Here is a 72,089-nt window from a genome sequence, read left to right as displayed (position 1 = left end):
AATTAAATCTTAAAACTAATTTGCCTTTCACCATGTACCAAATTGAACTGCATGACAATGTGAGAATTTGCTTCAAAACAAATAGGCTCTATTCCCCTTTGAACTGTCTGTGATCTTAGAAGTTTGACACTGGCTGTATTGGGATAACGCAAACAGCAAAGTCATCTCCTGCTTCTGTGACTATTTCTGTGACTCTTTTGGTAGAAAAAGAAAGGGAAAATAACTTTCCCTCGCTAAATATCACATTTTATATCTAACCACATAGGGCATTCAGTCTTGTTGCTATGGGAGCATCTGGCATTTGCTCTGCTTGGATGATCTTGGGAATTGAAACTTTCAGCAGCCAAATGAGTTCCCAAGAACTTCTAGGGCCTTGGTGGATAGGATTCTAATGAAGATCAGTTTACATTTTTTACATGACTTTCATTAAATAAACACACAGGAAGCTAAAACAAACCTGGAGGTCTTTAAAGCACTGATATCTTGGATTTTGTGGCAATAGTTACATGCTGCTAAGTCAATCATTTCAAAATGATAAAAATTATTTTCAGCGTTGGTTTTCAGTTTATTGCAGTCAGCCTAGTTAAAATGCACTTCGTTATTTAGAACTCTCCTGAATGATTCATTTAAAAAAATTTTTTTAACGTTTTGTTTATTTTTGAGACAGAGAGAGACAGAGCATGAACGGGGGAGGGGCAGAGAGAGAGAGGGAGACACAGAACTGGAAGCAGGCTCCAGGCTCTGAACCATCAGCCCAGAGCCCATCGCGGGGCTCGAACTCACGGACCAGGAGATCGTGACCTGAGCCGAAGTCGGATGCTCAACCGACTGAGCCACTCAGGCACCCCTGAATGATTCATTTTAAATAAATGATAACTGTTCAACTTTTACTTTGGCTTTTTTCTGCCTCACGTTATAATGTATCAACAGTGGGGAAATTCTTTTGAAAAATATTTTCTTCAGTAATGATTTTGAGGTTGGTTTGTTCCTATCTTTGCATTTTCCCAAAATATTAATGTTTAGAAGATCCTGAAAAATCTTTTAGTAGCTCATAAAATTTTTGGTAAAATGAATACCATATATTGATCTCTTTAGCATTATCTGTTAGATAAGAAAATTTACATTTTCTGTGCATAGTGATTGAGAAGTTATAAGTAATTTAATTTTTTTTTATTATTATTTATTTATTTTTGAGAGACAGAGAGAGACAGAGCATGAGCAGGGGAGGAGCAGAGAGAGGCACACACAGAATCTGAAGCAGGCTCTAAGTTCTGAGCTGTCAGCACAGAGCCCAACATGGGGCTCGAACTCACAAACCAGGAGATCATGAAGTCAGATGCTTCATGAGTCTGAGCCAAAGTCAGGCTGACTTTGATGGCTGAATCGACTGAGCCATCCAGGTGCCTTTGAGAAGTTATAAATAACTTACATTTATAATCATACTTTGCCATTCTTGCTTCTTGATTTTATATTTCTGATTTTCACAAACTTACAGGTAGTAAGTTACACTTCTGTTTTGTTTTTCACTGGCTATTAATTTATTCCTTAAAATCATTTTATATATTGCCGCATAAAGGAACATTTTATACTCTTTTTCTTTCCTTGTGTGAACAATTTATTTAAAAATACAGAATATGGAACAGTTGCCAGCATGTTCATTTATTTGTTCAATGCCTCTGGTTCAGCAAATTATCAAAACTTACTTGAATTATAATGTCAAGATTTATTAAACATTTGCTTATTTTACCCTAACCTAAATTAAACTACACTAAAACAATATTGTAATTTACATGTGCCTAGAAAACGAAGCACTTTGTGGTTTTTTTTTTTTTTTTTGAGAGAGAGAGCACAAGGGAGAGATGGAGGGGTAGGGAGAGAGGAAATCCCAAGCAGGCTCCATGCTGTCAACACAGAGTCCGGTACGGGGCTTGATCTCTTGATCTCTTTAACTGTGAGATCATGACCTGAGCTGAAACCAAGAATTGGACACTTCACCGACCGAGTCACCTAGGTGTCCCAACAAAGCACTTTTAAAATAGCTTCTTATAAACTAGAGTTAGGTTTTAAATCTAGATTTAAATATTAAATTAGATTTAGATTTCAACTGGTGAAATATTATATATATATATGTATATATATATATATATATATATACATATATATATACATATATATATACATATATATATATATTTCTTTTTACTACCTCCAGCTTAAGTTCTGAACCAAACTCAACTTGAGTAGGCTACTTTGTCTCACTCTTCTCCTCCCACTCCTTTTTTTTTTTTTTTGAGTCAAGAATTAAAAAATATAAAAGCTTGAAGTGATATTGCAAATTATACAATTTAAAGCCATAATAACACATCCTACCAAATGAAGGCTTTATACTTCTATATACTCATAAATGTTTATAGATATTATACATAGCACATATATATTTTATAGATAATGTATAGTATACATATTTCAATTTCTACTCTACCTCAGACAAATTTTAACCACCCTAGGTGTCATGCAGTATAATGGACAATTACTATTTTACTTGTTCCTTAATACCATAATCAGTCTGCTGGACCTGTGATTTCATGGTTACCTCCTTTTTTGTTTGTTTGTTTGTTTCCATCTTGGGACAAAGGCAGTATGTAAACAGAAACTGCAAAGAACTTTACAATCGATTAAAAAGAAAGAGAGAGAGAGAGAATCCCATTTACAATGACACCAAAATCCATACACTACCTAAGAATAAACCTAATCAAAGAGGTAAAAGATCTGAAAACTATAGAATACTTATGAAAGAAATTGAACATGAGACAAAGAAATGAAAAAACATTCCATGCTTATGAAGTGGAAGAGCGAATATTGCTAAAATGCCTACACTACCCAAAGCCATCTATACATTTAATTCAATATTTATAAAAATACCACATGCAATTTTCATAGAGCTAGTATAAACAATCCTGAGATTTGTATGGGGTGACAAAAGATCTGAAATAGCCAAAGGAATCTTGAAAAAGCAAGGAAAAACTGGAGACATCACAATTTCAGACTTCAAGCAATATTACAAAGCTGTAATCATCAAGACTGTGGGGTATTGGCACAAAAACAGACACATAGACTGATGGGTTAGCACAGAAAACCCAGAAATAGACCCACAATTGGACGGTCAACTAATCTTCAACAACACAGAAAAGAATATCCAATGGGAAAAAGTCTCTTCAACAAATGGTGCTGGGAAAACTGGACAACGACATGAAGAAGAAGAATGAAACTGCCTATTTTCTTACACCATACAAAACAATAAATTAAAAATAGATGAATGAGCTAACTAAATGTGAGATAGGAAACCTTAAAAATCCTAGAGAAGAACACAGGCAGCAACCTCTTTGACACAGGCCTTAGCAATTTCTTACTAGACACATATCCAGAGGCAGGGGAAACAAAAGCAAAAATGAACTATGGGGACCTCATTAAGATAAAACAAACAAGCAAACAAACAAACAAACAAAAAACCACAACTTCTTAACAGCGAAGTAAACAATCAGCAAATCTAAAAAGGCAGGCTACAGAATGGGAAAAGATATTTGCAAATGACATATGAGATAAGGGGTTAGTATCTAAAATCTATAAAGAACCTATCAAACTTAACACCCCAAACAAATAATCCAGTTAAGAAATGGACATAAAACATGAACACACATTTTCCAAAGAAGACATTCAGAATGGCTAAAATTAACAGCACAGGAAACAACAGATGTTGGCAAGGATGCAGAGAAAGGAGACCCTTTTCACACTGTTGATAGGAATACTAACTGGTGCAACCACTCTGGAAAACAGAATGGAAGTTCCTCAAAAATTTAAAAATAGAACCACCTTACACCCAGCCATTACACTACTAGGTATTTAACCAAAGGGTACACAATTGTAGATTAGAAGGGTACATGTTCCCCGATGTTTATTGCAGTATTATCAACAGTAGCCAAACTATGGAGAGAGCCCAAATGTCCATTGACTGATGAATGGTTAAAGAAGATATGATATAAATATATACAATGCAATATACTCAGTCATACAAAAGAACAAAAATTTGCTATTTACAACGACATGGATGGAGCTAGAGAGTAATACGCTACGTGAAATAAGTTAGTCATAGAAAGACAAATAAATGATTTCATTTATATGTGGAATTGATGAAACAAAAACAAATGAACAAAGGGGAAAAAAATAGAGAGTGAGGCCAACCAGGAAACAGACCCTAAACTATAGAGAAAAAACTGATGGTTATCAGAGATGAGGTGTGAGGGGGGATAGGTTAAATAGGTGATGGGTATTAAGGAGGGCAATTGTGATGAACACTGGGTGTTATATGTAAGTGATGAATCACCAAATTCTACTCCTGAAATCAGTATTAGTCTATATTTTAACTAACTAGAATTTAAATAAAAGCTTAAAAAAAAGAAAAAGGAAAACAAGGAGAATGAAGGTAGTAAAAGTGCAAATGCCCTTTTGGTCCACGTATTAATCACATACCTGCACACATTGTAGAGCCAATTTCTTAGGAACATTCTGGCCAAAATTTCAGTTTTATGTATTTATATTTATTATTATTGTTAACATACCTAACTCAATGTATACATACATGTATAGTATATATTTATAAATACATAGATAGATAGACAAAGTATATACCCACTTTTGTATATACATACTGTTTAATGTATTATGTATTTTGTACATGTAAGTTTTTGTACATTTATATGTAAGAATATATGCAATATATATACATATATGTATATATATGTATGTGTGTGTATATGTATATATATGTGTGTGTGTATATATATATATATATATATATATAAAACTTTACTTGAATTTGGAAATATTTAAGCCTTTAATTGGTAAGATGTGTTTATGGCTTTACATTGTATAATTTTTCAATATCTCTTCTAGCTTTTATATTTTTAAATTATTGACCAAGATAAAAATAGATGGGAGGAGGAGAGTGAGACAAAGTAGCTTACTCAAACTGAATTTGGCTCAGAACTTAAGCTGGGGATAGTTAAAAAAAATCTAATATTTCACCAGTTGAAATGTAAATCTAACTTAAAATTTAAATCTAGATTTAAAATCTAAATATAGTTTATAAGAGGCTATTTTAAAAGTGCTGTTGTTTTTTAAGCACATGTCCTCTCTGTATCCTTTCTACTTGAGACTTGCTTAGCCATGACTTAAAGACTAGAAGCACTAGGGGCACCTGGGTGGCTCAGTCAGTTAAGCCTCCGGCTGTAGCTCAGGTCATGATCTCACAGTTTATGAGTTCGAGCCCCACGTCGGGCTCTGTGCTGACAGCTTGGAGCCTGGAGCCTGCTTTGGATCCTATGTCTCCCTCTTTCTCTGCCCCTCCTCTGCTCACATTCTGTCTCTCTCTCTCAAAAATAAATAAACATTAAAAAATATTTTAAAAAAATAGAAGCACCATAAAGGATATATATCCTCTGATTCTCATATTTTCAAATGATTTGCCTACACTTCAATTTTGAGGAGATATCAAAGTATACATATGTGTATTGCAGCTCTACATTATTCCAGGAATTTGATGAGTTTGTGTACCACACATCCACATTGTCTCTCAGCTCTGTGTTGGAGAGTTTCGTATACATTGTATTTTTATTAGTTTTTATTTTTGTCTGTTCTCTTGTTCAGACACCACGTTATTGGAACATGTGTCACCTAAGTTGTCTGAGTCCCACTTTACCAAGTTTTCTCTCACTGCACTATCTCGCTATTTCTTTCTGTAGCCTTTTTTATTGCTTCCATTTAGATTTTGTACCATCTTTCGACAACTCATTCAGATTTATCATTCCCATTTTCCTCTCAGCATTTTATTTTCTTTTTCCCATCTTTTACTCTTTTATAGTAGGATTTGTAAAGTTTTTATTGTAAGTGGTTTGTACATCTATTCTATACTCAATCATGGTTATTCCCAAAAGGTAAGATTTCTTTATCCTAATTTAATTCTTTGGTTCGATTAATTTGATTGGTTTTTCTCACCATTGTAGTTAGAATGGTCATATGCGCCAAATCCGGGACCACACACAAAGACATGCACTCTGCTTGGTTTCTCTGCTCTATGCTTATTTTATGTTAGGATCATTTTTTAAAAGATATTAAGCTGAAGCACTTACTAATACTCACAGTTAACTTTTAGGCAGTGGTTTAGCGTATTTAGGAGCTGTGATGCCATGGCTTTCTGTGCTAGGTCTCTGGAGAACCTTCACACATACATATGTATCTCTTTTGACTGAATACATTATGAATCATCACTCCTTTTGCATTAAGGCAATTCCGACTAGGTGTCATAATTAGCAAGAGGAATTTCAGACCTCATTTCCTCCCTCTGCTGAGATTATAAGTATAGTGTGTAAACTACCCAGCTACATTCAGCTCTCCTGCTTACAGTCTTGCTGCCTAAGTTACCTTAATGTATGTTTTTTCCTGGATAACCTGAAGCACTCAGTAATTTATCCTTTATCATTGATTGTGAATGGCTACCTTACTCTCAATAGCACTATATACAGATATAGATATAGATATAGATAGATATATGTGTGTGTGTTATACATATATATATGTGTTATACATTACACTTTGAACTAAGTATATACTGTACATATACTTTCATGTAAACAGTAGAAAGAACCTTAATAGTAGTTCTTTTTTTTTTTTAATTTTTTTTTTGTTAACGTTTATTTATTTTTGAGACAGAGACAGAGCACGAAAGGGGGAGGCTCAGAGAGAGGGAGACACAGAATCTGAAACAAGCTCCAGGCTCTGAGCTGGCAGCACAGAGCCCGACACGGGGCTCGAACTCGCAGACCGCAAAATCATGACCCCAGCCGAAGTCAGCTGCTTAACCGACTGAGCCACCCAGGCGCCCCAAGAGTAGCTCTATTATAACACATATACATATTATATAATATATATATATATAATATAAATGTATAATAATGTGATATGTATATAATATATGTAACATGTAAATATATACACTTTACTAGTACCTATACTAGTAAATACACAGCACATATGTAAATATATAGAATTTATAGTATTTATATTTTCATATATATATTGCTATCTAAATTATTATTTCATATATTCACTAGTTATTAACTTTTATAATGTTTTAAAAAAAGGTAGATGAAACAACTTGATAAACTACTGCCTAAATCCATGCTTTACAGTCTTTTCTTTTGGGGAGCCTGTGTGGCTCTTGGTTGAGTGTCAAACTCTTGATTTCGTCTGGGGTCATGATCCCAGAGTCATGGAAATGAGCCCCATATCAGGTTCCACGCTGTGTGGAGCCTGTTTAAGATTCTCTCTTAGGGCACCTGGGTGGCTCAATTGGTTGTCAGACTCTTGGTTTTGGCAGAGGTCACAATCTCCCAGTTCATGGGATTGAGCCTTGCTTGGGAGCCTGCTTGGGATTCTCTCTCTGCCCCTCCCCTGCTCATGTGCACTCTCTGTCTCTCTCAAAATAAATAAAGTATAAAAGAAAAATATTGTCTGTCTCTTTCCCTCTGCCCATCTCCCCAATTCATGTTCTCTTTCGTTCTTTCTCTCTCTCTCCCCCCAAAATAAAAAATAAATTCTTTTCCTTTCTTTCTTTCTTTTTCTCTTTCTTTTTCTTTCTCTTTCTTTCTTTCTTTCTTTCTTTCTTTTCTTTTTCTTTTTTTCCTCTTAGGGTCACTTTTATTAAAAGTTAAGTGCCATTCTTCTCATGTTCATTTGGTATCACAGTGTATGCTTGGGTTTTGACATTTCAGAAGGTGCTTAAACCAGCAAATATAACCTCAAACTTTAGATTGAAAAAGTACAGTGATATGGAACAAGAAAAAAAAAATCTCTGTTTCTTTAATTCTTCAAAATGTCTTTCTTTTGAGAAGTTATTCAAAATGAATTTCTACTCTTTCATCTGATATGCTAATCTGAGTGTTCATTACAGAATATTGTTTATGTACTTTGAAAACTACTTGGGAAGCATTACATGACAGCTGTCTTCTTAATACCCTCGCAGAAATTAGTTCTTCTATTTTGGGAAACTATCCCAGTGATCCCAATACAGCTCCATAAATAAATATGTAAATCTATTTCAGAATTATCCACAGACTGTATATTATATATGTCTGTGACTCAAAGTACTTGCTTACTAAAATATATACCTATACACAATGATAGTATGCAAATCGATTTAACTTGATATAATTAAAGCAATTAAAACTAATGATGCAATAAAAATAAAAGACAGGTAGATAGACATACATGCAAAACTTATTCACAGTAATATCTGCTCTGCAATTAAATTTTCCTCAATAAAGTTAACACTTTCCATTAAAGAACTCCATGTAATTCACTAATTTAAATATTTACGTTATAAAATAAACATCTGCTTGTAATAAAGTTCATTTTTACATTTTAACACTAGTCTACTGAGAAAATTCATTCCTGAAATGAATGAAATCAAAATAGGGACAAAAACTGAGAATGCCAAAATTACCATTTTGAATAATGGTTGAGAAAATTATTATGTATAAGAATCAGTTTTGTAAAATAAAATATTGCAATAAAGACATAAATGTTCTGTTGCAAATATAATTTTAAAGTATTAAGTGATACAATATAACTCATAAAACATTATTTAAAATAATTAATTGACAATTCCTATTTAGGCAGAGAAAGAAATATCTTCTAAATCATTGCTTTTATGGCTTTCTATTGTAATTGGTCAGAATACATCCTGCTAACATTTTGTAGACTGCATATTGTGTATATTGATAAATTCATATGTTGTTGGGAAATGACTATATCTGATTATAAATGCATATAAATTGCAGTAAAACTTTTGTCTTTTTTTAATTTCTTTTTTTTAAATGTATATTTATTGTTTAGAGAGATAGACAGAATGTGAGCAAGGGAGGGACAGAGAGAGGGGCAGACACAGAATCTGATTCAGGCTCTAGGCTCCCAGCTGTCAGCACAGAGCCTCATGCGGGGTTCGAACCCACGGACTGGGAGATCATTGAAGTCAAGTGCTCAACCGACTGAGCCACCCAGGCGCCCCGTTGTCTTTCGGTGAAAGGTTCTTTTAGAAATCCAGTAATTTGCAAACTTCTGAAGATCATTTAATAATCATCATTCTGATATTACTTTAATGTTGTTACGTTTTATGTTTTTGCTGTGATTTGTAAATTTAGTTTCTTATAATAACAAAAATAATGTTGCCGAAATGAAATGATTCAAACTGCACGGTGTAGTCTGTTGTCGTTTTATTTTATTACACACTTTAGTGACATGAGTGTTTTAAAACTACATCTTGTATATTGAAGTATGATTAATGCATAATAATTATACAAGTGGTATTTTAAATAAATGCATACTGTTAAAAATAAAAATGCATACTATCAGTTACATTCAGTAAACAAAATTCATAAATAAAAAGTGTGTCTATTAGATGGAAAGCATGACTGACAATTGTATGCAAATGTCACTTCTGATAGCTAAATTCAGTTACAAGTATTATATGAAATTATCAAGAATGAGGTCGCAGAACTGTTTTAGAAGCACAAGTATTATAATAGCATGAGTATCTGTGAAGCGTTCCTTTGACTTCCGGGTAAAAAAGCTAGCAGATTTTCAGTGGCATTTTAGAAAACAACTCTTCTATATCACTATTGGAAAGAAACAGTCCCAATTTCTAGATATGTAAGGTATTAAACCATTCAGAAACGGGAGAGAGAATTTTGACATAAATTTCAGTGCCCAATCAAACTTTGCAAATCCAATTAGTTCATTGGTTTTTAAAGCCATTAAAGAACAAATAGATGTTTTTGTATTCAAATATGCTCATGCAACATAAGGAAATAGTAATATCATTGATATATTATATGAAAGGTCAATTATGAGTTAAGTAGAAATGTATCCACACTTCCACAATAATTAGCCAATAGAATTAGAAAAAAAAGAAAAAATTTTTGTAAACATATTGGAATATCATCCACACATTTGACCTTAAATAATGCATTTATTTCCAAAGGAAGCTGAAATACTTCACATAAAATGAGTTCTCATGTGTTTCTTATGGATGTTTTAATCAAAACATATTTGCATAATATATTCTTTCAATTTCTCAAAGTTTATATTATAATAAGAGAAGGAAAGATATAAGAGACGATAAAATTATTATATACATACATTTTTGTACCCTGTAATTGGTTGAGCTGTCTAATATTAATGTGACTTTCTTTAATATATTAAAACTTTGTCAGATGCCGGGTGCCTGGGTGACTCAGTCGGTTAAAAGTCTGACTTTGGCGCAGGTCATGATCTCATGATCTCATGGTTTGTGGTTCGAGCCCCATGTCCGGTTCTGTGCTGACAGCTCAGAGCCTGGAGCCTGCTTCTGATTCTGTGTCTCCCTCTCTCTGGCCCTCCCCTGCTCTAGCTGTGTCTCACTCTCTCTCTCAAAACTAAATAAACATTAAAAAAAAAATTTTGTCAGTACCAATGTAGATATTATTTATGATTTTAGAATTTGTTCTAATTAAAAATACACTCTCTCTCTAGAAGAGAAATCAAAATTAGAGGTATGAATAAAATATCAGTAGTAATAGCATCACAAAATAACCACTGTCAATATTCTTCTGTCTTTCCTTTGATGTTTTATTTTCTCTGGATTTATTCTACTCATTTATATGAAAAGTAGGATCTTAGTATGACTTGTTCCCTCAGAAAAAATGATTATAAAATATTTTAATATTAATCTCAATGATTTTATTAAGTGCCAACCTGTTATTTCAAGATCTATTTAGCCTCTTTATTTCAAGGTTTCTTTATTTGAATAAATAATTCAAGGCAAAACATTTTAGTGAGAGTAAAAAATATTTTTGAGCCTTTCAAAACTAGTTATTTTTATATCACTTCTTGCTTGATTATATACACAAAATTATTTTTATATTTGTTATATAAAACAGCCTGGGTGGCTGTTGCTTAAGTGTCTGACTTCAGCTCAGGTCATGATCTTGCGGTTCACAAGTTCGAGCCCCGCATCAGGCTCTGTGTTGACAGCTCAGAGCCTGGAGCCTGCTTTGGATTCTGTGTCTCCCTCTCTCTGCCCCTTCCCTGCTCATGCTCTGCCTCCCTCTTTCTCTCAAAAATAAGTAAACATTTAAAATTTTTAAAAAAGATATAAATATGGAACATGTATTATAAACTCTGATATACTCAACTATTTCCTCATCAGTGGGAAATACATTATACAATGTAGAGTGATACCATAATGTGCAAAGCAAAAAAAAAAAAAAAAAAAAAAAAGGAAATCTCTTAATCTCTTAAATCTACTATAAAGATATAATTAATTCAGTGTCTTTCCTTGATAAGGTGGTGGCTTTTTCAAAAGCTTTTAAGGTATCATTTATATGTCATCTTGCATTTGCTATTTCAAGGGCAAACTCACATTAAATGTATCATAAAATTATAACCTCTTTTATCTTAGGCCTATACAAATTTTAGGGAAACCACTTAGACATTGCAACATTTTTTAAATTTGATACGGAACGTCAGATGATTTCTTATTGTCTCAAGTTCCAGAAAAATTACATACGGTAATTTTGGTAATGTAATTGTGATAAAAATCTGATTTATTCCCAGAAAAATAATATGAATATTATGGGGGAAAATGGTAAAATGGTGTTTATCTGCACTTATTCTGAATTAGGTGACTTTTTCCTTCCATTGCTACAATTGTAACTATAGAAAGCATTTAAAACATTTTCATCTGCCAAACGTAATTTGTGTGTATCAAAGCATCAATTGTAATGTGCATATAAATCACCCAAGGATCTTGTTCAGATCTAGTCTCAGATTTGACACTTCTAACAAACGCCCAGGCAATGTTAATGGTACCTGAACAACTTTGACTGCCAGTATCCTCAGGAAATATTTCTTCACCGCCACTCTTGATGTTTATATCTTTCACGATAGATGTGTCTATAGCCATTCTGTTTATGTCCTACGGAGAATTTGAAAATAAAATCCAAGTCAATTTAAGTATTTGCTTCTATAAATATTGTAATTTTACTGTCTGTAGATAGTACGGCATAATCCAGTTGGCTTCTACCCATTTCAACAGGTTGACAAATGTTGCCTTCACTACAGAGTCTGCTATTTCTTTCACTCTTCTGCAATGCCCTTCAGCTAAATGCAAAATTAAAATTGAGGTGAAGTCTTTGAATTTGAATTTCAGTGTTTCTACGTTTCACTTTTATGTTGGAGTAGATTTATGAGTTACAGTTTCACTTCCGCTGCGTTAGTTAAGTATCCTACTTTGCTGCATTTAATATTTTCAGTTTTCTTTCAAAACTTGTCTGTCCTCAATTCATATATCTTAGATTTGTTCAGTAAAGAGTTTGTCAACATGACACTGACCCCAAATAACTATTGCTTCAGAGACACTATTTCATTTGAGGATATTTTACAGCATGTACTATCTGGGAAGGTTGCTTATACATTTCTTTCTTTCTTGCAATTTTTGAATTAGTTCATCTCTCACATGGAAAGTGTTAACACAGTGCCTTAACTGGTCTGTCAACCTGAAATCTCTATCCTGCCTTATCCTCTTAAAAAGTGCCACTTGATTTAATTTTTTAATGAGTTAGTAACACATCCTATCAAAAATTTTGCCTTGTTTATAATCCCGACGACATATATTTGAGGCCAAAGTATATGACAGTAAAAATAATGTAATATTTTTCTAGATAAATGTCTTTTTTTGCACAAATTGATTTCACACCTACCTACAATAAGCACTATTCCATAATTGTTTACTCTTTAAAATGAAACATGATGTTGCTTTTTTCTTATATTAACATTCCCTTACCTTTAACTTAGAGCAGGTATAATCAAAACATACTTGAAAGAACATGATTTCATGGTAATATGAAGCATGTTGTGGAGAAAAAACCTTGTTATCTGAGAAGCACATGAGTAGGCCTAAGTTAAAATGATAAAGAAAATTTATTCCCAGGGTGGTCACACTTTCTCCATCTGCTGCATTATATTGTAAACCTGCTTAATTTGGTTTTCAAATGTTAGCTAACAGCTTGTCTAAAGGTTTTCATATTTTCTTTTCATGGTTCAAAATTTGTATGTTGCATTTTAAAACACATTCTCTGTTTGAAATAATAAAAATAAAGCCATTCGATGCTCATCTATATTATAGGTTACGTATGTCACATTGTAAACAGGTGTTAAATTTTATGGCTTTATTAGATTAATATTAGAAAAAGTAAACATATTGTTGTATTTTCATGCAGGCTTTCAATAAAACTAGAACATGAAAGCATACAAAATTACCATATCATGCATAATATATTTAGAAAATTGTCCCCATCAGCTAGTATTAATGATATTTCCAATTTCATAAAGATTTGACTAAGATTACTTTGTAAGTTTGAGAACTGTTTTTAGAATTTTTTCCTTTAACAGTAAGACATAAAAGAAAATAACTGGGTTTTTTAAATATGTGTTTACTTTTTTAAAAAAATTCTGACTTAAGGCAAAGAGATTAAAAGATTTCCATATTTGTAATGCATTAGACAATGGTTAGAGATTTCTTTGTTAGATTTTATAACATACATAAACCATAATCAAAAAAATACGATAGGGTGCCTGAGCAGCTCAGTCCATTAAGTGTCTGACTCTTGGTTTCCACTCAGGTCATGATCTCACAGTTCATGAGGTTGAGCTCCACATAGAGCTTCATGCTGGTAGTGCAGAGCCTGCTGGGGTTCTCTCTCTGCCTCTCTCTGCCCCTCCCCTACTAATGTGCACCCCACACCCGCTATCTCTCTCTTGAAAATAAACCTAAAAAAAAATTAAAAAGTGATAGTGATTTGCCAGCTAAGCAGATGTTCTGCTTCTGGGGCCTCTGGAGGTTACATAAGTAGAACCCACAACTGTTACATGTTCCCAATATCAATAACCGATATCAAGAAGTTTGTATCATATACTAATAATGTTTACAAGACTTATCACTTTTTCTTGCAAACAGTACTTTTGAATAAGCATCAGTAAATACAAGATTGGACAATATAAATTTAACTTCCTGAAGTTGTAAAAGTGTCTGTGGTGTTGGGACCCGAATTCACAGAGAGTCGAGTTTTGAACAGTTCACTTTTAGAATCACTAGCCCAGAAAATGGCCCTTGAGTCCTTACCAAGTGAGGTCATAGGCTATTGCTCTACCTCTGGGGATTGTATTTATCTGCATTTGAGAGGATCTATCTCAAGGGGCAACACAGATTAACCCAACATACAGATTAAGGTGGAATCAGAAACTTTTTTGTTGTTAGGACATGCTTGGATAAGCTTAAGCACAATTTCTCTATTTGGTTTTCATACAATATGGATATATATATACATTTTTTCATCCCACAGTTTCCACTGCCCTACATTATTCTTGTCCCACAACCTGGGCAGGGGAGGCCCTTCTTCTTTAGCATGCCATTATAATAACTGAAAAATTTTCCATTTCTCAAAGCTATTGCTTTGCATACAGAGATTCAACAATTCAAATAAAATTGTTTTTTCTCCAATGCCCTCTGTTTAATGACTTCTACCAGTTACTTATCAATTCAGGAATAGATTTTTTCCTATTTCCCTGGGCTACAATTTTAACCTGCATGGTTGGGTATTTTAATCAACCGTTTCTCTGTGCTTTATATTTGCATTTCCCAGTCTTGGCATTTCAGAGAAGAGATTTAGCCTCAGTCAATATGCTTTAAGAGTAGATATCTGTAAGTCTTAAACTGGTATAGGATTTTTAACTCAGCTATCATAGGATTCTTTTTTTATTCAATTGTTATGACAGATAAGAGAAATACATTGGGAAGACATGCTAAGAAGCTGGGACCAGCAAGAGCTGCTGTAAAAAAGTATTTAAAACATCTGGATTATCTGGCTGTCTGGATTTCAAGGAAGAACTCACAAAGATAGTGGTACACCGGGGAAGAGAAAAATAAATTTAAAAAATGTAGTAAGGTTAAGAGCTTAAAAAGGGAGAAGGAGTCATTTCTATGGTCAAGGTAAAAGTTTAGAGTATTACAAAATGATATTTTAATTCCCCAAAGAGCTAACGTGGGCTTAGACTTAGGTGAAAATAGTCATATCGGCTGCAGATTTTACTTTTTCAATTTAGGGAGAGTATGTCCTGAACCGGAGGTTATAATTCCCACAAATCATGTAGGATCCAGCTAAAGTGTCATGCGCTTCCAACAAAATTTACGTATCTCAAAAGATGAGGTTAGGTTTGTTTGTGATTTGTTTTCATAGCCCACTGTTTATTATTGCAACTATCCCCAATTTGTCTATTGCCCGGCATAGTAGGCACTCGATAGATCTCAACAAATATTGGTTAAATGAATTCATAAATGAATACACTGGTTTCATTAGCATCAAGGAAGAAAGGGTTGAAGAAATAAAAATCAAGGCTTAGAAGTGTAATATGTTGCCAAAAAAATCTGATTGGATTAGTTAGTTAAGAGGCTCTAGTTAATCTTAGTAAAAATCATTTTAATGAAGTGGAGAAGAAACAACCTAAATTTTAATGGGTTGAAAGTAGAGAAGAGATGATAAACTAGAGAAATTATCACAGACTATTCTTTCCGGAAAATTAAATATTAGGATTAAAAAAATGTTTATGTATTTTGAGAGATGGAGAGAGAGAGAGAGAGGAAGAGGGAGAAAGAGAATCCCAAGAAAGCTCCATGCTATCAGCAGAGAGCCGTATGCACGGCTCAAATTCACAAACCGTGAGATCATGGCCTGAGCTGAAATCAAGAGTCAGATGCTTAACTGGCCAACCTAGGTGCCCCAGTTAAATACTAAGGGGTTAAAAAAAAGCTTGGTAATTATCAGAAAAGTGTTTTGGATGGATCAAAAAAAAGTCAGAGAAAGGGAAATGTTTAATGAAATCAGCATAAAAGGAGATAGATTAATTTCCTATAAAATGCAAGAGAAGATGGGGTACCAAATGCAGGTTATAATTAACTTTTGTCTCTGGTCAGATTCCTTAGAAGTGGAACCTAAGACACAGATTTATGTACAAGTGATTCATTTGGGAAACATAAAAGAGAGTAAACAAAGCAAAGATTTAAAAAAAGTCAAACAAACTGAGATATCAAAATTGATCTCAAGTGAAATTCAGTAGTGTCCTAACTCTGCAGGAACCTCTAGCAGGAAAGTGGCAACTCAGAATTTCTCCCTACTACAGGAAGGAAAGCTGGGCTTCCACACTCCTGCCTCAGTAAGTCATTGCCTGAGAGTTACCCTAAAGATACAGAAACTGTGGAAGGAAAACATTTCTATTAGTCCAAGATTTCAGAGGCTCGTGTGAAGAGTAAAGCTCCCAGAAGCTATGGGAACACATAAAGGTAAGAGAAACCTGGCAGAACCTTGTTTGGAAAACTGACAGTGACAACTACAGATTTGAATAGGGGTTTTATAGTTTTTCCTTTGATATGGGAGTCAGCCTGGGATACATAAGTTTCTTGGGGTGCAAGAACCTAACACCGTTTCTGACAGTTTCTGTTCTCTCAAGGAGATTAGGTATCACTTCTTCATCTGTTAGTGTAAGAATAGCTTACGTGTTTCTAGAAGATCAGATGAAAGACTCAAATATTAGTAAAATATAAAAGAAATGTGGCCTTTGACATAAAAAAGTATATATGTCACTGGTACACACACACACACACACACACACACACACACACACACAGAAAAAGATTCTTTAGTAAAATCACAAAAATCCAGTGCTGAGGTCTTGCAATAGATCATTCAAAAATAAGACTTCAGCAATACAATAAGGCAGGATTCCTTCCAGAGAAATACCACACTGAATAGAGTTAAGAGATTCATTCATGTAGGTACAAAATTCTAATCTGTTATTTGCAATTAAAAAAAAATGGAAGTGTCACCTGAATAACACATTTTTTTTTTGTCAGCAGGTGTATTGTACTTTTTCCTTGCTTTCATCTATTTGAAGAGACTGAGTCATAATTCGAAGGACTTAAAGTGGTCAGATGGCCTTGCAGATGGCTTTAGAATACTTGAAGTACTTGGTCAGATATTGCTTGTGATGATGCCTGAACCTCTCTTTTTACTCTTCTTCCATGGGTAACGGACCTTTCCTAAACTTTTGGGTGTCGCTCTTTACTGACATTTATTAATACATTCAATTAGGTTTCACTCATGTCCAACCTGGCAGGTAACATTCAGTCTCCTTGTGAGGACGTTGAATAACTGTGTTCCTACTTAATAATGCAGATTTGAAAGTTTAATTCTGATGACTGTAATTAAAATAAGAGACAATTAAGAGAAAGGAAACCACTAGTAAAGTGAGAAAGGACTGATATAATACATTTTTAGAGGTGATAACTGGAGAAGGAACACAAGATTAGATAGCTCATCATCTATTCCCAATTTCAGGGTATTTGACAGGAATTTGAAAGATGTCTTACATGATGAACACCATTTTCACGTGAAAATCGGAGGCAGTGTCATGTTATAAGTATAACAGAAATTCGTGAAAGATTGGGACCGTCTTTGTGAGGAATGTAAACACCAGGCTAGAAAAAATGTGCAAGGGCTGAGTAAAGTTAACGATTTTACTCAGGAGCATCCCTGGAGACATGACTGGGCAAGTTTTTGGCTGTTAGACAAGGGCAAGGAAAATAAGGTCATAGGTCATAGGTAATCTGAAGTGTGAAAAGTAGTTGGAGAGGCAAATTTGTGACTCCAGGAAAATGCAAATTGACACAGAGAAAAGTAACTTTTATGAGACTAGAATTTGCAGTACAAGAGAAGTTTCTGCAGAGCTGATGAATAGAGGATAATGATAAGAGAGAAGGGTACTGGAATTTAAGATTTCCAAGCCATTCAAAGTATGACCAAGGCTGCGTATTAACAATGACTGCTTGAATTGATTAGGGAGGAAAATAATTGGTTTTTAAAAGTAAATATTAGCATAAGTATCATGGAATGTTACTCAATAATAAAAAGGAAAACACTGTTGACGTATGCAACCAGTTGGATGAATCATTAACAATTATTCTGAGTGAAGAAAACTCAATACCGTAAGGTTACATAATGAATGATTCCATTTATAAGATATTCTTGAAATCACATAATTATAGAAATAGAGAATAGGATTCTTGTTGCCAGAGAGGGCAGGAACAAGAAGCGAGGAGGCTGGGAAGGGAGAGGATCTGGCTAAAATAGGGAAACAGGAAAGATCCTCGTAGTGATGAAAATGCTCTGTATCCTGATTGTATCAATGTTAATATCCAGTTTGTGATATTAGAGTATAATTTTGCAAGACATTACCAGTGGGGGTAAATGACTAAAGAGTATGAGAGATTGTTCTCTATTATTCTTACAATTGCATATAATTCTACAGAAATCCTAAAAATAATTAATAAAAAGTTTAATGTTAGCCTTTTTAATTTTACAAACACAGGCATAATAATTGAAAATGGTTAGTGGAAAAGATGTTAGTGTTAGGTTAGCAATACTTTGAATAAACATAGGCAAGCGATCCAGATTTGAGAGATCAGAACAAATAGAGAATCATTGCTTGAATATATTTGAAAGTAGATGAAAAACAATTAGTTTTCAATGCCCATAGGTAAGCTAGAAGCATAATACCGTTTTGTTGGTCTTACTACCTGGGTGGAAAAATTATAGAAAAAGGAATATTCTTTACTTATGAATGCTTTAAGGAAATCATATTATGCTAAAAGAGCTAGGAGTCAATAAAGAAACCATTCAAAGCAATACTTCCAGATGAAATGAAGGAGTTGATTTATTTTAAGGAGGTCAAAATGGCACAGCGGAAGAATTTGAGAAATGAACCAGTGATGGAAGTTTCATTTGAGAGAGTGAAGGTAAGGCATGAGAGAGAACTGTAGGAGGCTGACTGTATATAAAAAAAAAAAAAAAAATATGGGCATTTCATCAAAAACATCTGATTACATCAGTCCTAAAGCCTACAGAAATTTCCAGCTTCTGCCAAACTTGCAATGATGAAGAAAACTGACTGATTGAGATAAGTGAGAATTACAGTAACAACAGTATTATAATCAGGGATTAGTAAAGCGTTTCTTATGATGTAAAATGAGTCATCGAAATGCAAGAAAATTAGAGGACTGGTATGTAGATTATAGGGCCATCTGCTGAAAAGTATAGATTTATTTTCTTTATCATGGATTCATGTGCTTTTTAAAATTTGCCATTGCGATACATCTGAAATGTTTATATGACTGCATGTACGTACATACATGAACGTGTGCACGCACACACACGCTTCCATATAATAAAAATGTCTTTGCACTGGAAATGAAGTACTTCCCCCCTTAAAAATCAATGATTGACTGATTTGGTCTTTTTGTAAAACAGTACATTTGAGACAGTTTCTATCATTAAGATGACCAGAATGGAAAGTTTGATGGCAATAGTTGCATAACGTTAAAAGAACAAACATTTTAATAGTGGGTGTATTAAACGGTAATTCATAATATAAAGATTCTTGCATGAGCTTCTTGTATAAAGACCTCATGTATGAGCTGTCTGCATGATGCACATCAGACACCATTCACATTTGATCTAGATACATGGACACACCCGTGAGTTACTATTTTTCCATTTCGATCTTTCAACCAGCCATTACTGTGCCAAAGTGAAAACAAAAACTTTACCATGCATGAAAGTCAGGAAGGTCAGCTTTTCTATCATAGATTCCTACAACTCCCTTCACCATATGTTCAGTGTTTACACTAAATGATTTTTCTGGTTCTAGAGACTGGTCTGGTGTGCTTTCTTCCTGTTGCTGAAGTGGGAATTCAAGTGTGGTCCCTTTGAGGCTCAACAAGTTCCCTATTGTGACAATAAGTGACCATGTAATAATACATAGTGCTGCTTCCTGCAATGCTGGAAATCTAGTGGAGATACAGAGACCAGGATAACCTGAAGTTTTCCCCTGCTTTCTGCTGCTGCCATTTCTGCTGCTTGAAAATTCTCTTATTGCCCACCCTTCCTCTGATGACAGCTGTAGAACAAGGCTTCCTCGTCAAAATTATCCTCTGAAGTCACAGCATTTTCAATTCAGTTCTATGACATCTGGAGGTTTAAGTACATTTTTGTCAAGAAAGACACTGAATTTTAAAAGAGGTGAGCGCAAGCCTGTTTTCTGTGCTTAGAAGTGGTAAACAATCTTCCCTGTCAACATGTTTCTTTGTTGTTAAACAAGTTTTTCTCAAAAGTAGTTAAAGTTGCAGACCTGTTATTTCATGAGAGATATGCATATGTTTATCTTGTTCAAAGGAGATAAACATCTGCTATTCCACAGAGTCATAAATATGTCAGAAAGTACCACAGAATTTGGGACAGTTTGATAAGGAACAATTTCTAAACCACCGATATCACTGCATTTGAAAGAATAATTGTAGTGATTGGGCAGGTCTGCAAATCACCGAGGTTTGGTTGCTGTTGTTAGGTCTTTTTTCCCTAAAAAAATAAAATTAGTTTAATACTTTAATACAATGTATATTAATTAAGGTGGGGAAAATTATAAGAACAGAGATTTGAAATTTTGCAAGGAAAGCAACTTTGGCAATGTATCGATTTGGTGGAGTATGTTTATAGAACACAAAGCAGAAATGCACGTTTGTCTTTCCTTGTCATTTCCATCCCATCTTGTATGTCACCTTTATTTTATCACGTTTGCCATCACTTTTGCATTCAATCTCTCGAGAAGTATACTTAGTATACAATAACAATCATTTTTATCCTTCTGTCGTGCATCCGACTTTCCCTGACCCTTTACATTTTGGCAGCCTAATATCTAATCACAAATATTATTTAGTGAATATTTTGGTCACCTGATGAGGATAATGTTGAATATAACATTTAATGAGTAATTTTTCGTAGAAAAGCTAAACATTTGCTTTAGATCCTGTTTTAAGAACCATTTATACTTATTTTATTGCAAGTTCTTCAAGTCCAAATTTTAACTTTCCCATGCAAATAAATTAAGAAAACTAAAAAAAATATGGTGTAATGCTTATACCTATTGAATAGTGCTGTGATAAATGTTTAAAATCTCAAGTCAGAAGTAAAATTTACATGGCTGTAATTCTGGTACTTTATCTTAGGGTATTAAGTATAATTATAAAAGACTTGAACTGTGCACCCACAATAGCCAGTGATCATTTCATATGAATTAGGTTTTTCTCAGCATATTGTTATGCCACTGATTGTTTTTATTTCTTAAATTAAGATGTGCGATTTTTGTTCTGTTGTACAATATGCTCCTGAATGAGATATAAAGTCCATTCAAAGAAACACGTACGAATACGTCATACGACACATACATTTAAAATGTTTAAAAAGAACAGTAAGATATATGTATATGAGAGCTAGTCGATCATTATTAGTTGTCACTTTCTTGTGTTGTCATTTATCCAACTGTTCAGTCACCTTTCAGGCATGTAAACCAGTTTTAATTCCTACTTGCTGCACACCATTTAATTTTAGATAAATCAGGTATAAATGAAAAATCCATGAAAATCAATGTTGACTTAAAATTGTTTCCAGTAATGTAATAAGAAATCCATAAAATAAAAGGTTAGTTTTTATTAGTGTCTTTAAGTGTATGTGTTTCAATCCTGAATCGACCACAAATCAGCAATAGGGCTCCAAGAGGTCATACGTTCTGCCTTAGTTTCCCCATTTGTACAATAAGGATAGAGCACTATTATGAATTACAGTATTGTGCATAATTTATATGAAGCCCTTAATATAATTCTTAGTACATATTTTATTTTTTTTATTTTTTTTTTTAGTGTTTATTTATTTTTGAGAGACAGAGAGAGACAGGGTGAGCGGGAGAGGGCAGAGAGAGAGAAAGAGAGGGAGACCCAGAATATGAAGCAGGCTCCAGGCTCTGAGCTGTCAGCACAGAGCCCGACGCGGGGCTCGAACTCACAGACCGCGAGATCATGACCTGAGCCGAAGTCGGACACTCAACCGACTGAGCCACCCAGGCACCCCTCTTAGTACATATTTTAAAAATAATGAATGATAGCTATTTTTATAATGAACTTAATTACTATAAGTATTATGTATATTAAAAATAAACTGTATTAAACTATATTTTTAAATATTTAAATATTGATGTTGATAGATACTGTATTGTAATTTACTAGTTATCTGCTACACTCATATTAAGCGGTAGAATCACATTGCCCAATAGTTAAGAGGATGCGCCTGAAAAATGACTGAATAAGTTCAAAATTATGGCCATGACAACTCACTTAACCTCCTTTCCTTAGTCTCTTGACCTTTATAAAATTAGAATAGTAATTATATCTATGTTTTTTTTGTTTCTGAGGATTACCTTAAAGTCATCAGATATATAATTAATAAAAGTAATCAGATATGTAATTAACAATTTATATGACTTTTGTCCTCTATGTTATTTCTCAAGATTTTACTATTCTAGACCAATCAAAAGGATCTTTACTAGAGAAATTTGAAATGAAACTATGAGTTACTGCCTTTTAAAACCTGAAGTCACTATTCTTGATCAATATAAGTGTTGAGAATAGACGTTGAAATAGCAAATGGATATACTGCTGTTTGCACTACAAATTGATCATAGAAAAGATTTTTCCAGAGTAACAGCAGACGAGATCCTAGCAAGTATATATAAATTCCCTTCAGCATTTCTGTTGTCAGTGTGAAGTCTGCTTAAGTGCACAATTTCATGGTTGACTAGTCATTGTCCTTGGTTGAATTTATTTTCAGCGATGGTTAAAAGATCATTGGTTTTCCAGTTGCTGCTCAGCGGTCATAAATCTATATGGAAAATACCTATTCTAGTGAGGTCTTAAACTTTAGATTACATATGTATCTTCAAGTCAAGAGCTCAGCAATCGTAAAGGCATCAATACTGCATAATTGAACTTGAAATTTTTCATCTCAGTCACTAACAAAAGACTGATTCTCAAATAACTTCTCAAATAAATAATATATTGTGTCTACACACCACAGAAATGAACAATATAAGATGAAAATTAACTTCTTCCCAATGAAGATACATAATGTGTTACACAAGGTTGTTTTAAATAAGTAGTCTTAAGTAATCTGTCAATTCTCTTTATTGTTTTCAAAGTCTGTTGACAAGAGACGTTGATATTCTCAGTTTTGTTATACATCGTGATTTTGAGATGGTACTAGGAGTGCAAGAATATTCAAGAAATATTGATATTAGAATAAATCAAAATGGTCGATATTCATCTCTATGTCAAAGAAACCATATTTTTGACACATAAATTTAAAAAAAGGACTTATGTGTATCATGCTATGAACTGTATTTCCTCCTAAAATTTGTATGCTTAACTCCACTAAGAAAAGTTTACTTCTTGCATGTTTATGCAAATAACTAATTTCTTTTATTGTTTACCTCTAAAAGATGTACAGACAAGTAGTTGATGTGGAAATTTAATCTTTTAGGTTTTCTTCTTTGTCAGCAAATGAGTCAGTCAGTAAGAATCATGAATATTTCTCAACATATGTAAGATAAATGATTTGAAATGAAGCATTCATCACTTTAAAACGTACAAATCCATTGTAAAGAATCTTCTTTAGATAATAGTATTTTCCAGCACACAGGATAAAGCAGCTTGTTAATTGCTATTCCATGGTGTTTAGAAAACCCAACTGAGATTTATGTCTGAGTTGATGTATTAGTTATCCACTACTGCATAACAAATTACCCCGAACCTTGGTAGCTAAAACCAAACATATATTTTTTTATCATAGTTTCAGTGGATCAGAAATTTGGATGTAGCTAAGATCGGTGGTTCTAGCAGAAAATATTTTATATGTTAGAGTTACGATGTTGGCAGGAGCTACAGTTATCTGAAGATATAAAGATAGCTCCCAAACTTGGCTCTTGGTAGGAAGACACAGTGCCTTCCTTACTATTGGTCAGTGTCCTTCTCAAAGTTCTGCTATGTAGGCCTCTTCATAGGCAGCTTAAATGTATTCATGTCACGATAAGTGCTGTCTCCAGAGCAAGTAATTTAAAATAGAGAGAAAAGAGAAGCTATAATGGTTCATGTGACCTAGTATTCTAGGTTGCAAACCATCATGTCTGCTTTGTATCAGTTATTAGAAGCAAGTAATCGTGTTAGGTCCACACTGAAGGAGAGGGAATTAGTCTCTGCTTGTTGAGAGCTAGAGTATTAGTAGACAGATTAAACATATGTAGACATATGTAAACATATGTAGACATTTGTAGACATATTAAAACAAACAGTCTCCTTTCTAGTCATAGGTTCTTTTTTTTTAAATTTCAGTGCAGTTGACATATAATGTTATGCTAGTTGCAGGTGTAGAACATAATGATTCAACAAGTTTAAGCGTTATGCTGTGCTCACATGTGTAGCTACCATCTGTCAGCTCACAATGCTTTTACAATATCATTGACTTGATTTCCAATGCTAGCCATAGATTATTTCTATTTATTTCGCATACAAAAGATATTTACCCACTCAAAAAGCCTCTACCATTTCCATCCTAGGGTAAAACCAATTAGAACCTCAGAATCTTAACATCTATGTACAGATAGAGCTCATGACATGTTGTTCCTTAAGTATATCTCCTTGATTGCAGCTCCTCTTGATTTAAAGACCAGTGAAATAAAGATACACATTACTGTGCCCTCAGAGCCCCAACATACAATGGTGGGGCAGACATAGCATAAATGACACAGAAAATTCTGTTTAAAAAGGGGAAAACCAGAGGCACACAGCAGTCATGCTATATTGTGTGTGTGTGTGTGTGTGTGTGTGTGTGTGTGTGTGAGAGAGAGAGAGAGAGAGAGAGAGAGAGAGAGAGAAAGGAGGAGGAGATCACAGACCTAAACACTAAACCTAAAGGTATAAAACTTCTGGAAGAAACCATAGAATAAAATATTTGAAACTTGAAATCTTGGTTAGGTAAAATTGTATTCGATGATGTCAAGAGCATGACATATCTATAAGGTAAAAATGTGATAAATGGGCTTCATCAATACTAAAAACTTTATAAGCCCTTGGTTAGGAGAAAATATTTGCAAACCATAAATCTGAAAAAGAACTTGCTTTCAGAATACACCAAACCCTAATAACTAAATAGTAGGAAAATAAGCAACTCAATAGAAAAATATGTAAAGATTCTAACAAACGTTTAACTAAAAAAGTAGTATAAATAGTAAGCAGATGAAAAGCTATTTGATAACAACATTCATAGTCATATATTGAATTCATAAACCAAATCAAAATGCTGTATCATCATACTCCTACTAGCATGGACAAATTGAAAACAAAACAAAACAAAACAGAAACAAACATGGTAGCATTAAGGGCTCCCAGGATTCAGGGCAACTGAATCTTTCATTCATAAGTTGTAGGAATGTAAAATGGTATAGCCACAGGGAAAAACATAGAGCATTTTTTCTTAGTATTAAGCATTCACCATCACAAGATTCAGCAATTCTAATTTGGTAGAATTTCTATTGAAAAAAAAAACTTTGATCACGCAAAAACCTGTGTATGAATGCTTATATCACCTTTACTTATAATTACTTCAAACTGAAAAGAACCCAATGTCTATTAGCTGATGAATGAATGGATAACCTATGGTATATCCATACTGTTCAGCAATAGAAATGAATTAAATATTGATACAAACAAGACCATGAGTTAAGTTCAAATACATTATACTAAATGAACGAAACAGGATGCCCAGTACCATACACTCTGTGATCAAATGTAGATGACATTCCAGAAAAGGCAAAATGGTAGCAAAAGGTCATGGTTATGGGAGTTGTCTATAGAGTTGCCTTTTCAAAGGGACATTAAGGAGTGCACTTGTGAGGAGCATCGGGCTTTGTATGGAAGTGTTCAATCACCAAATTGTACACCTGAAACTAATATTACACTGACTGTTAACTAACTGGAATTTAAATAAACACTAAATGTAAATAAATAAATAAATAAATAATATTGCCTCAGGGAATTTTTTTTGGAGGGACGGAACTTTACTATATTTAATTTGGGTTTTGCCTACATTAACATGTATTTCTTCCAAAACCCACAGAACTGTAGCTTGAAAAGAGTCAATTTTGCATTATGTAAATGATTCATCAATAATTGAGAAAAGAAACTAAAGAAAGAAGGAAGAGGGGAAAATTGCCGAATAAAAATGTTCTCTGTTTCTAAATCAGGTCACAGTTAATGGGAGACTGTAGACTTTAGTTTACCTTCAGTGAATTAAAGAATGGCAAATGTGAAAGCTAAGAAAGGGTCAGCAATAGTTTATTTAAAAAATTAATAAGGCTACAATACTACAGTCTTATCGAGTATGCATCTTTATATGGAATTCCTAATTATGCTTGTCCAGAAGCCTGAATGGAGTTAACTTAACCTTAGCACTTATGCATACTTTTCTGGTCATCTGTACTCTCCTGCATTCTCATCCTCAAACATTCTGGGTCATTTTTCAGCTAGCCTTCCACCAACTATTATTTTACCTCTTTCAATCCTTGAAATTCCCTTGAATGTCCTTGAATGTCCCTTGAAATTCCCATTTAAAATAAAAGACCTCCTGTGTAAGTGATACTTAGCTTTATGTTGAGAATAGCTCTCACGTGGAGAATTCTCGTTATTTCACAAAAGCTCAGAACCGTGACCAGGGATATCTCGATCTTGTAGCTCATCTCTGATTTTAGATGTCTTCTTATACAAAATACCTATTTCAAAACCACATGCCCCCTCTTCTTTCCTCTCTCCTGATGTTCATGACCCTGTAATTATTTTGAAGCCACAATGTAGCTTCTCTGAAATAAAGGAAATAGTGTCAAGCAGTTGAACTCCGACCTTGAGAATAAATGTTTTAAAACTATCAAAAAAGAAAAAGAAAAAGAAAAAGAAAAATCTGCCTACTCTTCTTACTTCCAGGAAGTAAACAAGTAACCGCAGAAGAGGTTTCATGTCCAACAATCAGTTTGCCTGCGACTCTAACTTTTGAAGTCCATCCAGATCAGTATTCATTCTGTTCCAGGACTAATGCCTAAGTCAGCCAGTCCCTTAATTTTATCTTAAAAATCTGCCAAAATCCTTAGTCTTTCTGAGTTGTGGAAGTCATTCAATTTCTTAATGATTTAGTCTCATTGTTTACTACAGGTGCTGTTCTCCTTGCTAATACATACAGATTTGTTTCAGATATGTGTAAGCGATGATCTCTCCTCTCAGCCTCAACTTAGAGAGTTTGAAGAGAATCTTCACCAAATAAGTAACCCCAACTTCAAAGTGGGTAGCTGAGGAATAACTACAAATCAAGTAATCATAGTGTAGCTCCAAATTAAAGTTTTTGCATAGACTATGGATTTAGCACATCTACAGAGAAAATAGGTAAAATAATTAACTTATGCAAACAGCTTGACAGAGAGGAAACTAGACAATAGATAAGTGGCTAAGAAGCAAGTGTTTGGCCAAAAGACTATTGAGGTCATGTAAAGGGTATTTTAGGGGCACCTAGGTAACTCAGTTAGTTAAGCATCTGACTTTTGCTCAGGTCAGGATCTCATGATTCATAAGTTCTAGCCCTTGTCTCTCTGCCCCTCCCCACCCCCTTCTCAAAGTAAATAAAAAAAATAAACAAATAAATAAAGGCTATTTTAATCATCTTCATTTTGAATATTTTAATCCCCAGGCCAGATCTGGGACCTGTGAAAATCTTCTGTGCACTTTATTTGCAGAAAGTATGAGTCAGAGCCTGATAACGCTAGGCAAAGACCAAAGCAAGTGTTCAGAGTCCATCAACATAATAAGGGTACCATCTGGTCATGTCCTGCCTGACTCCTAGGCATGTTCTTGAAATTATATTTGTACAATTTTGAGTTAAAAATTATCATACGTCATGTGGTTCTAGAAACACGACTGTGCTTTGCCACTGACCCAACATGTGCCATTATCACTGATTAGGTCATTGAAGTTGTCAAGACCTTTTATAATTTTATTCATGTCAATGAAACTTTTTTTTTCAAATTTAAATATTATTCAATGCTCAAACATTCTTCATCTATTCTTGTTTGCTCTTCTCCTTTTATGCGTCTGATAAAACTTCTTTACTTTTGTTTCTGGATTTCTCTTCATTTGTTTTGCTAATACATTATTTAATGCTTGAGGAATACGGGTAGAGGGTATACATTCTTTAATGCTTGAGATGAGTTTTGTACAATACTACTTACGTTTTCTCCAATTGTCAATTGTATGTAATTTATAAACTATTGTTTTCATAAATAATAAAAGTCAACAAACAATGCAAAGCTTGTGAATTAAAAAGCATATTAGTCACTGCGAAATCATTCTATAAACACTGTTAAATGTTTAATAAAATATACAAATCTGATATGTCAGATTGGAAAACATGTTTTAAATACTCTATAGATATATAAATGTGATATCACAGATATAATTTGATCTTGGTTCCTGGCTCCTAAAAAACCTTGAAATTTCATAAGTGCTAAGGGTGATAGGAACATCTTTTGTTCTAATGAGGTGACTCTTGGAGGGCCCCTAGATCCATGGTTTCAGGATGAAGACTGGTTGCCAAAAAGATCAAGCTTCCATTAGAAGCTTGGGACTTTTGGCCCAAATCCTCAGTCTCTGGGGAGGCGAGAGAGTCTGGAGATTGAGTTAATAATTGGTTGAACATGTCTATGCAATGAAGTCTCCATAAAGATGCCTAAAAATGAGGTTTGGAGAGCTTACAAGTTGGCAAACACATCCACATGCTGGGAGGACAATGTGCCCCAAGTCCATGTGATAGAACCTCCTCTGACATCCTTCTAGATCTCACCCTATGTGCCTCTTCATCTTCATCTGCCTATTCATTTGTATTCTTTACAATATCCTTTATAACAAACCAGTAAATGTAAGTAAAGTGTGTTCCTGAGTTCTGTGAACTATTCTAGCAAATTATTGAATGCAAGGGTGGGCGGTGGGAACCCCTGACTTACAGCTAGTTGGTCAAGAGTACAGGAGGCCTGGGACTTAGACTTCCCTCTAAAGTGAGAAGTGGTCTTATGGAACTGAGCCTGTAATCTGTAGGGTCTGCACTAACTCTCAATAGTGTCAGAATTGAATTGTTGAAAACCCACTTGGTGTCTGAGGAATCAGAAAGTTTGTTGATGGTGTTGGAAAACACCATAGAATAAAGTACACATAAACCATTGACATGATTACAAAATTGGAATTATAAACCATTTTTAAACATGAAAAATACCATGGGTTTAATTTTATTCTATACTCTGCATTCTAATTTTATTTCTCAACTTCCAAGAGTTTCCTGTCCCTGATCTTCCTAAGGTTGCTATTGTCTTAATATACCTAGGCTAAAACAGGGAAAAAATGAAATTCTGGGTTGCTGCAGGATTCTGGTGTTGAACAATTGATTCTTGTCAAACACGGAGACTAGTTTCACAGTTCAATGTATATACTTGATGCATTACGTTGAGAACATTTTCTTATTAAATTTATCATGTGTTATGTCTTATAATTCTGTGCCCTTGATTATTACATAGATTGCCATTTTTTGACATTTTATATATTTTTCAGGACTGACATGTAATTTATTTTCTTACAGTTGGCATTACTTCACCCATTGTTCTGTCATTTTGCATATTGACATGGTACACTGATGTCATATGAATGCTGATACGTAGAAATGTACATAATGTAAGAAAAAAATATGTGCGTAGGTACATATATATCATGTTTGTTATATTTACTTAAGTTTTATTTATTCACCATTAACTTTTATTACATCTTTCTTTCTTTACATGTCATATGATTTTTGCTGAATAGTTTTCAAGGGGAAAATCTAGTTAATAAATCCTCATTTACAAATATCAACACAGTGTCAACTTGTCCCAGCTAAGGACAATTACCAATAGTTCTTAGTTACTATTCTCCTGACCCTAGCTACTGCAGTTTCTCATCTTAAGAATTAATTTAGGAATTCCACTGGGAAAAATCACAGAGTCAAAAGACACCTATTTTACTTAAATTCTCTTGCATATTTCTAAGAACCATTTTAATTCAATTAAAACACACATATATTTTTTTTTAAATCTAGTTTTTTCTCACTGCTCTGTTTTTTTTTTCCTTTTCAGTTTACCAGCATTACTATTGATTTATTGTTATTAATGTATTTCTTCTATCATTTAAACAAGCTCTAAAGAGGGAGAATTAGAAATTGCTTCTTTGGCCTAATAGTTGGGCACCAGCAGTTTCAAAATTACTCTTAAAAAAAAAATAATGCAGGTGTGCACCTCCAAGAACTATTTGGAAACTCTTTCCGAACTATGAAAGTTCTTAAAGATATAGTGTGCAGAATTTGGGTGTGTATGACAGAAAACTTTGTAGACATAATTTCTGGGGTTATTTGTGTTACACATGATTTATCATTAAAGAATAAATTCTCCAAATGATGGCACCCTACAAATGAGATCTAATACTAGCATAACGGTTGCCTGATTTTGGAGGAATATTACTCTATCTCTCTACATCCCCATTTCTGACATTGACATATTCTAGACTTAAGTAAATTTTGGCTATAAATAAGTTGCACATGTGTGGTACTTGCTCTACATGGGAAATTTTTTGTGGCTGATGTAAACTCAAATCATTAGCATAAAATAAGGAACGACTGCCTCATATCATGTAAATTAGGACGTCAAGGATGGGTGAATAAGCTACCTACCACGTTCAGCAACATAATTGTGAAAGTTCTGCATTTTTTAGAATACAACTTAGTGACAATAGCTTTCTTTTTTATAGAGGATTTAGAAAAATATTCACATTTCAGCTCTTTGGACTGTCAGTCTGAACTTGCAAATCAAAAGAAATTCTGAAAGAAGAGTTTGATTGTCTAAAACCAAGTATTCTAAATTATGGAAATACACCTCAAAGAAATGAGGGAGAAATCATAATGAAGCTGCCTTCTCTTTGGAATATATTCTCCTAAAATGTTGCAAAATAGAAGTTATTAATGTCTTAAAATATTCTTTTTTAAGTTGAAAAATTCTGCCATCTCAAGCAATCAGAAAACTTTACATGAACTTTCCACATAGTAGACTTTTCAATACAAATCTTTAAAGTTTATCTTGACCAGAGTTGTAAGATATGACAAAGCACTTTATGAGCAGAGGTAATTGTATGTTTTTTCTCAAAACAAGTGAACCATATTTTGATGCTCATGTCGAATATGTGCAAGGTCTGTGTCCACTTCTGATGGACTGGTGATTCAATTCTATAACTCCTTCACAGAAGCCAATGGTTAGAGACTCAGATTACCTGGTAGCAACCAGCAAACACTGCTTTATTTTACTCAAATCATCTTAAAGAAAAAGGTGTAAAAATAAGAATATTAGAAACTAATGATGGGAGATAGCCATCTACCAAAATCTGAAGGAAACAGGAGACTTTCTCCTGAGTGCAGTGTCACTGGGGTGACATTAGTCTTGGACTATTCATGCTGTTTATTGTGCAGATGTATAAAGATATAGGGTGGGGATAACATGTTTGGCTCACACTCAAATTCTTCCATACATTGAAGACATGGGGGCTAACTTAATGAGAAAAAAGGATAGTCCTTTTTCATGATGCTATGGAAAATGAATTCTGACTTTTGTAGAATTTCCCAGCTTTGCTCCCTAACCCATGCCCCAGCTACAGTATATGTCATTCAGTTCTAACCTTTACATTTGCCTTTGGAAGACATAACTTCCATGATTCAAGGCAAACATGCTTAAATATAATGATACACTGTGTCTGAGGACAAATTATCTCCAGCAAATTATTTAATAGGCCAAAAAGAGCCATTAGAATAGAAAATTGGTTGGGACACCTGAGTGGCTCAGTCAGTTAAGCATCTGACTCTTGATCTCAGCTCAGGTGATGATATAGCAGGTCAAGAGATAGAGCCCCATGTAGGGCTCTGTGCTGACAGTATGGAGTCTGCTTGGGATTCTCTCTCTCCCCCCTCTCTGCCCCTCCCCTCCCTGTTCTCCCTCTCTCTCTCTGTCTCTCTGTCTCTCTGTCTGTCTCCCTCACTCTCTCTCTCTCTCTGTCAAAATAAATAAATACACTTAAAAGAAAATTGGTAATTTTATTGAATCATAATTACACAACCTACTATAGACCGTATATAATAGTGTTTGGTCTTTAAAATAATCTGAAAGATAGCTCTCACACGTGGAAGAGAGACCGAGACTATTTGAATCATGTTCTAATATAATTAGAGGTTTTTAAAGTATTCCTAAATTTAAGCCTTACCATGAAAAATATAAAAGTAATGAGTCACTTATACATTGTTTGAGAGTTTTGGTAAAAAATAAAATCTTAAAAATGGAAGACCCGACAGGTTATATTTTCTTTCAACAAAATAAAAGCTATTTTAATTGTAAGTATTAAAAAATATATTGTATGTTACTTTACCAACGCCTGTCATTCATCTGACATACCTTAGAATAATTGCACACACACACACACACACACACACACACACACACACAAATGTGCTCATGCACACAAAGACATATTTATTATATTCCAATGAATTGATGGAAGTATTTATAAGTTTTGGATGCTTGTTTGGGAGAGCAATAAAGAAGGAGGTGGAGGAGAATAATCCCATTTTATTCACAATACAAATGAAACTATTTATTGATGTCTAACATAATCTTCAATTGTGATTGTTGCTTGTTATGCTTTTTTACCTCAGCAATTAATTATGAAAATTATCAAGCATACAGTAAAGTTGAAATAAACTTATAAATACTATGTTATATTAAATAAATATATTACTAAATTTTCTCACATATCTATCCATTTACCACACTACATATCCATCATTTATCTTACTATGCTATGCATTTCAAAACAAATGGCAGATATCAAGACACTTAACCCAAAATATTTCACTATACATATAATTAAGTAAAGTTCATTCTTGTATATAGATTTAATTTTTTTTAGCTAAAATTAAATACAATGGCATGCAAAAACTTAAGTGTTTCATTAGGTAAATTCTCATAAATACATACACTTTCCTAACCCAAAACACTATCAAGGCAAAGACAGTTATCAACACCCCAGAAAATTCCCTCAGGCTCATTCCTCACTCCCAAACACAGAAACAACCACTGTTGGGATTTTTCCACCATAGATCAGTTCTGCTTCTTTTAGAATTTAATATAAATGGGTTCATACATTATATGCTCTTTGCATAAATGTTTGTTCATTAGCTTTCTTTTGAGATTTATATGTTGTGTGAATTGAAAGTTAATTTTTTTAAATGATTAACAGTGTTCCATTATATAAAATGTCAGATTTTGCTTACCAATTCCATACATCCAGTTGTGACTGATATTAACAAAGCTATTATTAAAAATTATTTACTTAGGGTGAGAGTTAAGAGAGGAATTGTGGAGTCAAAGGATGGTTTGTTTTTCCTTAGTTTATAAGAAACTGGCAGAGATTTTTACATGGAAGTGAGGAGTGAACACTTACATTGTTCCAAATTCTTGCTAACATTTTGTATTGTCAGACTCCATCATTTTAATTATTTGGTGGATATACACTGGCATCTCATTATTACCTAATTTACTGTTCCAATAAGATAAATGGTGCTGAATATTTTTGTACGCTTATGCTTTGCTGTCCATTCATAGATCTTCTTTGTGAAGTGTCTAGCAGTCTCTTGCTTGTTTTATTAGGCTGTTGGGGTTTTTTTGTTAAGTATATCTGGAGTAACAATCTTTTGTCAGATGTATATTTTAAAAATATTTTCCTTAGTCTGTGGCTGACTTTTTAATCGGGTTAACAATATTTTTGGATTTTGTTTTCTTTTGATATGGTCTATTTTTTATGTCACTTATGAATAAAAACAAAACTTTTGTGATGCCCAATTTGCAAAGATCTTCTACGGTTTTAAAATTACAATTTTAGTTCACATTTTAATTTAAGATCTTCATCAAATTAACTTTTATGTATGATGTAAAGCAGAATTCAAAGTTCATTTTTGTCGTATATGGCTATCCAAATGTTCCAACACCATTTTTTAAACACATGTATTTCCTCATTGGATTGCTTGGAGAAAATTAAAAAAAAAACAACTTTATTTATGTCACAAATCAAATAGAGAAGTGTGGGACTATTTGTCATCTCTTTATTCTACTTCATTCTTCAATTTGTCAATTTTTATGCCAATATCACTCTAACTTTCTGTATCTTTATATAAGGCTAGAAATCAGTTAGTCTGCCTTACTCAAATATGTCCTTTTGGAACATCATGTTATGTTTTATCTTTGAATTTCCACATATATTTCAGAATCAGCTGGTCAATGTCTACCAAAAAATATCTGCTGGGAATAGTATTGGGATTACAATAATCTATATAGTAAATTAGGAAACAATGACATAATACTGAGCCTTCCATATACATGTAAATTTACCTCTCAACTTATTTGGCTTTATTTTTTGTCAGTAATATTTTGTGCTATTTAAGCATAAGCATTTTGCATACATTTGTTAAAATTTTTCCTAATTACTTTATGTTTTTTGATGTTCATTAGAGTTTTTAATTTTTCATTTTACAGTAGGTTGCTGCTGGTACTTCCAATGTAGTGCAAGTTCCAATTCTGACCAAAATAGAGTTATAAGTTTGGATTTACCCTCCCACCTAAAACATTTATGTTTAATTTGACAATACACATGGAACAATAGTTTTCAAGTGACGACACATCGGTCTACGAAGGTCATCAATCCCTGGGAGGTGAGAAGGAAAATAAAACCTCACAAAACAAAGTGAGCCTCAATGGTCCTCAGAGTTTCCAGGTCTTAACATATGGAAGGGGAGAAGAAACAAACACTAAGTCTCCCAGAATCTAGGCGGTGGAGTTGAAGTTTCAGGTGGATTAAGGAAGGCGTTTGTAGGACATAAGACTGGAGAGAAGAGAGCCGCCTTTATTTAGCGTCTAGAAAACTTTCACGAGCTTACTTGTGAATGTTTTTCCAACCTGACCTCACATAGCACTCCCCTCGTTTACTGTGCTCTGTTTGGCTTCCTTCTCACACTCGCGTGCTTGGAAGTGTGCAGCCTCAGACACTCACAGTTGTCCATCCTTCCTCTGAAGACCTCCTGCTGGACACTCATGTAGGTTACTTTTTAACTCTCTCTGTTTTATCTCTACTCAAGGTTCCCCTCATCAAATGTCTCTTTTGTGACCATCTGTCAAAAGAACGCCCTACTTTCTGCCATTGCTCTTGCTTCTCTCATTCTTGTTTACTTTCTTTGCGTCTTTTATCGTTACCTCATGTTGTGCTAAATATTTATTTCCTGGTTTTCTTCACTGAAACAACCATGGAAACTGTATTCCTGGAACCCACAATACTGCCTGACATTTAGAAGGCAATCAATAGATATTTTTGAAAAACAAATGAAGGAATTACATATATATTATATATCAATATTAGTACAACTCAGGCATATTTATGCTGATATATTTGTACTTATCCATATGCTGTATGCATATACACATACACATATAGGTGTATATAATTATCATGAAAATGATTTGAAAACATGCTGAAATTCTGAGTCGTGTAACAAGTCTTATAAAAACAGTAGCATAACTGAGGCAAATTACTAGTGTTCTAAAATATAGAAAGATGAAAATATTATTTCAGACTATAGCATAGTCTTGTTAGCCTGCAATTTGTCCAACACTGCAAGAAATTAATTCACTTTTTGGGGTGCTTGGGTGTCTCAGTCCTTTAAGCGTCTGATTTCAGCTCAGGTCATGATCTCATGGTTTGTGAGTTCAGGCTCCACATCAGGCTCTGTGTGGGAGCCTGATTGGGATTCTCTCTCCTCTCTCTCTCTGCCCCTTCCCCACTCATGTGTGTACATTCTCTCTCAATATAAATAAACTTTAAAAAATTAATTCATTTTTATTTTATTGGATTAGCACTGCAATTCCAATATAGAAAAATATTTTTTTTATAATAGAACATATACAATATATAAATATTTTTCATAATATAAATATCCTTTTGTTCTCTTTACTTCAATATTATGCTTGCTTGCTATTTCCCTTTAAGAAGAGAAACGTTAAAATGTTGACATTTAATTAAATATTTTAAAAGCAAACAAGTATATCTAAATGTACCTGTGGTTAGTGATTACAGATATTTCAGTGAGGAAGCTGATACTCATGTCAAATGATGCATTATGTCTTCGAAATTTCTCAGGTACTATAAAGTTTGTGATAGTTGACCACAACTGGGACTCTCATTTGTACTTCTTGTACTTATGATCACTTAGCAACATAAAGAAAAAGTTTGTAACTGGGCTCTACTCACCACTAAGTTTTAGTAATCTGTTTGTGTTTCTATGTTTGTTTTTGAAGAGTGCTATGGGATACATTTGAATAACCTTGTTCTGTGAGGATTATTGCAATCAATGGCCACTTTTCAAGTGTTATGAATCCTTTTTTTTTCAAGTGTTACAAATCTTGACAAACACTTTGTTCATCTTTTCAATCAGGTGCAAAACTCAGCTGTACCAATATTTTTTAATTGCTTGGCAAAAAGTAGCAAACATCTGTTCATACACAAGGTAGTTTTGAATTAGTAATCAAAATAAATAATGCTGTGTATTTTCAGATGGTACATGATTTAGTAGGTTGAATACATCTGTGTTACATATCAAAAAGACCACCATTTCAATAAAATTTGACATCGTGCTCTAAGTGATATTTCTATTCTTAAAGAAAACTTTAAAAAATTCTCAATCTTTATATATATACAAATACACATACAGATATATATGGGGGACATTGCAATCTTGCTAAAAACTGGTTGTGAAAATTAAGACTATAGTATGTAAGTTTAGATGTCAAAATGTTTTCTAGACAAGTTTCGAAAATGCAACTGGAAAGTGCACAAGTTATTTTACTTTGCTTAGCATTACGGATTTGTTTGATAGCCGCTGATCATGGAAAAGGAAAGACTTTAATTTAGCTATACACATTTTCTATCGACTTGTATATTATCCATAATAATGAATGTTCTTCAAAAGAAGTGATTTAGCTTTGCCCTATCATATAATAAGAATTACTAGAAAGCCATGTTGCATTCTTGTGGATGTTTTTCATGAAGAACAATGGGAAAATGCTACTTCGGCATGAAGTTTAGCTTAATAGTAAGAATTAAAGTCTTTGGTAAAGACGATATTGACACTTTTTGCCTAGAATTTACTACAACTGTGAAAGTCAGATACTAAGATATCCTTGTGTTCTTATTATGTAAGATAACATTCCAGCTAGAGATGGAAAAGCATTAGCTAAAAAAATGGGTGTAAAGTAAGAAACAAACTGCCGAGAAGGTACATCTATTGCCAGCCATATTTTCAGGACCATTTGTCCAAAGAATACTTTTTCTTTGGTTGAGACTCAAAACCAAAGACTACAAAAGACGGCATTTTATGTCTATTACAAACTAGTAATAATCTTAATGTTAAAGAGTTGAAGGTACATGATGTGTATTCTCAACATGCTATTTTATAAAATATAACAAAAGAACAAGTATGAAAGTCATAAAAAATTCGCCCTTTGGAAATATTATGAAAAATATAGAAGTATGGGTATGTCACTTGGGTTTACCACACCATTATTTAAGATTATATTGATTTTAAAACTCTAATTAATCAATATGAAAGGCATGGTTAAATCTCTTTACCATCTGCTATTCCATGTGCATTAAAAATTAAACTACAAAATATTTTTGTGTAGGAAAATGAAAATACATAAAAGTATATGATACAAAATAAAACAAAAGAATAGCAAACAATATTTTCTTAATTAGCTTTCTTTACCTTATCTACTCAATCTTTATGACCTAGGCCTTCACCTTAGGAAAATGGCTTTGTAACAGTAGCTTTCATTTGCATATCGGCAGTTGATCTTAAATATGCTTATTCTTAAACTAAACAACATCTAGAGATGTTATGTGCTATTTTTTCTTGTTTATTTTACTTTTGATTGGACAAGTTTCTCTATTCTCAAGAATAGGAAATATGATATTTGGCATAATGTGATGCATTCCAAAATATCCTCATAAATCATTTTTGTGGTGAAATCAGTCACCAAAGTAACGACTTTTTACAGTCTGCATTGGACAATTATTCGCAATGGCCCCTTTGACATTCCTTACACCAAATGATACTCCACTTTTATGGCTAAGCCACTACCTGTGGTGTAGTTTCCTGTGGTTGTTATAGCAAAATACACTTAGTGGTTAATCAACAGAAATATATTCTCTCACACAAGCTAGAAGTCCCAAACCCAGCAGGGCTATGCTCCCTTTGTGGACTCTGGGAGAGAACATATTAATTGTCTTAATATTCTCTTCCACCTTTTGATTGCTAACAGCAATCAAGAAGTGCCTTCTTGACTTGTGGCTGAATCGTTCCAATCTCTGCCTCCATGTTCACATTGCCTTCTCCTCTCTGTGCCTGTCTTCGAATTCTGTCTCTCTCTTACAAGGGTATAGGTGATTGTGTTTAGGGCCCTCCCCAATAATCCAGAATAATACTTTGCTTAATCTTTAATTTAATCACATATTTTGTCTTGTAAGGTATTATTCACTCTTTTGCCATGTAAATGATATTTTCAGGTTTTTGGGATTAGAACATAGATGTACTTTGGGTGGGGGGATAATTTAGCCTATGACAATGACCAATTTTATTTTCCAACAAGTTTGGGAGCATTACACACACCACTCCTTATCAGGATCTACCTACCTTTGTGCACTGATGGAATTAGTCAAATGTACTAAAATAGTATATTAAACAGCTAATGCACAATTGGATTTGTAGTCAACAAAGTACATCTATAACTAAAAACATAAAACTCACTCTATTAACATAATGCTATTCACTCCAAAATGACACCATTTTGCAATGCCTTCTCTCCTTCCAATGTCACTACATTCTGCACTGTAGGAAGATGCCATCTCCTCAAGGACCAAGTTCAGTGTCTAAAGAACATGACGAGGAATGTGTTAGTTTTCTGTGGCTAACAAATTATCATAGAATTGATGGCTTAACAAATAGAAATTTATTTTCTCACATTTCTGGAGTCCAGCTGCTCAAAATCATGGTGTGGGCAAGGCCATGCTTCCTCCATATGCTGTCAGGGAGAATCTGTTTCTTGCCTCTTCTAGCTTCTGGTGCCTGCTAGTGGGTATTGGCTTACCTTAGCTTGTGGCTGCATCTCTCCAAAGTCTGACTTCATGGTCACTTTGGCTCCTCCTCTTCTGTGTGGATCAAACATTTGTCTGCTTCTCTTTTATAAGATTATGTGTGATTAGATAGAGAGGTCACCAGGATAATCCAAGATAATCTCACATCAAAATCCTTAATTTAGTCACATTTCTCAAAAGTGTACTGGGTAAGATAAAAACCATAGTTTTCAGGTGTTAGGCTACGGATATATCTTTGGGAGGTGTTATCACACAACATTGTACATCAAAGAACATGCTGGTAAGCATTAACTATTAAATGAGGCAACTTCTGTTGAAATCCATCTTCTGAAACCTGATCTACCATTCTGCTAGTCCTCACTTTCAAATGTTCACAGCATACTTTCACATCAGTTTCATTGCTGGTCTTTGATTTTACCACTTTTTCAATTCTGCCTTGAGCTCCTCAGAGAGTTGACTCTCAACTTTCCCAGACTTTGTGTCTAATGTAGAAATTTCTACAAATATAGTCCTGGCTCTATATAAACCAATAATTGATGGAGAACATATAGGCAATATTCTGGTTTTGGTGTGTGCCTAGTGACAGGGTATAAGAGGAGAGTTAGAGATTTTGACATTATTTGGATAATTAAAAATATGAACAACACTGCAGGCTAAAGAAACTTGCATCTGTGGGGATAATGATTGAGTTAGAAATTCTATAATTATACTGGGCTTGGACCAGTTATATCTTGGGCTTTAGCCCAATTACCTCTTAGGCTAAAATCTTCCTATTTGACTTTGAAAACTAAATTTTACTATTATAAGGCTCTTACTTTCATCATCTGCACAATGTGTTGATGTCTGTTATACCTATAGAAAAGGGATTATTATGAGGATTGGGTGAATGAACAAAGGCAATAGATGAGAAAATACACATACTAGATTGACCGGATCAATGTTTTTTGAAAGATAAGAGTAGTGGCCCATTGCACTGTGAAGCTTCAAACACAGATGCAGTGGAAGTAGACACTAGGATTGAGGAGGGTGTCCTGGCCATTTTCAGAAAAAAGAATAAATATCCATACCGTAAAATTACATAATCTGTATTTCTCCATGCAGATATATGTGTATATGTACACATATTTGTACATTTCATATTTAAATGAAATAGTGTTACATCAGAGTTTTAAAACTAAAGATAACTTTATAATTTATCAAATTCCTTATTATGAGCACAAATTAAATGTCCATATTTAATTATGTATTCCATTGGTTTTATGAACATAAGAAAAGGCTTCCTTTAGCCACAGCAAATAAACCAAGATCAGCTCGACTTAAAGTGCCTCCATGCCAGTTTTTATGGTATACAAGTTTCAGTCAAATGATTTAACACGTTTCCTTCTGGCTACATCCTATGCCAAGTCATTCTTGGACTCCAAAATAATTCAATGCCTGCCTGTTTCTTCTTTGATATGATTGAGATACTATGGCGTCTACTATATTATTAATAACATCATATTCTGTTGATAGGAAAGGTAAAATTGAGGGTTTATCACAAGCAGAAGAAATATGATCCAAGATTTTCCAAAGCAGGAAATACAGTTCTCTTTTACAGAAATGGCCAGGAATCACAGATAAAATATTTGGTAGTATATAAGAAGAGGTATGATATCCTTTGAAATAGATTTATACCATAATGAGATTGAATAACACCTTTGCAAAATTAGGAGAAATAGATCCCTAGCTGGGGGAAAAGGTAAATGGCTCAATGTTAAGATGAAATCCTCTGCTTGCCTCTCAACCATGCCAAAGCTCTCAAACCCATTCTAAGATTTGGTTCTGTCACTTCATAGAATACCTGATTGACCTAGTGGGTTGCAGTAGGATTGCTGCGCAAGAAGAAAAACTCTGAAGCATGAACTCCCAACTTAAGATCCAAACATGTGGTGCTCATCTCTAAGGTAGCTAAACATTTCACAGGTTTTCCAGCAAGTTTGGGCTTATTCATTGAACTTTGTATGTATTTAAAGGAAGAAAACAAATGGCTGTCCCTCACATTTTATTTTTTAACGTCTTTTTATTTTTGAGAGCGGGAGAGAGAGAGAGTATGTGAACAGGGGAGGGTCAGGGAGAGAGGGAGACAGAGAATCTCAAGTAGGCTCTGAACTGTCTGCACAAAGCCTGATGTGGGGCTCACACTCACAAACCATAAAATCACTACCTGAGCTGAAGTCAGATGTTGAACAGACTGAGCCACCCAGGCATCCCTGGTCACTTTTTAAAATTGAGTAAAATTACATAGCTATTCAATGGTCAGGTTTCTACAGATAGGAAGTATACTTGATTTTTCATTTGGGCTACCTCAGCTCATTTTACTAACAAATAAGATCAAGAATAATTTTGCATAACTTTAGTAGAATGACAGGGAGTAGGATAATCAGCCATTCAACATTTGATGCTTTCCTTAGCCCTTTGGAAATTCTCTTACCTGATTCAACAGTTTTTTGAAAAGGTACCAATAGACTTGCTCGTAAAGATCAGAGCCCTGCTACTTAAGGAAAAATATACTCATTTTATAACCCACGAATCTTGGGCCCCTTTTAAGCTTTTACTTTTATATTTCTTACAATTGTAATGTAGATTTAATGACTTGTTTTCCTACCAAATGTCTTTTATATGCCACCAACCCCCTCCAGTTCATTCCAGTACAGTGTTGGCTGGCTTCTTCCACTGCAACCTGACCATTTTTCCCTCTGAAACTAACAAGTATTTTGGAGGAAACGATTTGAGATGATGCACATAGCTTTCAGTCTCTTCGTGTTTTGGTCCTGCAACAACTATGATCATGGTGCCTGATGGCAGAATTCTGCTTTCCACATTCCTTTCACGTTGAGTGGAATTCTTCCACAAGGGAGAGCTGTCACTTCCCTGTGCCTGTATTCATTCATTTATTTATAGATAACAGTATGGTTTTATGGGTATTTATTTTATTTGATGGGTTATAATCCAATGCTATTGCTATTTATATTTCTGTTGAAATCATTTTAGCTTTGACCTCTGGGAGTTCTTTTATCTTGGTTCTTTTGCACTTACAACATGCCGTGTTCTGTTTTGAATGTTTCCTAATTTTCTGCGGCCGTTCTATTCTTCAGGCATGTCTTCTATTTTCCTAGCCTGCAATCAATCCCTTCTCTAAAGAGTCCTGTGAGCAATGTTTCTAGGATCTCTGCATTTAGTAAGCACACAGAAGTACATTTAAACGTGAAGTTTTTCCTTTTGCTATGAAGGAATATATGAGCCTTCATCATTGGAGATTAAGAAATTCTTTAGTACAGGGATTCCCCCCCTCCCCTCACCATTTATCTCCTTTCCCTCTTTGTGTAAAGTTCTATTGCAATGGATCAATTATTCATGCTATATATATATATATATATATATATATATATTATTTTTTTCAAATCTGTTAGATTTTCTGCACTAATATTTGATAATATGCCAGTGTTAAATTTTTCTGTCTCAAAAATGTGTTTGTTAGGGCATACAATTTTCATTTCATTTTGTCTTCTGCATTTTTTTCTTAATGGTCATAAATTTTAGTTTTAAATCTGCCTCTACTTTCTGACAACAACCTAATTTTGACTTACGTGAGATATTATCATTAGTCGCTTCAAGGGTATTAATTTTATTTTTATAAAATTCATGCTGCTGAGACAGGGAAATCCAAGGGGCCCACAAGAGAAAAAGCTGATTTTTTTTTTTCTTCTTATCCAGCTTCTATTCTGGCTAGGACCTGCAGCCCCAACCCACTCTATACATGTCTCAGAATACAAATAGCATATGTCCTCCTTGTTAGAGACAAGGAATTAATTATTTCTCTAGAATAGATAACATCCACGGAAGGACCAGGTGAGAGTGACCAGACAAAGCTATCATACATGTATTCCAGACCACTGACTCTAGACCTTTTCCAAGACCCCTGACTTCAGGCAGTAAGTGATTTATGACGGGCACATGGACTTTCTCCTCATTCTGACCAGTTCCTATATGCCCAAGAAGACACATAGACCAGAGCACAATTGTCATAAAAAACCCAAACCCCAAACAAAGACAAGACTCCTTCCTTTCCTTTCTGAACACCCAGTCCATCTGTATTTGCTTTTTCTTCAATAAACTCTGCCTTCACCCCCTGCTGGCTGACATTTGATTTCCATCCTGTATGAACACAAGGACCCTCTTGGCTGGTCCTGCAGGGGGTGCGGGTGGGGTGGCCCTCTGTGTCCTCAGACCAACCTGCCTGCATCACTACTTTTCTAGCAATCTTTGGTGTTTTGTTTTTCCTTGAAAGTTTGTTATATTTATTTTTCTCCATAGTATTGACTTCCTTAAGGTGTCCAACAACTTTATCTATAATTGCCTTCTAATATTTATAAGTAGGGGTGTCTACTGAGATATATTGTTTACTAACATATATTTCCTTAGTATGAGTACCACTTTCTACTCCTCTGGCCATGGTTAAAGGAGTTTGGCTAAAAGTGAGTTAGTGGTGTGCATGCATAGGTTGCTGGTAAGGAAATGTGGAGAAAATACCACTCTGGAGTGAAGATGGCCGTTTCTTAGGAAAACGGGAAGATATCCAAGGATTTTGCTTAGTTCTGTTCTGGGTGTCCCAGATGAGTATTTCTCCAATTTAGATTCTTGTGGACATAATACAGGAGGAAAATGCAGAAAACAGCTGCTAAGTGAAACAGGTGACAGATACAGCTGTTCCACAGCTCCTTAAACATTTACCCTGTCAAGAATGTCAGGGCCACTTCCAAAAGACAAAAATAAAAGAAGAAACAGAAACAAGAAAAATCCTTCTGTTTTTCTTCCTCTTATCTTGAAGCTAATCCTAGCATGATCTGAAAGTGGAAGGATTCACTCCCCACCCTCCCCAAACTGAGTGCTAAAGGGCAAGGTCAAGTGACATTGTCTTTCTGTTTGCATAGAGTAGCAGGTTCCTGCCCCTTTGAGGTTAACTAGCTCTGTAATCATCACATGCATTATATTTCAGGAAATACCTGCTCAGGTAGGGAGGATATACCCTTTATGGTTTTTCAATAATGAAATTTGTGCTGATTTTAATAAGTATTTATTATGTAATTTTAACAAGTTTCTAGTATGAGGAATGTTAATCATCTGTGTTCAGATAACCATCTTAAAAATTTTTTTTGATGTTTTTTGACAGAAAGAGAGAGAGAGAGAGAGAGTGAGTATGAGTGGGGGAGGGGCAGAAAGAGAGGGAGACACAGAATCTGTAGCAGGCCCCAGGTTCTAAGCTGGGCACAGAGCCCAACAAGGGGCGCGAACTCATGAACCATGAGACCATGACCTGAGCCGTAGTAGGACAATTAACTGACTGCCTGAGCCACCCGGGTGCCCCAAGTCAACCATCTTTGAACGAGGAATAAGCACTGAATTTTAAAGCAAGTCAAAATCAGAAACAACAGTTTACCATAAGGATAAAGGAAGTTATACTACTTTTTAGAAATTGCCTGAACGAACCTTGTTAGCTTTTAATAAGATTTTGTAATGCAAAATTACTTTCCGTTTTACTGGACCGTTTCCTTAACCTCTTATGTTTTGTTTGCTTAAGGAAAAACAGCTACTTTCATTGCCTAGAGTTTCCGATAATTCTGATTTTGTTGCTTGCATAAGCAAGCAGGGAAATAATGGTTCTTGTTCAATGTTAGCAACCTTTTTGGTGTCATCAAGTCAGAATTGCTAGAAAAAGAAAAAAGAAAACAGGCAGTTCATGAACCATATTTAGCCCGCAGACATGTTTGTTTGGGTCATAAATTGTTTAATTCTTTTCATATTTTAAAATTTCAATATTTTATTTCACATCTAGATTTTCAGCTTCTTAAAAAAAAAATTCACCATATCTCGCAATAGTGGACAAAATCCATTTGCCACATGGGAAAATTAGCTGCAGCTAACGTAAGACCATACTTTTAAAATGGTATCCACTTTCCAATTTACCACAGACTTTAGTATTCCCTAATGATATCCAACAATATTTGCACAGTGAAATATAGCCCATTTCTATCCACTATATTGAATATCTGACTTTATTAAAGATTTGGCTTTGCAATGCTTTTCCAATGGAGCAAGATGAAGGAAATAACTACAATGCCATCAATATTTGTTACGGGGAAAGGAGAAGGGAAGACAAGACCTCTAAGTAGAATAAATACTTTGGTTTTAGAACACTAGGGGTAATTCACATTATATTCAAATATTGCTGTATAAAGCGGCAATGAAACCAGCAAAGTGACATTGTTCTCTGCCTGCTATTTTTCAGTATTACTGAAAATTACTTTTCTTGTGGCGTTGACTGCCAATTAGTAACCACCAGGAGGTAGCCATCTTCTTAGTTTTCAATTTTTACTAGAAATAATTCTCGTATAGTGCTGCTCCTTTAACAAGCACCTTTACCATGCGAGACACATATAAAAGTGATTAAATTTAATAGTCTCATTGCTTTTAAGCAAAGCCATATGGTGTACTTAGATTGCAAATTCTAATTGAAGTCAATGAGATTTTATGTACAAAATACTTTTGAAAATGTAGCTGTATAATCAAATATATATACAATGTACCCCTTTTATCTTGACAGAAGCATAGCCCAGTACCTTTTTTCATTGTCTTTTTCATGCATACTCAAGAGCATTATAGCTGAACTATGTCTTGCCATGAAAAAAAGAACGTTAAAAGTAATAATAACAGTTGCTTGTGTATGTCCAATGCATCTTTTTCATTACCTTTCTATCTAAATTTTAATATTACAATAATCCCTGAAACTGTGCCTTGGTTTACAAGAGCAGTATGTAACTGTGACATGACCCAATCCATTCACATTTATTTGTTCTATTACACGCCAGGAATTGAAAGCCCCATTAAAAACAAAACAAAACAAAACAAAACAAAACAAAACTACAAATGCAGTGGCAACACGAAACAAAACGTGGAAATAGCCATAGCCTCACCACTTTCCCTTATTTAGAAAATGTTCATGGAGTTTTACGTTCCTAATGTAGATGTAAAAAAGAGAGAGAGTGTTATTCACCAGGGGATAGAAACCAATGGGACTGCAGAAGGAGGAAAATAATGTTATCTTGCCAACCTCTAGACTCTGATCATACTCTTCTAGTTATTTGGAAAACACAGGGCTTGGATGATGTTTGGGAACTGCCTCTGGCGGACAGCAACTGTGCAAAGACAGATTAGATTGCAAGGTGGAGGAAGAAGCATGGAGAAGGGGGGCAAGGTGGTATCTATTCAGTGAAGGCTCCGCAAACGAGCTGTGGGAGAAGATTCTGGTAATCAGGAAGAGCAAAGCAGTCCTCATATGGCTAAAAATCACAGAACCTTATTATTGAGCTCTGCACTCTGCTAAAAGACATAATTAATGATAAGCTCTCGGGATGAAGAAAATAACTGCAGTCACCCAGAAGAGTTGCTTCCCAAATTCTAATTGCTAGATGGCCTAAGGACGGCCATGTGTGCTGAATATCTCTGCAAAAGAGAATTTAAAATAAACTAATTCCTCATTACCTGTAAAAAATAGGTTACTTCCAAAAGTGTAGTGATACTGAATTTACTAGAATAAAAATTTGCATTTACTTGTTTATTTCTTGTAAAAATAATATCGTCGTGTTAAAAAGAGAATGGTCAAAGTTGTAAAACTTTACACTCTACTACTAATAAAACTAATTTCCCAAAAACATTTGGCAATTGTGATGTATATGAAGCTATGGTGTTGTATGCACAGGCATGGATACACACATGAAGCATACTGGTTATAGTAAGATAAGTTATTTTATATATTTTATACAGGGTTACATGTAGCCTTGCATATAGTGTTATAGTGTTCTATAGTGTTATATACTTATACAAATATGGTGATTATTGCAATAAAGTTTCAAATATGAAAATGCTAAATGACTGCATAATATTCCATCAATTATTAAATCTCTCCATTTACTATGTCTCCAAGTGGGGCAACTGGGTGGCCCTCAGTTGGTTAAGTGTCCAACTCTTGATTTCGCTCAGGTCACAGTCTCAAGGTTGTGAGGTTGAGCCCCGCGTCAGGCTCCACGCTGACAGTGCAGAGCCTGCTTGGGATTCTCTCTCTCCCTCTCTCTCTGCCCCTCCCCTGCTCACATTCTCTCTGTCTCTCTCTCAAAATAAATAAATAAACTGGGGTCCCTAGGTGGCTCAGTTACTTAGCTCAGGTTGTGATCTCACGGTTCACGAGTTTGAGCCCCACATTGGGCTCTGTGCTGATAGCTCAGAGCCTGGAGCCTGCTTCGAATTCTGTGTCTCCCTCTCTCTCTGGCCCTGCCCCATTCACACTCTGTCTCTTTCTCTCAAAAATAATACACATTTAAAAAACAATAATAAATAAACAAACTAGAAAACGTCTCCTTGAGTTTTTATATGTGTTTCAAAGTAAACTTTTAATTTTATAATTGTTTTAAATCTATAGAAGAGTTTCAAAAGCAATACAGACTCCATCGAACCCACACCCAGTTGCTTCCATTGTCTATAACTTCCATTAGTATGATACATTTGTCACAACTAATGAAAGACTATTGATACATTATTATTAACTAAACCTCATTCTTACTTTATATTTCCTTAGTTTTTACCTAATGTATTTGTTTGTTTGTTTGTTTTTGCTTTTGTTTTTTTTAGTTCCATGATCTCATCTAAGATACTGTATTCCATTTAGCCATCATGTCTCCTTAGCCTTCTCTTGACTGTGACAGTTTCTCAGGTTTTCTTCATTTTCATGACCTTGATAGATTCAAGGAATACTGGTCAGGTATTTTGTAGAATGCTCTTCAATTGGGTATATGTCCTGAGGTTTTATTCTCATTATTAGATATGGTCTATGTGCTCTAGAGAGGCAAATCCTCTCAGAAATAAAGTGTCATCCTTATAACTTCATATCAAGGGCATATGCCATCAATATGACTTAACAATATTGTTAAATTTGATCACCTGACTAAGATAATATTTGTCAGACTTCTCTATTACCAAGTGCTCTCCCCATTCCGTTTTCCATAATGTGCCTTTTAGAAAATCACTATGTGCAGCACGTGCTTATTCTCCACCTCTGTGAGAACAGAGTTTTTATACAAATTATCTGGAATTCTGCACGGAAGATTGTCAAATTTTTCCCATTTGTGTATGTATGTATGTAGATATGTATATACGTGTTCGGTATGGACATATGAGCATTTCGTTCTTTGGCTTATAATCGAACACTTCATTTTGCTGCTCATATTGTTCCAATTTGTCCTTTGGAAGCTCATTCAGTTGGTTCCTTTGTCTCTTTGATATAATTCATTGTTGTGTGTGTATTTTTTGAGCAGTTCCTTACTTTCTAGCCTTGTAAGATGCTCTAGGCTTATGTTACATACACTTTGTCCCAACTCTAGAATCCCCGTTTCTCCAAGGAGAGTTAGTTCCCCCTAATACTAGAAAGTATTAGTTCTGGGTGTCCTTACTGCTACCTCGATGTCCCTGCCTCTAGACCACAGAGCTGACAGACAAGGGAATAAAGGTGCCTATAATAACCCTTGTAGAGCCTCATATTTATGCACATATAAGAATTTCTAGATGTAACCATCTGTATCTATATTAAATTAAACGTTCACACTGATGTCTCTAGCTCTAATCTATTACCACATGTATCACTCCAGCTTTCTCCTCTTGCTTGTCTGTAATCTTGCTCTCCAATAATAAGAAACCTGGCTCCCACCACTTCTCATCTATGTAGTTAATTGTTCAATTCTAGTATACACGCACAATGGTAGAGGAAATGTTAACCCATTTCCCTGATTATGTGTATTTCTAAAAAATTACTAGGTCAAAGTTTATTTATTTATTTATTTATTTATTTATTTTGTTAACGTTTATTTATTTTTGAGACAGAGAGAGAGAGACAGAGCATGAACGGGGGAGGGTCAGAGAGAGGGAGACACAGAATCGGAAACAGGCTCCAGGCTCTGAGCTGTCAGCACAGAGCCCGACGCGGGGCTCGAACTCACGGACCACGAAATCATGACCTGAGCCGAAGTCCGCCACTTAACCGACTGAGCCACCTAGGCGCCCCAAGATCAAAGTATTTTTAAAACATGCTTTGTTTTGTTTGTTTGTTTGTTTTTTTGGAGGGGAACACTTACAAAAGTTATTTATTCATTCATTCATTTATTTATAGTTTCAAGTTTTTATTTAAATTCCAGTTAGTTTAGTTAACATATAGTGTATTATTAGTTTCAAGAGTAGAATTTAGTGATTCATCACTTATATACAACACCTAGTGTTCATCACAAGTGCCGTCCTTATTGGCCATTACCCTTTTAACCCATCCCTGCCCACCTCCCTTCCAACAACCCTCAGTTTGCTCTCTATAATTAAGTATCTATTTTATGGTTTGCCTCACTCTCTTTTCCACCCTACTAAGTTCATCTGTTTTGTTTCTTAAATTACACATATGAGTGAAATCATGGTATTTGTCTTAACATACTACACTCTAGTTCCATCCACATCATAGCAAATGGCAAGATTTTATTCCTTTTGATGGCCATGTGATATTCCATTATGTGTGTGTGTGTGTATACATTTACAGTAAAACCTTGGATTGCAATTAACTTGTTCTGTGAGTGTTCCACAAGATGAGCAAACATTTCTAATAAATTTTAACTTGCTAAATTAGTGACAGCTTACAATATGAGTTGTGTGCGACTCCAAATGTCACATGATCACAACTGAGCCAATTGTTCTACTCTCTGTCTCTCTCTCTCCTTCGCTGTGGGATTGGGTGATCATCTCCTATGCTTGGATGCTCAGTCTCGGGCAACCATGTTTGGCAGAAATCAGTGATTTTTCAGAATGTTGGAAGGTGCCCACAAACAGCACTAGTGTATTTTTGTCATATCAAACCACCTACGGACAGTCCTTTGCTTTTCCATACAAAAGTGAGCTTAGGAATGTTTTGCTTCATTCTAGGTCTGCTGCCTTCAGATATAGACCCTTTCCTCTGCTGCCTTATTGCCAGTTACATTAAATACAGTATATGACGAGAGTGCATTAATAATGTACTGTAGTCAACATCCATTGGTGATAGTGAACATCTTCCTACATAATAACCCTCCTCTCTTGTCTCCCTCACTCCAGCCATGAAGGTTTTCAAAGGTAAGTGCAGGTTAATTTGTTTATTTTTCTTTATATTTTGTATTTCCTTTATCATTTTATACTATATACAGTATTGTAATCATTTTTATATGAATATTTGGGGTTGTGGAATGAATCATCTGAATTTCCATTATTTCTTATGGGGAAATTCACTTTGATATACCAGTGCTTTGGATTGCAAGCATGTTTCCGGACCAACTTATGCTTGCAAACCAAGGTTTTACTGTTTATATATGTTAAGAAACAAGAGAGATGAAGATATATATGGGAAGGAGGAAAAAAAAAAAGAGAAAGAGGGAACCAAACTGTAAGAGACTCTTTATCATAGCGAACAGGTTGAGGGTTGATGGAGGAAGATGGGTGGGGAGATGGGCTAGATGGGTGATGTATTAAGGAAGGTACTTATTATGTTGAGCACTGGGTGTTATATGTAAGTGATAAATCACTAAATTCTACTCCTGAAAACAATCTTGCACTGTATGCTAAATAACTAGAATTTAACTAAAAATTGGAAGGGGGGAAAAAAGACACTGCTGGAACTTTTGCAAAAGTTCCTCTGAAACTAAGATTTTTTTTGTGTGCATATCTTGATGGCTATAATCTGGATAAGTGCATGCTGAGGAGCTGTGCCTGGAATTCTTAGTCCTCATTGCTTAGCTGTTAAGCTGTTGCTTGGCTATTTTTCTCTCCTGCTGTCCTGTATCCTTTGCCTTTAGAAAAACCTTATATAGGCTATGGTTTGTAGAGTCTTGATGTGCAATCATGACCCTGTGACAAAGACTTACTGGGCTATCTGAGGAGGGACTTATAATAACTCCAGACTCCTGCAGAATTCAGACATGATAATACAACTGGGACCCAGGAGAAAATGGAACTGAGAGAGTGATAACCACAATGACTTTTTACCTCTCTTCTCTTCTCAGTTATGCATCTTATTTATCTTACTGTTTTTTAACAGTGAGTACTAGCACCAAAGCTAGACAAAAGACTTGAAGTTCCCTTGCGTGAGGTGGATGTGGTTGAGATGTATGGCTTTTGAATTATGGAGAGAAGATAGAAAGAAAGTGTCATGGATTTAACATGGTGATGCTGTTTGAGGATGGTGTCTTCGGGACGTAATTAGATTTAGATGAGGTCATGAGGTTAGGTCCCGTGTTGGGACTAGCACCCATGTAAGTAGAGACCAAAGAGATTGCTCTGTTTGTCGTGTAAAGACACAGAAAAGAAAGAAAGAAAAAAAACAAAGGCCAACTACAAACCAGGAAGAGGGGCCATAGGTTGACACCCTAATCTCAGACTTCTGTTGCTGAGAGGACTGGTAACACTGAGCCCTGAAGCCTTGGCCCAGCCCATCCAAAAGATGTCACTGGAAGCTCTTGGTCTCCCCATGAGAAAGAAGTTAAGGGCAGACATAACACAGTGGATGGGCAGTACAAACAGGAAAGTTTATTTATTTATAATTTTTTTTTTTTTATAATTTTTAAAGCTTATTTTTATTATTTTTGAGAGAGGAAGAGACAGCAAGTGGAGGAGGGGCACAGAAAGAGGGAGGGAGAGAATCCAAACAGGCTTCGCACTGTCCCATGCAGACTCAAACTCACAGACGGTGAAGTGAGATCATGACCCAGCCAAAGTCAAGAGTTGGACGCTTAACCAACTGAGCCACCCAAGTGCCCTCAAATAGGAAAGTTTCTTAAAGTGGAGCGCAGATCTCAAGGTCTGAGAGCAGGTGAGCCTAAGGGAGAGCTGTGCCCCTGGAGTCTGGGTTTCTCTCTTTTATTGACAGTTGTTAACAAGGGGGTGGAATATTCATTACTCGAGGCAGGGATTTTTTGGAAACAAGGTTACATGTTTTTTCTTCCTTGTTTGGTCAAGGGTTTCCTGTCTTGGCACCCTTAGGGAGGAGGTTTTCGTATTGTAATAAAGTATAATGAAAGAATAATGTGAATTTTGGCCTATTGTGTCATCCACCTTGGGCCTGTCTGGTTTAATCCTGCTTCCGGTGGTTTTGTTTTGGAGAGATGCCTGACAGGTGTCTGATTCCCTCAGAGCTGGCCATGAGTTCATCTTTGCTAGCCTACAGGCATCCTTTTAGAATTAACTAACTGCCTACACTAACACTTCCAGCCTTCATAATTGTGAGCAATCGCTATCTGTGGTCTAAGCTACCTAGTATGTGGCATTTTGTTATGGCAACCTGAGCTACGACGAGAAATGGCACCACAGGAGGAGTGCTGCTGTGACAATCACCTAAAAATGTGGAAGTGTCTTTGGAACTGCGGAATGGGTAGAGGCTGGAACTGTTCTGAGGTGCATGTCAGGAAAGCTGAGATTGACATGAAGGGACTTATTTAAAGGTGATTTTGATGACGTCTCAGGAAAAAAAAAAAAAACAAAAGAGGAGAGCTGCACAGAAATCTACCACCTTCTGAGAGAATACATAAATAATCATGAACAGAATGTTCGTAGAAATAGGGACAGTAAAGGCCATTCACACAGAAATGTGGGGGATGCTATTGGAAACAGGAGGAAAGGGATTTTCTTGTTACAAAGAACCTGGCTGAACTGTGTCCTAGTTTTTGTGTAAGGTACAACTTGGAAGAGATGAACTGGATAATTTGAGGACATCTCTAAGCAAAACGATGAGAGAGAACCTTGGTTTGTCCTGAGTGCTTACAGTAAAACGTGACAGGAGAGAGAGAAAATTGAAGATGGGTTTGTTAAGCCAAAAGGAAGAGCCTATTTATACTGCAAAAAGGGAGAAGGCTTAATCGGAAGAAACGCTAAAGGGATGCCTCAGCAATCATTTGATAGAGATTATGGGTGTGATTTGTAAACCTAAGCGGCTATGCTAGGAATAGAGACAGGATTATACCAGCAAAGACACTGCCAGTTTGAACTAAAAGGGGCAGATCAAACAGGAAACGGATGAAGGAATGCCATTGGAACTTCTTGGACTCTAAAAGAAAGCACAAAGAGCTATTCTGCTGTGAATAGGCATTATTCCCCAAGAAAATGAAGGAATGAGGACAAAGGCAATGCGAAGATCATCAGGGCTGCTACTCCCATCACAGGCTGGGGGGCAAGACTAGCTCCTCTTCAGTTTTCGTTTCAAAGAATAGGGCTGACTCTCTGACTCCAGTCGCCACCCTGGTGGGCTTGCAGGGCAGAATAATAAACCAAGAAGTATTATTCTTGTGTGTTGAGATCTAATAGAATTTTCTTTGCTAGGTTTTGAACTTGCTTAAGACCCGTCACCCCTTCTTTCTTTCCTATTTCTCCCTTTCAGACTGGAATGTCTGTCCTCTGCCTGTCTCACTGTCGTATTTTGAGAGCACAAAAATGGTGAAATGCTATGGACTGAATTGTGTTCCTCCAAATTTCGTGGGTTAACGCGCTAACCCCCCACCACAGTGGTATTTGGAGGTGGGGCCTTTGAAATTTATTTAAGGTTTGGGGCGTCTGGGTGGCTCAGTCGCTTAAGTGTCCGACTTCGCTCAGGTCATGATCTCGCGGTCCGTGAGTTCGAGCCCCGTGTTGGGCTCTGTGCTGACAGCTCAGAGCCTGGAGCCTGTTTCAGATTCTGTGTCTCCCTCTCTTGATCCTCCCCCGTTCATGCTCTGTCTCTCTGTGTCTCAAAAATAAATAAACGTTAAAAAAAAAATTAAAGAGAAAGTTAATTAAGGTTATATGATGTCATAAAGGTGGGGTCTTAATGATGGGATTAGTGTCCTTATAGGAAGAGACCACATAACTTCCTCTCCCTCTCTCTCTGCCATGTAAGGATACAGCAAGAAGGGAGTCTTCTGTAAGCCAGGAAGAAGGTTCTCACCAGGACCCAACCATGCTGGCATCCTGAGTCTCTAAAACTGTGAGAAGTTTATTTCTGTTAAGCTACCATTCTATGGGATTTTGTTTTAGCAGCCTGCGCAAACGAATACAAGACATCATCATGATCCGCATGAAATTTTGTGACGTCAGGGAGGATCGATGACTGTGGTTCACTTTCCTATTTCTTCTTTGCCCCGATTTAAAACATAAGTCTAATGTTTGATGTGCTTGCTTCCTCCATGGAGGAAGAAGTTACTCTTATGCCCAAATAAGACCAAATACCATGACGTGGCATTTGGTAGTGCTAGTGTTATGGCCGTTACTTTCAGCTCACTGCATTTTTTTTTCAATCCTATTTAAAGCAGATCATAACTATGCTAACTTGATATATTAAGCTTTTGTTCCTGCCACTCTTACCCTCAATGTCTATGAGCAATGTAAACTCCTTTAAGCCTATTGTTCTTTTTTTTTTTTTTTTTTCAAAATGTTTTATTAACTTCTCTATAGTATTTATGGCCCCTCTTATTTAGTCACTACTTAGTTCTTGTATCCTGGAGACGTTGTCATATTTGGGACACTTCACCAAATACATTTGTCAAGAAAATTGCGTAAATTTGGGGGGAAAGCACAATGCCCTCTTCTAGGAGAGTGCAAATATTTAAACAGGATATGAAAAAAAAAGATGCAATGTTTGCGTTTTATGTTTTTCTCTGTGAGTCACTATGTTTAGCCAGATGGAAGGTTCTTATATTGAATTCACATTCATTGGTAGCTCGAAGCATAGTGAACTCCTGAAAAATTACATTTTTGTTCTCATACACCGCTTATAGTGTAAATTTTGTTCTATACACTGCTCACAGTGTATATTTTGCTCTTATACACTGCTTACTGATGCATTGATGCATTGTAAAAAGTATTATGTTAAGATAAGAAGGAAATATCTACGTTGTATGGGCAATTTTTATCAAAACTATCTTTCTAATCAGTCATGTCTCTATTTTTTAAAATATTTTTTAATGTTTATTTATTTTTGAGAGAGAGAGAGAGTGAGTAGGGGACGGGCGGAAAGAGAGGGAGATACAGAATCTGAAGCAGGCTTCAGACTCCGAGCTGTCAGCACAGAGCCTGATGTGGGGCTTGAACCCATTAACTGTGAGATCGTGACCTGAGCCGAAGTCAGACGCTTAGCCACTGAGCCACGCAGGCGGTCCATGTCTCTATTTGTTTTAACCAGAGAAAAAGAAATGAATAAAACCCTCAAATCAATACTGTCATAATATTTTAATTTAAAAATATTTTATTTGGTTATGATCCTTCATTACAGTAAAATAGTATATTTATTAATAATAATTGTAGTTATTTGACTATATAATTTACATTATAATAATGCATGTATCTAATATGTATGCTCTACACTTTATATGCAACCCTGTAGGGCACTCTAGACTAAGACTCAAGGAATGATCCATCTACAAAAGTTCACCTTAATTTAAAGTATTTGTAGAGATAATTAGAATACTGGATCTGTTCATTAACATTTCAAATCTCATTTAAATGTAAATTGTAATATTCTCTTTTTCTGCAACACTAGGTAGTTAGTGTCTTTCATGAGTAATAAGTAATTTGTTCCCCATTAGCTACAAGAATGGATAAAGAGATAAATCAAAATCTGATAAGAGTCACGGTTAAAATGGTAACCTATGAGGAAAAGAGTATACAAAACATTTGTTTCACTATTATTTCATTATTAAAAATACAACCAATTTACATTTCAACAGCTTTGGTGTTAATTGGTCTCTGTTGTGGTATTTGTAATAAATGTATGTAACTATGAAAATATTTTTGTAAGATTATAGAAAAAATTAGACTTAATTTTGCAATATCTTTGTTTCACAAACGCTCAGATTTTAAAAATCTAAAACGCACTTTGCCTAAAAATAGAATGTAAAAAGAGGAAAAATCATAAAATATTAACATAAGCCACATGCAAAGTATTCCTATAATGATATCACACCAATGTAGAAATAGATATTTTGGAACCACACAGATAAAAAACTTGTTAATGTCCAGTGAACTGATCTCTGTGTTCATCAGCCTTATTTCACTCTTATTTCTCCATTTTGTCAAGTAACTTGTAATTGTTATTCCAGCACTCTTTTAAAAATAATGTTTCTTGGGGCGCCTGGGTGGCTCAGTAAGTTAAACATCTGAATCTTGACCTTGGCTCAGCTCATGAGTTCAAGCTCTGTGACAGGCTGTGCACTGACAGTCCAGAGCTTGCTTGGGATTCTCTCTCTCTCTCTGCCTTTTCCCCATCCATGCTTTCTTTCTGTCTCATAATCAATTAATAAACTTTAAAAAGTATGTTTCATAATTAAAACAATGTTCCTGCCAATTTTTCATAAAATTACTTTCTGTGTGTGTGTGTGTGTGTGTGTGTGTGTATGTTAGAAGTGTGTACACTTAATATAGTGTGAAACAAATAATAAAATATCAGTATTTTATCAATACTTCCCTTGGTATAGAAATACTGCCATGTCTCCAATATCTAATTCTCAATCGGTGAGCACTGTTCTACCCACTAAGTGTTTGGAAAAGGCAACATAATAATTCCATGGTTGAAGGTATGAACTCAAGAATTAGATTGTTCAAATCTTTGGTGAGTGACATTGTTTGTTATTTATCCTCCCTGTGCTTTATTTCTCTCATCAAGGAAATGGGAATACTGATCTACCTGCCTCAGAAGTTGTTGTGGTGATTAATTTAATACATGTAAATTACCTATAACATATTAAGTGCATAGTACAAATTATCTCATGATGTTTTAATAATAATATTATGTAAATTATGCAAACTCATGCATGGTATGTAAATATTCTCTCTAGTTTCCTTTCAAGTGTAGATAATCCCTATCTGGGGTTTTAGAATTATTTATTGCTTTCATGAGAGGCCTAGATCTTAGGATGGGCTGTTATCAACTTCATATCACCTTGCTGCTAGTATCATTCCCAGCTCTGAAAAGCTCTCACTTTTCAAACACAGAGGCTCCAGAAATAGATGTTGGCCAGAGATTACAAACTTGAAGTTAAAACACAGGTTCTGTATATCTAATGCATAGCATTGTGGTTATACTCAAAGTTGCTATAAGACTAGATCTTAAATATTTTCACTACAAAACAGAAATTATAATTATGCCACTAATAGAAGTGTTAGTTAACACAATAGTGGTGATCATATTGCAATATACATAAATGTATCAAATCAGCAGGTTGTACCCTTAAATAATGTTATATGTAAATTATATTTTAATTAGAAAAAGAAGTGTAACCAGGGTGAGGAGATTTTTCCCTGTCAAATAGGAAAAAATACAAATGATAATACATGGTGTTGTTGAAGATATGGGCAAACAAGCAGTGTCTAATGCAACTCATAGGTATATATATGTTTTAAATGTTTATCTATTTATTTTGAGAGACAGAAAGAGAGAGAACATGAGCAGATGAGGGGCAGGGGGGAGGGAGAGAACCCCAAGCAGTCTCTGTCCTGCTAGTCCAGAGCCCAACACGGGACTCAGTCCCAAGGACAGGAAGGTCACGACCTGAGCTGAAATCAAGTCAGTTGCTTAACCAACTGAGTCACTGAGGTGCCCCTAGGTATAATTTGATATAATATTTCTGGAGGACTATTTAGTATTGCATATACAAGTCTAAACTATGTATTTTTTGAGCAATATTGCTTTCAGACCTTTATCATTAGATTTCACTTCTGAAATTTGCTTCATAATTTTATTTTTAATAGGGGAAATTTGGAAACAATCTACATATATTGCTAAAAATTCTGACAGTAGGCCTTTGTTAAATACAGTATGGTTTATCCCTTCTGAAATGTCTGGAAGCTCTTAAAATTAATGAGTGAGTGTTTATGATGTGAGAAAAAAATTCAATAATGTATCAAGTGGATAAATAGCCATAGAGCTATATGTTGCATATAATCTCATTTATTTACCTAGTTGTTAATAGATGTTGATTAAAAGTCGACAAGAACTACAAAACAGTACCAATAGGAGTTCCTCTGGGTGATAGATGGAGAGGTGTCTGTGGGTGGTGAATCAGCTTCTATGCGGTCTCTGATGACGTCTTCAGGTCATGCCCATCAGATGGTACCAGACTCCCCTTATCCCCTTTTAAAGTACCTTCCTTATTCCAGAAGATGAAGAATCCAACGAAAGGGCACTATATTTTCTAGACTCCCTTGCAGCTCAGTAATTTCAGTCATCTTGCAATTTAAAAAAATACTGCTGTGGACTGAATGTGCCTCCTCCAAATTTCTATGTTGAAGCCCTAATCCCTAGTATTATGGTAGTTTGGGAAAGAAGCCTTTGGGAGACAGGTTTGTATGAGATCATGAGGATGGGGCCCTCATAATGAGATCTTATAAGTGTCCGTATAAGAAGAGACAACAGAGTGCTTGCTGCAAAGATCTCTCTCAACCATGGGAGCCAGAAGACGAACTTCTGCAGGACAGAAAAGAAAATCTCACCAAGAACTCACTTAGCACCTTGATATTGGACTTTCCAGCCTCCAGAACTCCAAGAAAGCTGTTGGTTGTTTAAAGCAAAACAAGCAAACAGACAGACAGAAGTTCCTCCTGTTCAGTGATGTTGGTAGCTAGCGACAACATCAGCCCAGGGCTAAAACAGAGAGCTAGCAAAACTTGTTATGGGAAAATAATCATGTGTTCTCCTTACCCAAAGCTCTACCTTTAGGATGGTGATAAATAGGCTGAATCTATAGATAATGCCATTGGTATTTTAGACATATATGGCTTCCCCTTCTAAAGATGAAGTATTATCTGGAAAAGCCATTAGCTTGAAATATATGACTATCATTTTATTGTTTGTCCTGTTGCTATGTGTTATGTGCTTACTTTTGAAGGATTTCAATTATGCCAATGCTTTTATGGTATGACTCTATTTCTTCTTATAAAGTGCTTTGACAAAAAGAGTCTAACTTCTATAATCATGAATAAGCATAAATATAAACTTTATAATCTTAGTATTGAGAGAGTATCTTTCAAAGTTAAATTTTTCATATTTTCCACCTAATCTATAAAAATAATGGGCTAACAATAGACAAAGAATATACATTGATCTTTTGACATAACTTGTTATTTCTATTAGTTCTTAGTCCTACCTGCTAGAGATGTTTCCATTTGAAAACATCTGTAGATAATGGACTTTATTTATTTATTTATTTATTTATTTATATATTTCATAGTCATGGTTCCATTCAATTTTGTTTCTTTGTTCTTGTTCCCTTTTCCATTTTTAGAAGAATATCAGGGAGACTTGATATTATGACATTGATCTATCTTGAAATATTGCTTGGCAAAATAAGTTAACACAAAGATGGAGCATTCGGACTGTACTTGGTGTTTGGGATTTATTATTCTGAATACTTTGATAATACAAAGTTGCTCAAGAAGAGTGAACCTTAATAAGTGCTCTCAGAGGAGCTACAGAATAAGCATGACAAAAAAGAGGGGTAGAGGGGCGCCCAGATGGCTCAGTTGGTTGAGATTCCAACTCCTGATTTCAGCTCAAGTCATGATCTTGCAGTTTGTGAGTTCAAGCATGTTGGCCAAAGTGAATCCAGTGCAGAGCCTGATAGGGATTCTCTCTCTCTCCTTTTCTCTCTACTCCTCTCTCTCTCTCTCTCTCAAAATAAATAAACTTTAATTTTTTTTAAAAAAAGATAGGTAGAGAATTGAAGATATAGCTTGTATAATATGAAACTCTTCCTATCTTCTTCAGCTCATCCTGAGAATCAAATGTCCACCATGTCGTCGAGAAGCCTGGAAGTTGCACTCAGAATACTGTGAAAATCTTTGTTATTTGCTGTGTAAGCATTTTAGTTAAGTGTTCTCTTGGATACTTTTGTGAATTCTGAACATAAAACCAACTAATACTGAGTTCCTGACTATGTAGCATGCAGATTAATAACAATAGTGATATTCATGCAAAGACATCCCCCTCCCCATAAATACAGGGATAAAAGGTTTATTGGATTTAAAATATGATAAGGAGAGAAGTACTTTCAATATTTTTATGTTTGAATGGTTGCCAACTGATCCAAGTTTGAGCTAATGAAAATTCAGTGGCATGTGACAGGCAATATCAATGGAATTTAGATTATTCATATAATCCTTTTGTAAATGGCAAAATTAGTAGAAAAAGAAAACCAAAGTGACAGGAAAGTTATAAATGCTCTTAATCCTGGCAGCCACAGAAAGCATTGGCAAAAGTGAATCCAATAACCAGGGAAGAGGGAGACCCTAATCACATTACTTTAAGATTAGTATTGGAAATAAGAGCCGGCTCATATTGCCATCAAAGCTTCTGTGAGACTTAAAAATATCATAATTATAGTGCTATCCATGAGACATTTAATAACAAAATTTACAGCTGTCCAGAGACAGTGTAAGAATAAAGAATTATCTACTGAAACTACAGTGTAAAATAATTAGCATATATACGTAAAAATAAAGGATGCCTGAAGAGTCTTTACTATTTTGAATTCTCAGGATAAATGAGTAGGAGTCTAATAACTTCATAAGAGATATATCATTATCAAGGGTTTACTTGATGAGTACTAACTGATCAATAATCAGATGTGATAGTCAACGTTTATTAAAAGTGAGTTATATATTCTTACCTAACAAATTGCCACAGACTTAGTGTTTGAAACACAGCGTGTTTGTTAAGTCATACTTTCTGTAAGTCAGGAATTTGGAAAATGTCTTAACGAGGTTCTCTACCTTCGCATTTCTCACAAGCTCGAATCCAGATATTAGCTATGGATAGAGACTTATTTGAATGCTCACCTAGGGAAGGATTTGCTTCTAAGCTTTTGAGGCTGTTGGCAAAATTCAGTCAGTAACAACCGTGGAACAGAATTCCTGGGTTCTTTGCTGAGAACCTGAAGTTTTAAGTTTTTTATTTATTGTTTGGTAGAGAGAATGCACCTGAGTGCAAGCATGCAAAGGAGGGGCAGAAAGAGAGGAAGAGAGAGAATCCCAGGCAGGCTCCACACTGTCAGCCGCTTGATGAGCGGCTCGATCTCACAAACCATGAGATCATGATCTGAGCTGAGATCAAGAGTTGGACACTTACCTGACTGTCCATCCAGGTGCCCCAGAGGACCTGAATTTTTATTTTGTGCTGGTCTTCACGAGTTATGTAGCTAGCCTTAAATGGGTGGCTTACCAAGAATAATTGTTGACACAACATATAGAAGTTGGTTGACACATTCTGCAGCCAGCTAAATTCAGAGGCCAGTCATCAGTATGAAATTTTAGGAAATTGCTGTATGATTTCCCCAAGCATTGGAAGACAAAACACTGTGTTTGAAGGATGATCCCACAAATAAGAAGGAAGCATAACATTCAGTGGATTTATTTGCATCTTGATGGGTCCACCCTTTTCATTTGGTGTTGAACAGGTTACACTCATATCAAGTGACCAGTAAAGAAACAAAATCCAAATGGAGTCTTTTGTCACACTTAAAAAAGGCTGTTGTCCAGACTGGGCAACTGACCAACATAGTCTCAGTGTCTTATGACAAACACAAATTGATACATGTTGAGTAGCAGGAGAGGCATGCTTTTTATGACTTCACCCAATTGCAGTGAAATATAACCTGTGATAGTATATGTGGGAAGGAAATCAGGAGAGTAGGTATTTTCTCATGAGTAGATGTCTCAGCTGCCTGCACCACACAGACAAATTCTTCACACTTGATGAGTGATTTTCTTCACACTCTTTCTTAGGCTTATAGATTTCATTCAGTTTATTGAACTGCATAATGTCAACTAGCTCAGCCGAAGATGATCACTTTTTTCAATATTGTATTAATTTGTCAATAATCAGGTCTCCATTTTGTTTAAAACAGGTAACACATATTTTGCCATTTATCATGTATTTAGTAATGTGCCCCCTATTGATATTCTGTGTTTGCTAACGTGTTTCTCAGAATAACAATGTAATTGGTGAAATCTTTCTTCTAACTCACATTTTTGGAAATAATCTCTTATGCTTGTGTAAATTAAAAATATTTTAGGTCTTTAGTTCCTAAAGCGGAATAAAAACTATGGAAAATAAGTGCATTCTAAAGACATATAAATTTTGGAAAATGTCACATAAATTATTAGCAGTGGAAAGAAAAAAAATCCTTAACTGTGATTCAAGACATTGTACTTTTTTTTTTTTTAGTTTTATTGGGAGTATAATTGTCAAATAAAAACTGTCTCTATTTAAGGTATACAACCTGATATTTTGATATATAGATGCATTAAATTTTTTTAAGTTTATTTATTTATTTTGAGAGAGAGAGAGAGCATGAGTGGGGAGTGGCAGAGACAGGGGGAGAGAGAGAGAATAGCAGAGCTCGATGAGGGTTTCTAACTCACAAACTGGGAGATCATGACCTGAGCCAAAGTCAAGAGTTGGACACTTAACCAATTAAGCCACCAAGCCACCCTAGTATATGGATACATTTTGAAATGATCAGCTCAATCAAGCTAATTAATATATCCAATCACCTCAAATAGTTATCATTTTCTTTTTTTATGTGGTCAGAAACACTTAAGATCTACCTTCTTAGAACATTTCAAGTATATGATACAATATTGTTAACTCATATCACCATATCCTTTGACCAACATCACTTTTCCCCCCCATCCTCCGAAAACCACCCTTCCACTTTCTGCTTCATGAGTTTGGCTATTTTAGATTCCACATGTATGGGGGATCATGGAGTATTTGCCTTCATGCATCTGGCTTATTTCATTTAATATAATGTCCTTCGGGTTCATCACAAATATTGTTGTAAATGTCAGAATTTCCTTTTTTTTATAAGGCTGAATACTCACTGTACATATTCACCACATTTTCTTTACCCATTCATCTGTTGACAGACGTTTAAGTTATTTTCATATATGGCTGTTGTGAATAACCCTGCCATAAGCACAGGGATGAAGATAATTCTTCAAGATCCCGATACCATGTTTTTGAATATATATCCAGAAGAGGGATTGCTGGATCATTTAGTAGTTTTGTTTGGAATTCTTTTCACTAATCATCAAGGAAACGCAAATCACAACCACCATGAAATGTAACCTCACCTCTGTTGTAACGGCTATCATCGAAAAGACAAAAAATCATTGTTAATGAGGGTATGGAGAAAAGGGAACACTTACACATTTCTGGTGGGAATGTAGAATTGGTGGAGACATTTTGGAAACAGGATGTTGAACTCTAATGATGTTCTGTCATTAGTTAGCCTTGTGCCCTTTCACATGTCACTTAAGCTATCTGTCAGTTTTCACATTTAGAGAATAAACGTAACAGCCTGGGTTGTCTCTATTGTCTTTTACAAATACCCTATGCCTATGTGAACAGTGTAGATATAAAATTGGACGTGTTGGTTGAAATAATATCGGGTATTTTTCACTTCTGACTCTTAACTACATTTTAAAAGAATGGAAAAAAGTCCCCCTTAGGCTTCAAGCACACACCTACATAAACATTAAGACTGCTAACAGTGTTTTACAAAAGAAAAAAAAGAAATTGTATTTACCATTTTAAATGGATAATTTAAACTCAAATAAATGTTTATGCGTGAAAAGAAGCTTGCCGGTTTGTGTTTCTTTTAACAATGCACTATTGTTCTTTACAGACTCAGATGTGTAGCAGTGGGAGGATAGCATTATCTGTTCCACCATCTGCCAGGGAGTGGACTGTAGGTATAACACTGGTTATTAGTGGAAACAACAGTACGCAATCATACCTGTGAGTGTGTAAGGCGTAATAACCATTAAAGTATACTGAATCTTTGACTTTTATTCTCAAAACTTATCACATAAAATGCCGGTTTTGCCTTTGGATACAAATTTCCACACCTACATTCGCTGCAATATTATTATTTTTGGGGGGAGGGGGAATGCTCAAAAAATGAAGAGAATGTTCCAACAAACCAAGGGTCTTTACATATCAATATAATAAATAACTTAGGCTACACTTTTAAGATTGCTGTTGCACACTTGGCAAGGTTATGTTACCAAATATAAAATTTAGCCTTTTAAGGGATAACCATTTTGTAGTTACTATTCAATATCCATGAAAGCATAAGGAATGCATGCTATATGGCCAAGGGGAAAAGAGATTTATACATTTGCCCATGAAATGATCTGTAAATTGAGCGTAGAAGGATCTCTGAACTGACACTTTTCATATAAGGGAATGTATTTTTTTTCTCCATTTTATTGAATAAACTCACTGGTGAAAGATATTAATTCTCTGGTGAAAGACTGTTTTCATAAAACAAGTCTTTCTAGATCAGTGGTTTTTGTTGAGCTCTACAAACGGGCACACTGCTTCTTGGATTCTATATCCCTATCTGTTCCAAATGTTAATAGAGTCTAGCCACATCACTGAACTTTGCTCTCACTACTTGCCAGAAGTTTTATTCTAAACTTTCCAAAAAATCTTGTGAACCATCACATTTATTTATTTTGCAATCACTCTTATTATAATAGTGTTTGCATTAAAAAAGGAACCATCTTTCCTTTAGAAACATTCCAGAAATAGTGACTGATTTCACTACACCTTTGTGTTTCCATCTTGGTGTTTATTTAGGGTTCAGATTTTGTACTTTCTAAACTAAAACTTCCATAATATGATGCTGTTTCTTTTTCTATTCATGTTTTGTTGACAGTTATAGTTAAACATCTGCTTCTTGCTTGGCAAAGTGCCATTAGTTACTAAATTTCTCCTAAAATGACACTTTTTACTTTTCCTGATTCTCTTGTACATTAATAGTCTTTTGGTAGACAATTCTGCCTATCAATATATACTAATAGTTTTAGATGTCAAGTGAAAGTAATTTATGACAATGTAAAGAAAATCCCAACTGTTTTTTCAAGGTTGAGATGTTAGTTGACTTTATGTGGGCATACCCATACGAAACTAATTATATTTATAAAATCTCTATTAATATCCTATTTTATTCCTAATATCTGAATCAGTCACACGAACCAATAAACTATGCTAACTTTAAAAGAGTTGAACATATGGCCTAATGATGATTGTGTGAACAGGGTAGTTTCCTACAACTACTAACAGTGGGGAACTTGAACCACCGGGGATTTGAAGCAGCAGGATAAAGGAGGGGAAGAGGTGTTACCAGAACACAGAGAAAGGACTGTTTAAAGAGAGCTACCTTATATAAGCACTGACTTTTGATAAGAGGATGACATCATAATGGAATAAACCCTCATAGATGGAGCTTAGACAAAAAATATCCCAACCTCACTCACCTTCGTCCCTGCTGGCACCCATCTTTGGTCGTTGGTCACCAGAGCACAGAGAGCAAGAAAGACTTTTGACTTAATCAAGGTCTGTCCGTCTTCACCACAAAAGTGGGGTTGAATGAATGGAAAATATCCTGTACATTACATCCCTTCTGCTTCACTACATCCACTATTGTCATCTCTCAGTTGAAAAACTGTGTATCAGAGAACACAAAAAAGCCTATCAGCTATCAGATGTGACAATTAAGTCACATGTCCACCTGCAACTTAAAATATTAGGTACCACCAGGCTTTTCATTTAAAACAGCAAAGAGATTAACATTACGGATAGCTTCTACTGTCTCACTTCCACAACTGTTCCTGAGTCTAAGTTGATAATCGTTGCTGTCCCCTTCTACCAGGCTTTCTATATTCCATTTCTCTTCTCCCAGCACGTCACCTAACAGGGCCTCTATCTGGTGGAATGATTCAAAACTTTAGTCTTATAGGAGTTGAGTCTCTGCTGATCTGATCTTTATTGTCTAGTTTCTATTGACTAGGATGATTGGACATGAAGGTACCAGAAGTAATTTTAGTGACTCCTTTAGAGTTCAGATATGATCTTCCATTCCTGCAATGTCTAGCAGCAATCCACTTTCCCTATGGCAGTTAGGATTCCCTAGTCGATGTCGCCATATCTGCTTATTCAGTAGTAAATCAATAGCCCTAGGACAGTCTCGATGTCAGATTCAGTGAAAGAATGAAGAGGTTCCTTATTAAAAGCCTTCTTTTAGGTCGCTGATGCTTTCAAATCAACTGAGTTCAAAATCATGGTGCAGGAAGAAAACAAAATCTCTGAAGGGTTATGATAATTATGACTTAAAAAAACCAGAACAACTGCTAGTTTTATCCTTTGTTTCCTTGCTATGACAAAAATGTCACCAAATACTGGATTCTGGTTTAAGTCATGTCTAAAACTATCTTCCGAGATAACTGTTCACGTTTTTAGGGCTCTATTTCCCAGTTGGTGTGGTACCTGACTTTTCAGCAAGTTATTTCACTACCCTATCAAATAAACTGATTCCAGGATAAATTATTTATTGTCTTTTTGTTTTTAAAGTTTATTTATTTTGAAAGAGAGAGAAGAGAGGAGGGGCAGAGAGAGAGAGGGGAAGAGAGAATCCCAAGGAGGCTCCACACTGTCGGGGGTTGATTTCACAAACATTGAGAATCACGACCTGCACTGAAACCAGGAGTTGGATGCTTACATGATTGAGGCAGCCAGGTACCACAGGATAAATTATTTCTTTAGACAGGAATCCATAATCACAAAATGGATTGTCTACATAGAAAAGATCTTGTATGAGATCTATCCCACATCTATCCATGTGGGATAGATAAGATATTCTGTATGTCCATGAATGTTAGTGCTAGCAGAAGTGTTGCACCCAAACAGTGCAAGTCTATTCCCTGACATGTGTCTCTGTTCACATGATGAGAAAGCACCAGCCTTCCATGACAAACAGTGTTTAGTGTTATTCTTTCGCTACCAGAGAACTATCTGATTGCTCTCCACTGAACAATGTCCATGAAATGGCACCACTTCTGGAGTTATGTGTTAGCCTCTGCAATGGTGGGCACTGGTCAGTGGAGATAATCGAATTGGAGTTGGTGGGTGGAAGTTCATACTGCTGAACCCAGCATTGGCCTTGGTCTTTGCCATCGTAACTGCTAGGTGCACAGGTTCACTAAACAGAGGAAGAGGCTGAATGTCATTGACAAAGATGGGTCTTAACATTTGCATTTTGATTTAGATCCTCTTCCACTGGGATAAATATTTTCATGGGCATTAAAGAAAGAAACAGCATCTTCCCATTATATTGCTAAATTTGAATTTTTTTCCAGGTCTTTAAACAGCAAGATATTAGCCTCTGTCTATGAACTACTACATATAGAATACTACATATAAGCAGCATTCTGTGATGATTAAGCAGAAGACTAGACTATGTTTATTTCTCATTTCAATCAATAGATAGGTACCATTCCATGAAGCCACAGAATGATTCTAGGGTGTGATGACAAAACAATAGTGTCGTAGGCTGAATCGTGTCCCTGTAAAATTCACATGTTGAAACCCCAACCTGTAGTGCCTCAGAATGTGATTTTATTTTGAAATAAGACTTTTAAATAAGTGATTAAGTTCAAATGAGTCCATTAGGGTGGACCCTAATCCAACCTGACTGGTGTCCTTATAAAAACAGAAAATTTGGAAACAAAAAAAAAAATACCAGGGATGCACACATACGAAAAGACCATTTGAAATCACAGTGAAAAGATTCTTTAAATCCAAAGAAAGAGGTCCCAGAAGAAAACAAATCTGCTGATACGTTTCTCTTGGGCTTCTAGCTTCCAAAACTGTGAAAAAACATATCTGTTATTGAAGCCAACCAATCTGTGATATGTTGTTGTGGTAGTCCTAGCAAACCAATACAAGTATGGACAGGTATAACAGAAATCTGAACCTGCTCATACCATTTGAACCTTTCATACTGGTCACTCTATTTAATACTTCCCTTGTGGAATTGAATTTTTGAGGTGCACGTTCTATTTAATGGGTCAATGAAACAATTAACCCTCAGTTCAAAATAGGTTGTTCAGGTCAAATATTAATTTGGTGTAACTATAGTTATGGTTAAGTAATCAACCTCAATTAAAATGCAGAATCAAGCCAAACTCATTTTCAAACAGAATAAAGTATCAGGTCCCTATATTTTACCATGCATTTTTTTTTTTGGTGATTGAATTATTTTTTAAGACTGTGTGTGTTGCATCCATGTTGATGTGTACACCTGTAGCTTGTTCATATTACCATGTGTGTGATACTTCACTATATTAATAAACCATAATTTATTAAACAGTAGACAAGCATAGGTATTTTTCAGTTTTAGGTTATTATGAAAAATGTTATTAGGAACGTTCTTGGAAATGTCTTCTGATTCACTTGTGCATGCAGTCGAGTTGTGTACTTGTCTAGAAATGGAATTGTTGAGTCACAGGATGTAATGATTTTCAACTTGAATAGATAAGCTAAACAGTTTTTCCAAGGTAAAGACATCAAATGTAAGACTTCTACCAGTATATTGAGATTGTTTTTAAGGTTTCCATTACTTTACCTCCCCTTCAATACTTGTAACTGCCAATCTTCTAACTTCAGGCATTCTATGAGTTTATATTAGTTTCTTCTAGTGGTTTTAATTGGGATTTCTCTAATTATTCCTGAATTTGAACATCTTTTTATATGATTATTTGGCCACATGGATACCTTCTTTTGTGAAATGCCTTTTTATTTCTCTGGCCAATCTTAGGTGGAATTAAATTGAAATTTAATTTTTTCATAATTACAAGGTATCTTCTTTTACCCTGCAATGTCTGTATTTAGTCTCTTAATTTTAACATTTCTACATTTATCAGTAAGAGCACAAGTATATTATGAGACATAGATATGTAAATAACAGAAAAGACAAGTTAGTTTAAAGCGAATATAACTGGGGGACCTGGGTGGCTCAGTTGGTTAAGTGTCCAACTCTTGATCTTGGCTGACAGTGCAGAGCCTGCTTGGGATTCTCTCTCTCTCTCTCTCTCTCTCTCTCTCTCTTTCTTTCTGCCCCTTCCCCACTGGCACATGATCTCTTTCTCTCCATCCCTCTCTTTCTCTTTCTCTCTCTAAAAACAAATAAATAAACTTAAAAGAAAACTTTTTAATAAAAAAATAAAGTAAATATTACCGAATTGAAGCATCCAGACGTGGGGATGAATGGGTGAGCGGGATTAAGAACCACTAGAATATTTAAAATTATTTTAAGATTAATATATTGAAATCTTTACTTCTGGAAAGAAAACAAAGAAAAGGAAGGAAGGAAGGAAGGAAAGAGGGAAGGAAAGGAGAGAGAGAAGTGATGTGGGGGAAGGGAGAAAGAGGGAGGGAAAAAAAAAGAAAGAAAGGGAAGGAGAGAAGAAGAGAGGAGGAAGGAGAGAAACATAGTTCCTCCATAATGGCTCCAAAATCCTCCCAGTTACTGGGGTCCAAACCCTAGGAGGTCAACACTTCTCTTTTCTTTTTCTTTCACTTGTAATCATATGCAATTGCTCTACTTCTATATTTAATTCATACCTAATGGTTCTTCCTCTAAAATTTCAGAAAAGAGATCAATATGGCTGAGCATACTCAGAACAGAATGGTATTATAAGAGTTCACAGAAAATTACTTGGTCTGGCCTTGTTGGTTTTCATTTGTCATGGTACAAATTTAGAATGTATTCTAATTGAAGAAATGACAGTATATAAGTGTATTTTGGATTTTTATGTTACCTCCTCAGGAGACCATTCATACACACACACAAACGTAAGTGCAACACATTTACCCTTCCAAAATAATCCCAGCTAGAATTTCCTATCATCACTCTTTCACTATCTATGCAGAATTCATAACTAGATGGTATTATTCTGTTTGGCGATATGTGTCATTGTCTATTTCTATGAATCTCCTTCAGAAAAGATGTTTCCGTGTCATTTTTATATCTCTTTTTCCAAAACTCAGAGGCTCACTAAGATAGAGTGAAACTCAGTACAAAATTGTAGGATTTGTATTTGAACTGGCTGAAGCAAGGATCTGTCTAGAATTAGATAACAACAGGGAGGGGCTAAATGATGGTATTGCTTTATTTTTATTTTCATTAATTACAAAAATTAAAAGCTGAGGCAATTCATTACTTTTCATCTCGTGGCTAGTAGGAATGGATGCGGACAAAGAAACTTCCAGTAATTCCAGGTGTCCTGAAGATAAACTGAAACTGTGTAGGATAATACCCAAAGTCGAAAACATAAGGTACCATCTTATCTAATGTAAAAATATTTTCATATAAACGTTTGGAACGCTTGATTATGCAATGTAAAGTTTTAAGTCAAATAAATGTAGTAACATTTCTAATGGCTGGACATAAAGCATATGGCTATGTTCATAGCTATCACATTATCTAAGCAATCTGTAAAGCACTAGTTTCATGAGAGTGAACTATTACTTTAATTTTGGTCAACATCTGTGATTTTTGCATTAGAGAATAACCTGGCAATAAAAATAACAATGGTGCATACTAGGGATGCTGGATTTCTTTTTGTATTTTCTCACACAGCATATTTAAAGTAAAGCAAGATGATTGCGCTTTTATTAATGCGACAGACTGACAATGGGATGTTCATGGATCTCATCTTTGGTTATGTTATTTCCAAGTACCCAATTATCTTTTACTGTATGTGGAATTGAAAGGTACCGCTTGTATTTAGAAGGAGAGAAACGAGACACGTTAACAGTGAACAAAGGATTCATCTAATGAATGTTAATACTCTCCCTTCCAATCTTCAAGTGTTTATAAAGTTAAATGCTCCAAAAATAGATATTCACACCTCAGAGTAATAAGATAGCTATCTCGTGGAGACAGAGATAAAAACAACTCACAGAGAATTGTAAGTGACCTCACAAACTCATCTAATAATTCATCATAATTGTTTTTTTTCTTATTTTCTAGGAGAGGCTGGATATCCTTGCTAAATTATCTCTCAAATTTAGTGAGGTCATCATCAGACTTTAGCTTCCCATGCTTTGCTACCTATTACACATTTGCAAATTACTTGTTAATCTGAGCCTCTGTAAAATTCCATACAAACTTTTATTATAGCACTTATACCATAATATTAAATATTTTATATTCTCATCTTTCCTGTTAGACTCTGAACTCTTTGGCAGCAGGAATTGTATTTATTCATATTCAAGAAAGTAGACTCTAGTCTTTTGGAACAAGGATTCTGGAACCAAATAGTTTTGAGATGAATTTTCAAAAATATGAGTTACGTGGCCTTGAACAAATGAGGGACCTTCTTTCTTCTTCTGGTTCCCATTTGTAAAAAAGGGATATTCATCCTAAATTATTGAATTGAAGTAACAGTTCAGTTAATTAATATTCTATCTCTTCTTATTTATATCCTAAGTTCTCCATGGAGTGTCTGATACTGAGTTAAACACCTATTTGTGACTTCATTACTGAAATTCCATGGTGAGCTTCAGCCTTATAAAACCCCTTTGAATGACACAAATAGATGCTTGGTAATTATTTCTTCATTTACTGAAAGCATCAACAAATGA

At 35.1% G+C, this 72,089-nt stretch overlaps 1 long non-coding RNA gene across 1 annotated transcript; it reads left to right on the top strand.

Moving 5' to 3' along the window:
- The first annotated feature begins 20,065 nt into the window (after positions 1–20,065).
- On the top strand, positions 20,066–60,401 carry LOC122202017. Its single transcript, XR_006194430.1, has 5 exons — positions 20,066–20,279; positions 41,323–41,430; positions 50,699–50,716; positions 54,501–54,587; positions 60,360–60,401. It is a non-coding gene; the product is annotated as an uncharacterized LOC122202017 (long non-coding RNA).
- Positions 60,402–72,089: the final 11,688 nt, after the last annotated feature.

This window comes from Panthera leo, chromosome A1 (assembly GCF_018350215.1).
Source record: "Panthera leo isolate Ple1 chromosome A1, P.leo_Ple1_pat1.1, whole genome shotgun sequence".
NCBI lineage: Eukaryota > Metazoa > Chordata > Mammalia > Carnivora > Felidae > Panthera > Panthera leo.
The sequence above is the reverse complement of the archived record's forward strand: the minus strand, read 5'-3'. Positions and strand labels throughout refer to the sequence as shown.